This window comes from Rattus rattus, chromosome 2, assembly GCF_011064425.1.
Source record: "Rattus rattus isolate New Zealand chromosome 2, Rrattus_CSIRO_v1, whole genome shotgun sequence".
Classification (NCBI taxonomy): Eukaryota; Metazoa; Chordata; class Mammalia; order Rodentia; family Muridae; genus Rattus; species Rattus rattus.
In genome coordinates this window covers 106,541,049-106,613,137 of record NC_046155.1, presented here as the reverse complement: position 1 = coordinate 106,613,137, position 72,089 = coordinate 106,541,049, and the positions used below count along the sequence as shown (strand labels likewise).

At 37.7% G+C, this 72,089-nt stretch overlaps 4 protein-coding genes and 1 pseudogene across 4 annotated transcripts; 2 read left to right on the top strand and 3 right to left on the bottom strand.

The window, feature by feature from the left end:
- The window catches only part of LOC116893200, a 77,599-nt pseudogene extending 56,155 nt beyond the window's left edge, over positions 1-21,444 (bottom strand).
- On the top strand, positions 7,127-8,071 carry LOC116894218 (olfactory receptor 502-like). The gene has a single exon (XM_032895930.1). It carries the CDS (start codon positions 7,127-7,129, stop codon positions 8,069-8,071), a length of 945 nt encoding a protein of 314 aa, XP_032751821.1.
- Positions 21,445-33,259: 11,815 nt separating the features above from the next.
- Positions 33,260-34,204, bottom strand: LOC116894215 (olfactory receptor 510). Its single transcript, XM_032895928.1, has one exon. The coding sequence runs from the start codon at positions 34,202-34,204 to the stop codon at positions 33,260-33,262; it is 945 nt and encodes a 314-aa protein (XP_032751819.1).
- A 14,949-nt stretch (positions 34,205-49,153) lies between these two features.
- LOC116894214 (olfactory receptor 10K1-like) lies at positions 49,154-50,119 on the top strand. The gene has a single exon (XM_032895927.1). It carries the CDS (start codon positions 49,154-49,156, stop codon positions 50,117-50,119), a length of 966 nt encoding a protein of 321 aa, XP_032751818.1.
- A 13,090-nt stretch (positions 50,120-63,209) lies between these two features.
- LOC116894213 (olfactory receptor 508-like) lies at positions 63,210-64,143 on the bottom strand. The gene is given in 2 exon segments (XM_032895926.1): positions 63,210-63,768; positions 63,770-64,143. Coding segments are annotated over 2 exon segments (927 nt in total). The 5' UTR covers positions 64,138-64,143.
- Positions 64,144-72,089: the final 7,946 nt, after the last annotated feature.

Genomic DNA, 72,089 nt, shown 5'->3' with positions numbered 1-72,089 from the left:
TAAGGAAAGGTAGGCATAAAGCTCCCAACACGAGTTAACTAATATGAAGAAGTATAAGGAAAAGTCAATGTCACTATACCTGATAATCTTTTTTGATCCCAGAAAGATCTTATGCGCGCGCGCGCACACCCACCCCCCTCCCCACACTCACTCTTAAAGAAATAGGGCCAGACAGACTAGAGATGTATGACAAGGGGATATAAAGTAGAATTAAGAGGAAATTGAGTTTATTTAAGCAATGGCTAGGTGTTTAAGGACACATTGTACTCTTGCAGAGGATCTGACTGGGTTCAGCTCTTAGAACCTCCTTGTGGCTTACTACCATCTGTAATTCCAAGTCTAGGGATTTAGCCCACTCTTCTACCTTCTAATGGGACTTGGCATACATATGGTACACATCCTTCAAGACAAAGCACTCATACACATAACAGTAAAGAGAAATAAATCTTTTTAGAAGATTTCTTGAGAATATTGTAGAGAGCTGGTCTATTTAAGGAATTTCTCTCCTGTACCTGGTCTTGAATTGGATAATGTCTGTTCCCATGACAGTCATAGAATTAATAACCAAACATTAGTTTTTCCTCTGATTTCATTTCTATAGACTTTTCTGATCAAACTTAGCAATGGTTTTACCACAAACCATTCATATTATTCTGGGTACCATGAGAATAATTGTCCAGCTAAGCCTGCCTGGCCATTGTCTAGCTACTCTTTTTTCTTCCATTTTTATTAAATTGCATATTTCTTGTTTACATTTCAAATGCTATTCCCTTTCCCAGTTTCCTGTCCATCAGCCCAGGCTTTCCACAGAGTGAGGATCTGAAACTAGTTAACCAATTCTGTTCCTTTCAAATAATTTTGAACTAATCAATATACATCCTAAGATTCATGAATGTCACACTTAGCTTCTTGAGGCAGAATTGTTGATACTGAATTTCACAGATAACTCTATAAAGTTGATCCATCCCATTTGCTTTAATAGTTGAAAACTCCACATTAGGACCACTAATTACAACACTTGAACAAAGAACATACATAGACAAATATGATGAGGTTGATTGCAAGAATTTGAGTTATGGTGGGAGAAAAGAAACAGTATCAATATGATAGATCCTCAGGAGCTATTGCTATTTGTGCCTTTGAGCCTTTGAGATAGAAGTCGATGTGTTTTGTACATAAAGGGCATATGGAACCATGTGCTACCCACAGATGTCAGGAGAACTGGTTCTGAGGGCATGAGAGTAGGAAAGCACTTGGAAGAGTGGACCCAGCCCCTAGCCTTGCCAACAGTGTAGCTGGACCTGATGGTGGAGGTTATGGGTGAGTCAGTCCTGGGAACGTGTAAGTAGAAGAGCTGAACTATCCACTCAAAGAGCATAGCACTTGTATAGTAGGCTTTGCACTTCTACTAAGAAGCAAAGTGGAGCTGGCCCTGGAGGCATGGGTGCTGGAGAGCCAATGCTGAGGCCATGAGATCAGGAGGGCTGACCTTGCCAGCTACAGATGGTGGCATTGGTAGCTGATCCAGATGAGGACTGAAGAACTCAGCTCAGTTAACATCCAGTATTTTGAGTTTGCTCACCCCAAAATCTATATCATCTGTGAATAGTTGGAACATAAGAAAGTACCAAGCCTGCTAATTCAAAGCTGCAGAATCTCCATGACACAGGGCAGCAACATGATAAATAAGAGGAGGCCCAGTGAGGATCCAGTATTGATGGTACCACAGAAACCAAAGATCTTGAACCTGACTAATAACTCATGGCAATGAACATTTGCAAGTTAAGATGTGAGGACAAAGCAGTATATGGTGACATATACTGTGACATTATAACTTCAAAAATTACATGTTTTCCATGTTCTCTACATCTCCCTCTCCCTCTCCCTCCCTTTCCCTCTCCCTCCTCCCCCTTCTCTCTCATGTGTGTGTGTGTGTGTGTGTGTGTGTGTGTGTGTGTCTGTGTGTGTGTGTGTGTGTGTGCTTGTGTGTATCCTTTTAATATGGGGGGAAGTTGAAAAGATAAAGTGTGGATATGAGGGTATGAGATGATTAGCAGAAGAAATCATAGAAAATATTGACACAACAGTCCAAGAAAATGCAAAAACGTCCAGGAAATTCAGGACACAATAAAGAGACCAAAGCTGAGAATAATAGATATAGAAGAAAGGGAAGATTCCCAATCCAAAGGGCCAGCAAACATCTTCAACAAAATTATAGAAGAAAACAACACAATTCAAAATAGTCAGAAATAATAGGAAATAAAGGTAGCAGTATCAGGAACTGAAGATATGAGAGAGGTACAGAGGATCAAGAAATAAAACAAAAATATGTAGCAGGGGGATGAGGAACTGGTGACAGCCACTGGTGTTTCCCAGACACCAGGAAAACATAAGGCTCCTCTGTCCCAATAGGGATGACTTTAGCTGAAATGCACAGAGAAGGGGAAGATAGAACCTGTTGAGACCACCTCCAGTAGATAGGCAGGCCCCTGGTTGAGGGATGGGGTCACCCACCCATCTCAAAATTTTTAACCCAGTAAAGCTCCTGTCCAAATGAAGATCCAGGACAAAGAAATGGAACAGAGACTGAAGGAAGGGCTAACCAGGGATTGCTCCACTTGGGGCTATATCATGTCTACAGACACCAAACCGAACACTGTTGCTGTGGTCAAGTGGAGCTTGCTGACAGGAACCTAGTATGGTGGTTCCTGAGGAGGTCTGGCCAACAACTGACCAATGCAGGTGTGGATGCTTGGAGCCAACCCTCAGATTGAGCTTAGGGAACTTGGTGGGAGACTGGCAGAAGGACTGGAGGAGTGAAGATGGATTACAACCCATTGGAAGAACAACATAACCTGGCCTGACTACCTAGTTTTCCCAGAGTCTAGACCAGCAAGCGAGGAGTTTGCCTGGAGGGATCCATGGCTCCAGATACATCTGTAACAGAGGATGGCCTTGCCTGACAGCAACAGGAGGGGGGGTGCTCTTGGTCCCTTGAAGGCTTGATGCCCCAGGGTAGGAGGATGCTGGAATGGTGGGGAGGAAAAGTGTGGGTGGGTGGGGAGCACTCTTATATTGGTGGGCAGATGAGGAATAGGGGGTTGATGGAGCAGTACAGAGATGCCCACCACCAATTTTCATTCTCTCCTCCAGCCATCTCTGTCCCAGCTTCTCCAAAACCTGATCTCCACCTATATTTCTCTTGTGATCTTTTCTACCATCCAGGTGCCTCCCTCAATCAAAACCCAAGTCTACTTTATTCCCCTTTGGAGCCAGATTCATATGTGACCCCCAAAATTCTATCAGAGAGTTCCTACTACTGAAAAACACTTTCAACAAAGTATCTGGATATAAAAATAACTTTAAAAATCTCAAAAGAGAGTTGCCCTCCTCTGATCAAAGAATAAAGTGGCTGAGAAAGAATCTGGGGAAAATGTTAGTTATTATATAACAGTAAAAGCATAACAAGGGAAGCCTGCACAAACACACACACACACACACACACACACACACACACACACACAGTGACACCAAAAACATAAAAACATCCCCAGGAATTAACAATCACAGATCAATAATATCTCTCAACATCAATAGACTCAGTACACCAAAATAAAAGATACAGGCTAACAGAATGGATGCAAAACCAGGATCTATAATTCTGCTGCATACAAGAATCACACTACAGTAATAAAGACAGACATTACCTCAGAGGAAAGGGTTGTTTCCAAACAAACAGAACCAAGAAACAAGCTAGAGTACCCATTCTTATATCAAGCAAAATAGGCTTTCAACCAAAATTAATCAAAAGAGATGGGGAAGGACATTTCATAGAGAGAGAGAGAGAGAGAGAGAGAGAGAGAGAGAGAGAGATAATTTATCAAGGTAACTTCTCAATTTTGAGCATCTATGTCCCAAACACAAGGGCACCAACATTTCTAAAAGAAACATTGCTAAAGCTTAAATCATACATTGAACCCCACACATTAATACTGGCAGCTTTCAACACACACTCCCAGGAATAAACAGGTCATCCAGACAAAAAATAGAAGTAATAAATGTAACTGATATTATAGATCAAGTGAACCTAATTAACATGCACAGAACATTCCTCTGAAACACAAAAGAATATAATTTTTTACTGTATAACAGAACCTTCTACAAAACTAAGTATATACTGTGTCACAAAGCAAGATTCAGCAGATACAAGAAATTTAAAAAATTTGACTTGTACCTTTTCAGACAATCATGGAGTTAAGCTGGACTTCAACAACAACAGAAGCAATAGAAAGCATACATGCTCATGGAAACTGAACAGCTCCCTAGTGAATGGTCTTTGTGTCTGGAAATAAATAAAGAAATTAAACACTATCTAGAATTAAATCACAAAGAAGCCATGATATACCCAAAATAATGGAGACAGTGAAAGCAGAGCTAAGAGGAAAGCTCATAGCTCTATGTGTAGACATAAAGAAATTACAGAGTTCTTATACTAGCAATTTAAAGGTACATCTGATATCTCTACTTAATAAAAAAAGCAAACACTACCAAGAGTACTAGAGGACAAAAAGTAATCAAAATCTGAGCTGAAATCAGTTTATTAAATACAAAGAAAACAATACAAAGAATAAAAAACAAAAAATAACAAAACAACAACAACAACAACAAAAAACCAAGAAAGCACCAGTTCTTTGACAAAGTAAACGAGAAAGACAAACTGACAAACTAACTATAAAACAGAGAGATAGGATCCACATAAACAAAATCAGAATTGAAAAGGGAAACACAAAAAGAGACAGTGATTCAAAGAATCATTAGTCCTTCCTTAAAAAGCCAGTAATCTAGAAATTTGGAAAGTCTATGTGAAATGGATACTTTTCTAGACTGATATCACTTACCAAATTTAAATCAACAACAAGCAAGTACATGATCTAAACAGTCTTAACTTCTAAGGAAATAGAAGCAGTCACTAAAATCTCCCAACCAAAATAGGTCTAGGGCCAAATGGTTTTAGGGCAGAAATCTTCCACACTTTCAACAAAGAGCTAATACTAATACTCTTAAAAACTCTTCCAAAAAAACCTGAAATAGAACACTGTAAGCCTTATTCTATGAGGTTACAGTTACCCTAATACTTAAACAACAGTAAGAGTCAACAGAAAAAAATTCAGTCTAATTTCTCATATAAACTTCGATGAAAAATACTTATTAAATACTCTGAAACAAAATCCAAGAACACATGAAAACATCATCCATCAGGCTTAAAGAGGTTTCATCTCAGGGATGCAGGAGTGATTCAGTACACAGAAATTTGTCAATACAATACACTATATGAATAAACTGAAAGAAAAAAATCACAGGCTCATCTCATTAGATATTGAAAAACCCTTTTACTAAACCAAGATCCCCTTCATATCAAAGTCTTAAAGAGATCAGGAATAAAATGTGCATAACATAATAAATGCAGTATAATAGCATGCCAACATCAAATTAACTTGAGAGAAACTTAAAGTAATTCCACTATAATCAGGACAAAACAAAGCTCTTCACTCCCTACCTCTTCAATATAGCTTAAAGTTCTAGCTAGAGAAGAAAGGAAACTAAAGGAGATCAAGGGGATACAAATCAAAAAGGAAGAAGTCAAAGTACTGCTCTTCACAAAATTCATGATAGTATACATAAGTAACCTATAAATTCTATCAGAGAACTCTTACAGCTGCTAAACCTCTTCAACAAAATGGCTGAGTGAAAAAAACTTACAAATTTAGTAGCCCTCTTTTATATAAACAATAAACAGGCTGAGAAAGAAATTAGGGAAAAAGCATCCTTTTGCTCATTTATACAATAGTATACTACTCAACTACTAAAAACAAGGACATCATGAATTTTTCCAGCAAATGCTTGGAAGTAGAAACTATCACCCCAAGTGATGTAGTCCCAATCAAGAAAGATTCGTGGCATGTATTCAGCTATAAGTGCATAGTAGCCATAATGTATAGCATAACCACACTACAAAACTCAGAACCAAAGAAGTCAACAAGGCCAGCCTAAGGGAAATTGCTTGAATATCACCTGACATAATTTTAATCATAGTTTTTGAATAATTATCATTGAAGCATGTTCATTCATGCATAAGAGGAAAGTACCACTAGATAAATTCCTTGAAGAGTATTTGTATTTGTGTGAAATGAACTGGGAGTGAGATAATGATCTCCAGTGACTTGAATTCACACTGGAATCCAGCATCTCTGCAGGGACTTATACTCAATGATGAACAATGACAGCAAGAGAAAGCCGTGCAGCTACAAAAGCAAAATAACTTTGACCTTATTACTTTGCAATGGATTCTAGTTGGAAGAGGTAAGTTTTGATTTTTTTGTCGGTAAATCTGGCTTTTAATTTGACTTTTATCTTAGAGAATAATTTATTCTTTGAAAATTTATCCAAACTCAAAAGTTTTAGTGGATACACACATCTGGTGGAATAGTCCATCATCTGGACCAAAAACACCTAGCTGAATCAGCTTCTATTTCTTTATCCAGTTAATCTCCATTGTTATACATTTCTTATTTATCTAGCCACTGATGAATCTAGAACTCAGCATGATCAATAACACTACAGGAACTTGCTACTCAGGAGAATGAAGTCACTATTTTTAAAATGCTTTGATGGAGTACTTTGTGAAGGTTCTAGTATAACTGGCAGCAGATATTTTAGACAATCAGAAGGTATAATGTTGAAAATCTTGAAGTAAGAGTTCCTGTGATCCTGAGCTGGATGAACATAGGGAAACTTAATATTTTATGTTGAGTATTTTCCCCCTTTGTATTGTGTAGAAAGCAATGTGATTTCATTACATCACACTCCACTTAGAAAACACAGATTCCTTTCTAGTTTTCCAAGTTTTAGTAAGACTACTTATCTTGAAGTAGCTTTGTTTCACTAAAAGATGATATAAATTTTGTATGATAGGAACTCATGTCTATTTTCCACATAGCTTCTTTACACCCCAAACTTGCATGTGCTCTCAACTTCACTGTAACTTTTTGTAGAGGTAATATAGTCATGAACCCCTTCCTGTCATGTCTCCATCACAGCATTGATCAGATAGCAGCTATACTGTCCAATGGCTTTCCTGGACAATGGAAACCACACTGCAGTGACAGAGTTTATTTTATTAGGATTAACAGATGACCCAGTCCTTAGAGTCATCCTCTTCACCATCATCCTGTGCATCTACCTGGTGACCTTGTCTGGAAATCTCAGCACCATCATGCTCATCAGAGTCTCTTCTCAGCTCCATCACCCCATGTACTTTTTTCTCAGCCATTTGGCTTCTGCAGATATAGGCTACTCATCTTCTGTCACACCCAATATGCTTGTTAACTTTTTTGTGGAGAAAAATACCATTACATACCTAGGATGTGGCATCCAGCTTGGCTCAGGTGCTTTCTTTGGAACAGTTGAGTGCTTTGTTCTAGCTGCCATGGCTTATGATCGCTTTGTAGCAATCTGTAGCCCACTGCTTTATCCAACCAAAATGTCAACACAAGTCTGTGTACAGTTGCTTGTAGTAGCATACATAAGTGGTTTTCTTAATGCCTCCTCTTTCACCCTTTCATTCTTTTCTTTCTTCTTCTGTGGACCAAATAGAATCAATCACTTTTTCTGTGATTTTACTCCTTTAGTTGAACTCTCTTGTTCTGATGACAGTGTCTCCATTATTCTTGCCACTATTTCTGTTGGCACTGTCATTCTATTCACAGTGATTGTTATTGTTGTCTCCTATATCTACATCCTCATCACCATCCTGAAGATGCACTCCACTGAAGGCCGCCAAAAGGCCTTCTCTACCTGTACCTCCCACCTCACTGCAGTCACTCTGTTCTATGGAACTGTCACATTCATCTATGTGATGCCCAAATCTAACTACTCCACAGACCAGAACAAAGTGGTGTCTGTGTTCTACATGGTGGTGATCCCCATGTTGAACCCTCTTATTTACAGCCTGAGAAGTAATGAGATTAAGGGTGCCCTGAAGAAACAAATTGGAAGGAAAATATTTTCTTAGAGATATCTGTTATATTGTTGGACTTGTTATAGCAATAATATGAATATAGTAATAAAATTTGAGTTTCTGTGATTGAAAATTCTATTGATATATTATTAGCAAATGTGGAAATTTGTAATAAATATCAGATTTCAATATTCAGACTACAGAAGAAATGTCATTTATTACTTTTAATAGAATAAAATAATTTTTAAGTAACAAAATAAGGTAATTCATATGAAATATAATATGCTGAAAATATTTTGACATTTTTCATTTTTTTCAAATATTTTATAGTCAACTTTGTTACAAATTGCATCTTAACTGTCCTCAAAGTCTTACATGTTTTTTTAGGCTCTGTTGTCTAGTGCTGTTGAGAAAGGCTAGAATCACAACGCTTGATTCTAGTGGGCAATCTTCAGTTTACCAGATGAATGCCATAAAGGATATATTGGGACTCACGATATTATTCCTCTTTATTGACCATAATGTGACATTTCCCCACCATGTGTTCTTTTGATGATATACAACTGCAGGTGCACATCAATGGAGTCAATTCATAAGAGACAGAGACTTCATAAACAGACTTCATAACCATTTTGTTCAGTGCCAGTTCCCTTCCAAACCTTCTCACTCCCTGGCACTTCAAGTCTCTCAAAGGTTAGGTGTGTCTTCTTTTCCTGAGACCAGAGCCAGCAGTCCTCTGCTATATATGTGTTGGGGTCCTCATCTCAGGTTCATATATGTTGCCTGGTTGGTGTCACAGTGTCTGAGAGACCTCAAGGGTCCAGATTAGTTGAAACTGCTGGTCTTCCTATTAAGTCAGATTCTTGAGCTTGCCAGGATCAAGGGAAATAAACTAATAAAAACAACAGAAATGGTATTTAAAGAGATGTATATAATTTTAACAGTGAGTCCATGAAGAGGAAATTTTTAGAAAGACTTCATGGTCAAGCCACTTATCCTCGTGTGCACAAATGAGCATACCTGGCTATATCACCTTTGAAATCTGACTGCCTTTAGGAGATATGAAATCAACTTTCACATGTTGGTGGTGTTCATATTTACTCCTCTTCACCTTCTACTTTAATTTTCCAGGAACAAATTCCACCTTTTTGCTGATAGAACCAAAGCATTGATGTTTTTCCTCATTCACCTGCATTTCCATATATTCTAGAGTCTGTCAATGATTCTCACATTTCAAATGATAGTTTAGTACAGTGGAAGTGGTTACAAATAAAAACTAGCAACAGTGGAATTTAGAATCACTCATATAGGTTCTTGATAATAATTGTTGCGGGGAGGGTGGTAATGGGGGGTGTTTGGGGAGGGAAACACCCACATAGAAGGGGAGGAGGAGGGGTTAGGGGGATGTTGGCCTGGAAACTGGGAAAGGGAATAACATTTGAAATGTAAATAAGAAATACCCAATTTAATAAAGATGGAGAAAAAAAGTAAAAGTTATGTGATATAGACTATCAGAATAGGTTGAGTATCATTGATAAAACAAAAATCAACAAAAACCAACATCATGTGTGTTAGGTTGATGTTCACAGGGAAAGGGTTTACAGTATACTTCTCACTGAGAACTTAGTACCTGAGAAAGGATTGTGGGATGTGAGAATATTCATGTAAAATAAAATAGTACCTATATGAGATAGTTGTGTGGATGTAATATTGCTTTCATGTACATTGAAGCTTCTGTTGAAATTATTAAAGAGCTTTAATTAGCCCTATGGTACACCCAACTGAAACAAATGATAAAACGCTAAGTATATCTTCAACATTACATTATTGCTTACAAAATAAGCATTCTGTAAACATCCCCAGAAAGTGACAACTCAGGGAAGTAGATTTAAATTTTAATTTATTATATTTTTTGTCAGTGAGATGAGTTAGCAGGGTAAAGTTCTTACCACAAAACACTCATGACTTCAGTTCTTTTCCTGGAATTGGCATAAAAGTAGGAGAGGGGAAATCCTCTGCCTTTACACATAACCCAACAGAAATAAACACACTTTTCTTTCCAGTGACCGAATTTGAGAATTCAGAAAAAATGCTATAAAATTGAATTACATTTAAGATGAGATGAAGAATTAGAGGGGCAAGAATCATAAATTCAGACATATACTTGGGGGGGGATCTTATCAAAAGAAATCACACATATTAGCAAATATAGAGAAACTACAGGAAGGCAACCATTACACAGATTGCTGCTACTGTGGGAAAAAGAATCTTAGTTCTTGAACTTGGCTCTAATACAGTCAAGATCAAGTGCTACCTCAGAACTAATTGAGTAAATGAATAAACAAGTTTCAATTAATCCTGTCAAACACAGAGAAAAATATTGACCCACTAAATGGAAACCAGGGATACTAAACAGAGAATCAATGGCAGTGTGCAAGAAAAACAAATCCGCTAGAATTTAAGATATGAAAGTTAATCAACATACATAACATTCACTGAAAAGGTAAGGAACAGGTGAAATGTACACAGTAACATAAATGTTAGATTAAATCACAGAGAGCTTCATAATTTAAAAGTTTAAAATGCCAGCATTTATAGCACTTTTCTGTATTTCTAGTGGCTGTGAGACAGAGGAACAGCCTGGCTAAGATCCCATGACTCTCTGGAAGAAGGATGAGATAAAATTGTGTCTAATATTTTTTTGTGGTCCCTACCATGGCTTTTTAATTTTAAGAATCACTACACTCAAAAAATTGGACAGCATACACTAGTGATAGGGCAGAAGAGTTTTGAAATTTGTTTATTTCATCAGTGGCCAGCTGCTTACATGTAGGGGCAGAAAATATAGAATGGCTTCATGAAATTAAGATTAGAAGGAGTCAGACGAGGTTTTCAAACTGAAGAGCAATGAATATTTCTACCATCCTCCCCACAAAAATGGAAGCCAAAATCTCTTTGTGGTATGAATTGTGAGATATCAATTCTTTTTTTTTCTTTCTTTTTTCTGGAGCTGGGGACCGAACCCAGGGCCTTGCGCTTGCTAGGCAAGCACTCTACCACTGAGCTAAATCCCGAGATATCAATTCTTACTTGAGGATCAGCAATGTGGTTTTTTTATTCACAGGCTTTTTCTTTCACAGTTTTCTATATATAATATTTTTTATTTTTTATTGGATATTTTCTTTATTTGCATTTTATATATAAGTATTTTATATCCTTTAAATTGGCTTTACTCTCATACCTCCACATGTTCCTCAAGGTTCTTAATGAAGAGTCTTAACATTACTAACTACAAAAATTTTATAAAAATGAAAAAATATTAAAAGAAAATAGCTAAAGTTGTATATTTTATCTCAGTATCCATTGACATGAAACATAAAATGAACCAAGAACTAACATTCACCTGAGACAATTTTCTTATTATACACTTCTAATAATTATCAAATAAAAATGAGACAATTCACAAATCAAAATAAAAGAGTTCAGATTAACTCCTTGACATTTGTTTTCATGTGTAATAAGTGCCTTTTTCACCTGAGATAATGCTCTCAAGGAATTTGATTCATATGTGAATCCTGAGACAACTCAGAGACTTATTCTCATTGGTAGAAGAATGATTGTGGGAGATAGTAAGAACATTATAAATTCAGGTTATAATTATTGTGACTTTCTTACTTTAAAATGAATCTTTATTTCAAAAGGTCCTGGCTTTCTTCTACCATTGAAGAATACTTTGCTCTTTGAAAATGTATACACACACACACACACACACACACACACACACACACACACATGTATGTATGTTGTAGTTGGGAAAGAAGACGGGTATATTCAAGAAAATATACCTGAATCAACTTAAAATTTAAGTCAAATTCTTGTGAATAGTTATATATAGAATTTAATTCTCAAATAATTCTTATTTATCCAAGCAGTTAGAAGAGGAATGACCTACATGATCTCTAATGACATAAAAGCTTAGCACTCAAGAAAATAAAATGCTGATAAATTCACTAGTCTTGACATAATGTAGTAATATCATGAAAATGTCTCTTGAAAATAGAAGCTTTTTTACTGACCAAATGCCCTAGCATCTCAGGCTCTTGACACCATGAACAAACTCAAGCTTTTAGGGCTGAAAATCTGAAGACATGTGAATCAGCCTAGAAACATACATAGATGCCAACACTAAAATAACTCTCTAGGTCCTAGTTGTTACAAATTTATAAAGCTACGTAAAACTTTTTATTAAAGAAGCAAAGAGAAAGCTATATACAGATAAACTTTTTTAACTTTTAGAAAATTTTATTTTGACTTACAGTTCCAAACGGATAAGAATCTATGATAGCAGATTGGAGTCACAACAGCTGCAACTGAAAGCTGAGTTTTACATTTAACACCGAAATCATTCAATTTCATACCCATTCCAATAAAACCACACATTCTAAGCCTCCCAAACAGTGCTACCAATTAGAGACCAAGCATTCAAATTTCCAAGAGTATGCAGGATATCTTATCCAAACCACCACAGCTTCCTTCACCAGACATCAAAATTGTCAGTAAATTGTCTTGATGTTCAAATTCAGAACAGGGTTTTAAACAAAACATAATTTCTCCTCCAACAATAAAAATAATAGAAAACAAAAATCACTGTTCCTTAATATCTCTTAATATCAATGGGGTCAATTCCCCAATAAACAGGCATAGACTAACAGACTGGATACATAAAGAGGTCTCAGCATTTTGATGCATACAGGAAACACACCTTAGTAACAAAGACAGACACAGTCTCAGAGTAAAAGACTGGAAAACAATTTCCTAAGAAAATGGTCCCAAGTAACAAGCTGGAATAGCCATTCTAATACCGAATAAAATCAACTTTCAACCAAAAGATATCAAATAAGATAAGTAAAAACACTTCATATTCATCAGAGAAAAAATCCACCAAGATAAACTGTCAATCCTGAATATCTATGTTCCAAATGCAAGGGCACCTACATTCATAAAAGAAACCTTATTAAACCTCAAAACAAATATTGCACCTCAAACAATAGTAGTAGGAGATTTCAACACTCTACTCTCATCAATAGACAGATCATGAAAACAGAAACTAAACAGAGACATTAAGAATTTTTGACAGATATTTATAGAACATTTCATCTTAAAACAAAAGAATATATCTTCTTCTCAGCACCTCATGGTACCTTCTCTAAAACTGACCATATAATTGTTCACAAAACAGGCCTCAACAGATACAAGTCTGGGTAGTGGCTTAGTGGCTTAGTCCCTGGAAGCTCTGTTTGGTTGGCATTGTTGTTCATATGGGGTCTTGAGCCACTTCAAGCTCTTCCAGTCCTTTCTCTGATTCCTTCAACAGGGGTTCCATTCTCAGTTCAATGGTTTGCTGCTGGCATTCACATATGTATTTGCTGTATTCTGGTTATGTCTCTCAGGAGAGATCTACATCCAGTTCCTGTCAGCTTGCACTTCTTTGCTTCATCCATCTTATCTAGTTTGGTGACGGATATATATGGGTAACATGTGGGGCAGGCTCTGAATGGGTGTTCTTTCTGCCTCTGTTCTAAACTTTGCCTCCTTATTGCCTCCCAAGTGTATTCTTGTTCCCCTTTTAAAGAAGGAGTGAACCTTCACATTTTGATCATCCGTCTTTGGTATCATGTGTTCTGTGCATCTAGGGCAATTCAAGCATTTGGGCTAATAGCCACTTATCAATGAGTGTATACCATGTGTGTTTTTCTGTGATTGGGTTACCTCACTCAGGATGATATTTTTCAGTTCCAACCATTTGCCTATGAATTTCATAAAGGCATTGTTTTTGATAGCTGAGTAATATTCCATTGTGTAGATGTACCACATTTTCTGTATCCATTCTTCTGTTGAAGGGCATCTGGGTTCTTTCCAGCTTCTGGCTATTATAAATAAGGCTGCTATGAATATAGTGGAGCATGTGTTTTTGTTATATGTTGGGGCAACATTTGGGTATATGCCCAAGAGAGGTATAGCTGGGTCCTCAGGTAGCTCAATGTTCAATTTTCTGAGGAACCTCCAGACTGATTTACAGAATGGTTGTACCAGTCTGCAATCCAACCAACAATGGAGGAGTGTTCCTCTTTCTCCTCATCCTTGCCAGCATTTGCTGTCACCTGAGTTTTTGATATTAGCCATTCTCACTGGTGTGAGGTGAAATCTCAGGGTTGTTTTTATTTGCATTTCCCTTATGACAAAAGATATTGAACATTTCTTTAGGTGTTCCTCAGCCATTGTGAATTCCTCAGCTGTGAATTCTTTGTTTAGCTCTGAACCCCATTTTTAATAGGATTATTCATCTCCCTGCAGTCTAACTTCTTAAGTTCTTTGTATATTTTGGATATAAGCCAGCTATCAGTTGTAGGATTGGTAAAGACCTTTTTCCAATCTGTTGGTTGTCATTTTGTCATAACAGTGTCCTTTGCCTTACACAAGCTTTGCAGTTTTATGAGATCCCATTTGTCGATTCTTGATCTTAGAGCATAAGCCATTGGTGTTTTGTTCAAGAAATTTTCTCCAGTGCCCATGTGTTCGAGATGCTTCCCCAATTATTCTTCTATTAGTTTGAGTGTATCTGGTTTGAGGTGGAGGTCCTTGATTCACTTGAACTTAAGCCTTGTACAGGGTGATAAGCATGGATCGATCTGCCTTCTTCTACATGTTGACCTCCAGTTGAATCAGCACCATTTGCTGAAAATGCTATCTTTTTTCCATTGGATGGATTTGCCTCCTTTGTCAAAAATCAAGTGACCATAGGTGTGTGGGTTCATTTCTGGGTCTTCAGTTCTGTTCCACTGGTCTATCTGTCTGTCTCTGTACCAATACCATGCAGTTTTTGTCACTATTGCTCTGTAATACTGCTTGAGTTCAGAGATAGTAATTCCCCTGGAAGTCCTTTTATAGTTGAGGATAGTTTTAGTTATCCTGGGTGTTTTTTATTCCATATGAATTTGGAAATGGTTCTTTCTAACTCTTTGAAGAATTGGATTGGAATTTTGATGGGGATTGTATTGAATCTATATATTGTTTTTGTTAAAATGCCCATTTTTCCTATATTAATCCTGCCAATCCATGAGCCTGGGAGATCTTTCCATCTTCTGAGATCTTCAATTTCTTTCTTCAGAGGCTTGAAGTTTTATCATACAGATCTTTCACTTGCTTGGTTAAAGTCACACTGAGGTAATTTATATTATTTGGAAGTATTATGAAGGGTGTCTTTTCACTAATTTCTTTCTGGGATTGTTTCTTGTTTGTGTAGAGGAAGGCTACTGATATAAGTAGGGAGAGAGTGGACAGCCTTGTCTAGTCCCTGATTTTAGTGGGATTGCTTCAAGTTTCTCTCCATTTAGTTTAACGTTAGCTACTCGTTTGCTGTATATGGCTTTTACAATGTTTTGGTATGGGCCTTGAAATCCTATTCTTTCCAGGACATTTATCATGAAGTGATGTTGAATTTTGTACAATGCTTTCTCAGCATCTAATGAAATGATCATGTGGTTTTGTTCTTTCAGTTTGTTTATACAATGGATCACGTTGATGGTTTTCCATATATTAAACCATCCCTGCATGCCTGGGATGAACCCTACTTGATCATGGTGGATAATTGTTTTGATGTGCTCTTGGATTCAGTTTGCCAGAATTTTATTGAGTATTTTTGCATCGATATTCATAAGGGAAATTGGTCTGAAGTTCTCTTTCTTTGTTGGGTCTTTGTGTGGTTTAGGTATAAGAGTAATTGTGGCTTCATAGAGGGAATTCAGTAGCGCCCCATCTGTTTCAATTTTGTGGAATAGTTTTGATGTTATTGGTATGAGGTCTTCTATGAAGTTTTGTTAGAATTCTTCACTGGACCCATCTGGACCTGGGTTCTTATTGGTTGAGAGACCTTTAATGACTGCTTCTATTTCTTCAGGAGTTATGGGTTTGTTTAAATGGTTTATCTCTTCCTGATTTAACTTCCAAACCTGGTATCTGTCTAGAAAATTGTCCATTTCCTGCAGATTTTCAAAAGTTTTGTCGAATATAGGCTTTTGTAGTAGGATATGATGGTTTTTTGAATTTCCTCTGATATGTCTCCCTTTTCATTTGTGATTTTGTTGATTTGGACACACTCTATATGTCCTCATGTTAGTCTGGCTAAGGGTTTATCTATCTTGTTGATTTTCTCAAAGAACCAACTTTTGGTTCTGTTGATTCTTTGTTTGGTCCTTTTTGTTTCTACTTCGTTGATTCCAGCTCTGAGTTTGATTATTTCCTGCCTTCTACTCCTCCTGTGTATATTTGCTTCTTTTTGTTCTAGAGCTTTTTGGTGTGCTGCCAAGCTGCTGATACATGCTCTCCTGTTTCTTTCTGCAGGCATTCAGAGATATGAGTTTTCCTCTTAGCACAGCTTTCATTGTGTCCCATAAGTTTGGGTATGTTGTATCTTCATTTTCATTAAATTCTAAGAAGTCTTTAATTTCTTTCTTTATTTCTTCCTTGACCAGGTTATCATTGAGTAGAGCATTGTTCAACTTCCATGTATATGTGAGTGTTCCTCCCTTATTGTTGTTGAAGACCAGCTTTAGCCTGTGGTGGTCTGAGAGAACGCATGGGATTATTTCTATCTTTCTCTATCTATTGAGGCCTGTTTTATGACCATTCATATGGTCAATTTTGGAGAAAGTACCATGAAGTGGTAAGAAGAAGGTATATCCTTTAGTTTTAGGATAGAATGTTCTATAAATATCTGTTATGTCCATTTGGTTCATGACTCCTCTTAGTCTGTCTATGTCTGTGTTTAATTTCTATTTCCATGATCTGTCCATTGATGAGAGTAGGGTGTTAAAATCTCCTACTAGTATTGTGTGAGGTGCAATGTGTGCTTTGAGCTTTAATAAGGTTTCTTTTATGTACGTAGGTGCCCTTGTATTTGGAGCATAGTTATTTAGGGTTGAGAGTTCATCTTGGTGGATTTTTCCTTTGATGAATATGACGTGTCCTTCCTTAACTTTTTTGATGACTTTTAGTTGAAAATCTATTTTATTCGATATTAGAATGTCTCCTCCAACTTGCTTCTTCAGAGCATTTGCTTGGAAATTTGTTTTCCAGCCTTTCACTCTGAGGTAGTGTCTGTCTTTGTCTCTGAGGTGTGTTTCCTGTAGGCAGCAGAATGCAGGGTCCTCATTGCGTATCCAGTTTGTTAATCTATGTCTTTTTATTGGGGAGTTGAGTCCATTGATGTTGAGAGATATTAAGGAATAGTGATTCTTGCTTCCTGTTATATTCATATTTGGATGTGAGGTTATGTTGGGCTTTACCATTTATTATCCTTTGAAGGGCTCGATTTGTAGAAAGATATTGTGTAAATTTTGTTTTATCATGGAATATCTTGGTTTCTCCATCTATGTCAGTTGAGAGTTTTCCTGGCTACAGTAACCTGGGCTGGCATTTGTGTTCTCTTAGGGTCTGTATGACATCTGTCCAGGATCTTCTAGCTTTCACAGTCTCTGGTGAGAAGTCTGGTGTGATTCTGATAGGTCTGCCTTTATATGTTACTTGATCTTTTTCCCTTACTGCTTTTAATATTCTTTCTTTGTTTTGTGTACTTGGTATTTTGACTATTATATGTCGCGAGGAGTTTCTTTTCTGGTCCAATCTATTTGGAGTTCTGTAGGCTTCTTTTATGTTCATGGGCCTCTTTTTCATTAGGTTAAGGAAGTTTTCTTCTATGATTTTGTTGAAGATATTTACTGGCCCTTTGATGTGGGAGTCTTCACTCTCTTCTATAACTATTACCCTTAGGTTTGACCTTCTCATCGAATCCTGGATTTCCTGTATGTTTTGGACCAGTAGTTTTTTCCGTTTTACATTATCTTTGACAGTTGTGTCAATGATTTCCATGGAATCTTCTGCTCCTGAGATTCTCTCTTCTATCTCTTGTATTCTGTTGGTGATGCTTGTATCTATGGCTCCTTGTCTCTTCTTTTGGTTTTCTATATCCAGGGTTGTCTCCCTTTGTGCTTTCTTTATTGCTTCTATTTCCATTTTTAATTCCTTCACCTGTTTGGTTGTGTTTTCCTGGAATTCTTTCAGGGATCTTTGTGATTCCTCTCTATAGGCTTCTACTTGTTTATTTATGTTTTCCTGCGTTTCTCTAAGGTAGTTCTTTATGTCTTTCTTGAAGTCCTCCATCATCATGGTCAAATGTGATTTTAAATGTAGATCTTGCTTTTCAGGTGTGTTTGGTTATTCAGTGTTTGCTTTGGTGGGAGAATTGGGCTCCGATGGTGACATGTAGTCTTGGTTTCTTTTGCTTGGGTTCCTGTGCTTGCCTCTCGCCATCAGATTGTCTCTGGTGTTACCTTGTTCTGCTATTTCTGACAGTGGCTAGTCCATCCTATAGGCCTGTGTGTCAGCAGTGCTGTAGACCTGTTTTCCTGTTTACCATCAGCCAGTTGTTGGAACAGAGTGTTCTGCTTTTGGGCGTGTATTCTTTCCTGTCTACTGGTCTTCAGATATTCCTGTGGGCCTGTGTCCTGAGTCCACCAGGCAGGCAGCTTGGAGCAGAAAAGTTGGTCTTACCCTTGGTTCCGCAGCTGAAGTGGCTCCTGGTGTGTTGCTTTTGAGCTCTCTGTGAGGGTGGCAACCAGGAGGGCCTGCACTGCCTTTTCCCGAGGTCCCTGTCCACCAGGGTCCCAGATGGCTTTTGGTGTTTTCCTTGGAGTCAGAAATGTGGGCAGAGTGTAGTCTCTTCTGGCTTCCCAGGTGTGTCTGCCCCTCTGAAGGTTTAGCTCTTTTTCCCACAGGATTTCGGTGTAGGTTGCTTTTGATCGTGTCTCTTCAGATCAAGGTCATGTCTGGACCACAGGGGACCTGCTGCTTGAGTGCCCCTATCTTCCAGTTCCCAGAGGCCCTATACAGTTTCTTCTTGGGCCAGGGATGTGGGAAGGGGTGGGCAGTATTTGTGGTCTCTCCCGCTCTGCAGTCTCAGTAGTGCCCACCTGTCAGGGTGGTGAGTTCTCTCACAGGGCTATGTTTTTGAAAGTCATAGTTCAATCCCATTGATCTAATAGTATATCTTTTTTCAAGTAGACAGAACACCATGTAGGTGGATAAATAATCTAATATTTTACTTTAAAAATTTCTTGCTTTATCAATGGTGACAACATGTTTTTAATAATGATAGAAACATCTAAATATTACTGAATAATTATATTGCACGGCTATACAACCTTAGCTTTGTAGGCACAATATAGAAAAAGAAACATATACTGATTTGGAAATATATTTGTTATATATTATACAAGGTTTTAGAGAATCATAGTTGTAATAACTGTACTCTGTAGTGAATATGCACGAATATGAGGAAAGTTAAATAAATGATCCTGACCACCTAACAACTTTTTACAACCTAGGCATGTATGCCTTCATGGGTCACTTTCTACATTAACAAGATATGTTTCACTGTTAAAAATGTAAATCTAGGGATCTAGACAGGAAATACATGCTTTGCTGTTTTTATTATTACTCATAAGAAAAGAGAAATTAAAACATTTTTCTGAACCTCACTCATTCCATACCATATAAACATGAAAACACATATAATGAAAGTTCCTGCACTTTCAATTGTCAGGGTGTTGGATAAAACTTCCCATAATCTTAAAAGAGATAACACATCACTGAGACATATTGATTCATTAGCTAAAACAGTTTAAAAATGAATTAAGATGGATTACAAGCACCCTCTATTAGACATCTAGGGCGAGGCTTGCTGGGAACGATGTTTAGGTTATTAAAAACTTATGGAGTCACAACATACTAATTTCTGAAGATTTTCTTGTTCAAACTACTCAGTTAGTCCTATGTTCTTTCCCATTTATATCCAATCATTTAAATTTTAGGGTTATCTTCTCCTTGCCACATTTTACCACAAATATCTTTTTTTTCTATTACATAATCACTTTATCATATCAACCCATTGTTCTCCTGTAGTTTCCAGTTTCTTCTGAGGTTTTTTTCTAATGTAATCCAAAGTTACAAACATTCTCTTCTGTTTTGTCTTAATTATTTGTGACCTTTTTATGGCATAGTCTGGGAGAAACTTTCACAATTTCTTCAACTGAAGTGTCAAATACAATAACCTCCCAATAAAGGGAAATTATGGAAATATAAATCATACTGTATATAGTTTACACCTTCCCACAATACCCAATCACATTTATATAACCAGGGAAAAGGAGAATGAGATGTAAATGTGAAATAATTTAAATATCTGAAAAATGTGCAGTGAAAATGAGACATGAGCATTTTAAATATGACCTTCTGCCTTGGGGAAACACCAGCAAAGCTGAAATTTCATTACTTCTCTCTCAAATATTAGCAGACAATATATTTATTTCAGCACATGAAAATGGAAATTGCAAGTCGAGGTTTATCTGTGCATCCTCTCCTCTAACAAATTAACACATTATATTCTAAAATAGATGTATATATTTCATAAGTTTCTAAATTATAATTTTGAATAACATCCTGAAATTGTTAATGTAAGAAAAATGTGGCTGTGCATTAGAAACAGAATGTACAGGAAAAGAAATGTAAAATTCTCATTGTGCATAATGTCATTGAGTCACTATGTTCTCAGTCTTGATTTCAGCTGCAGAAGTCAAAGACTGCAACAAATTTAAAATTATGACATACAGATTATTTGAACAAAGTCTGTGTATCTTTATAACACATGTAACTAAAAGTCAGGACAGATACACTGGTATCTGATGTGCAGATGTGGGTATCATTGCTGATGCAAGAAACAATGCAGATCAACAAAAGACTACTTTACTGTACTCATTGTGAGATACATCAAAAGCAATATTTCTTATTATTTTTCCCAGGGACATCACATGGCACCCTAGGTTGGAAATGTTGTAATAAGGGAATCTCCCTAAGAGCAAAGTGAATATTGTGTGTTATTGAGTAAGCTTCTATATGGAAATTGTGACTCAAAAACAATATATAACAAGCTACCCAATAAAAACTCCAGGATCGGGAAAATCACTAGTAGTCAAAATAAAATGAATTCTGCTTATGCTCTAGATGAGGAAAGCAGGGAGGCATATAGTATCATGGGCTATCCCTCAACATCCATAGAATGATTTATCTCTTAAGATAAACTAAAATATGGAAATGAAATATGCACTTACTGCTTGTCTAGATACCCACTGAAATGATCATTTTTCACATAAACACACTTTGTATAAATGGAAAAGATACAATTAGTGTCTTTATCTGCTAGATCATTTTTTAATGACTTTTATTCTTTAAAAGCATCTGGGATCACTCAGATGAAAAGGAAAGGAGAGCATCAGAACCAAGAAGACAAAGATCAAAGAGAACATCTTTGTCATGCCATCAAGATAGATGCCTGAGAAAAATACAGCGTAAAGTGTGAGGCGGGAATATGAACACATCTAGGTAGCACTTTTTATTACTGTAGGGATTAATAGAGAATACGTGTACTTCTTTCAGCACTTTTCAGATCCTTGTTTGCCTCTGGAGTATTCTTAAGTATCCTGTGGCCTGGAGATCTGCATCTGAGTTCCTATGTCTTGGTGACAAATAGGGAAATTATTTTCTTCAAGATTATTTTTTCATGTCCATTATGATTACTGCAATGTCAGTAACCATGATGGACTCAGATGTGAATTCTCAAGGGCAAATTTTCTAATAAGTCTAGTTCATCAAACCAGTTTTCTGATATCCATTAGAAATAGTTGCCTGGGAATATGTCAACCATACCAAATAAGTATTACAAAGCATTATTTTAATGACACTAAATAAGGAAAGGAATGACTTTTTAGACAGATACCAGGTACCAAAGTTAAATCAGGAGCAGATAAACTATATAAGCAGCCCCATAACACCTAAGGAAATAGAAGTAACCACTAAAAGTCTCCCAACAAAAAAGGCCCAGGGCCAGATGGTTTTAATGTGAAATTCTATCACACATTCAAAGAAGACCTAATACCACAACTTCTCAAACTATTAGACAAAATAAAAACAAGGAATACTACTTATGTAATGCTTTGAAGTAACAGTTATGATGATACCTAAGCCATACAAAGACTCAACAAAGAAAAGAAACTTCAGGAAATTTTCACTTATGAATATCAATGAAAAATTACTCAATAAAATCATCACAAATTGAACGTGCACCTGGAGCAGTTCTGGAGCTCAGGCTCTGCATCCACTCTGACAACTCCTAGAGGAAACTCCACTTCTAGGTGTTCTAACATGTCCAAGATGACAGTTGAGGCCACAGTGTCTGCCCTACCACCAGGAGTAACTAGGAACACAGGTAAAGAATTAGAAGTCCTTTAAGAGGAAACAAATAAATCTCTGAAAGAAATACAGAAAGATCCAGTCAAACAGATAAAGGAAATGAACAAAACTGTCTTGAATCTAAAACATGGAAACAGAAACATTAAAGAAAACACAAAGGGAGACAACTCTGTAGATAGAAAACCTAGGAAAGAAATCAGGATTCACAAATGCAAGCATCACCAACAGAACAAGAGTTAGAAGACAGAATGTCAGGCATAGAAGATACCATAGAAAATATTGACACAACAGTCAAAGAAAATATGAGAAGCAAAAAGCTCCTAATTCAAAGTATTCAAGAAATCCACAGCACACTGAAAAGACCAAACCTATGAATAATAGGTATAGAAGAGGTGAAGATTCCTATCTCAAAGGGCCAGCTAATATCTTCAACAAAATTATAGAAGAAACATTCCCTAACCTAAAGACATGTCCATAAACATACAACAAGCCTACAGGACTCCAAATAGATTGGACCAGAAAAGAAATTCCTCCCATCACATAAGCGTCAAAATGACAAATACACAAAACAAGGAAAGAATATTATAAGGAGTAAGCAAAAAAGATCAAGTAATATATGAAGGCAGGACTATCAGAATTACACCAGAGACCATGAAAGCCAGAAGATCTTGGGCAGATGGCATCCAGACTCTAAGAGAACAAAAAATGCCAGCCAAGACTATTATATCCAGCAAAAGTCTCAATTACCATAGAGGGAAAAACCAAGATATTTTATGACAAAACCAAGTTTAAATAATATCTTTCCACCAATCCCGTCTTACAGAGGATAATAGAAGAAAGGTTCTAACACAAGGAGGGAAACTACACCCAAGAAAATGCAAGAAACTAATCTTCTCCCAACAAAGCCTAAAAAAGAAAAGCACACAATCATAATTCTAGCTCTAACAACAAAATAACAGGAATCAACATTCTTTGGTATCTAATATCACTCAACATCAATGGACTCAATCCCCCAATAAAAAGACATAGAATAGCAGACTGAAGATGAAAATAGGACCCAGCATTTTGCTGCATACAGGAAACACATTTCAGTGACAAAGAGAGTCGTAACCTCAAAGTAAAATGTTGGAAAAATATTTTCAGGTAAATGGTCCCAAGAAACAATCTGGAGTAGCAATTCTAGTATCCAATAAAATAGAGTTTTGACCAAAAGTTATCAAAAAAGACAGGGAAGGATACTACATAGTCATCAAAGGAAAAATCCACTAAGGTAAACTCTCAATTGTGTACATTTATACCCCAAATGTAAGGGCACCCACATATGTAAAAGAAACATTACTGAAGCTCAAAACATACACTGAACCTCACACAATGATAGTAGGAGACTGTAACACCACATTCTTACCAATGGACTGATCATGGAAACAGAAACTAAACAGGGACACAGTGAAATTAACAAAAGCTGTGAACCAAATAAACTTAACAAATACCTACAAATTTATTTCATCCTAAAACAAAAGAATATGCCTTTTTTGTAGCATCTCAGGGCTCCTTCTCCAATATTGACCATATAAATGGACACAAAACAAGCCTCAACAGATATAACATGATTGAAATAATCCTATGCATTCTATCAGATCACCACGGTATAAGGCTGGTCTTCAACAACAACAAAAACAATAGGAAACCCACCTATACATGGAAGCTGAGCAACTATCTACTCAGTGATAACTTGGTCAGGGATGAAGTAAAGAATGAAATTAAAGACATTTTAGAATTTAATGGAAATGAAGGTACAACATACCCAAACTTATGAAACACAATGAAAGCAGTGCTAAGAGGAAAACTCATAACTCCGAGTGCTTCCTTAAAGAAATTGGGGGGAGTATAGTGTAGCAGCTTAACAGCAGGACATCTGAAAGCTCTAGAACAAAAAGAATAAAATATACCTAAGAGGAGTAGAAGGCAGGAAATATTCAAACTCAGGGATAAAATGAACCAAGCAGAAACAAAGAGAACTATACAAGACCATGAGCTGGTTCTTTGAGAAAATCAACAAGATAATAAACCCTTAGGCAGACAAACCAGAGGGCACAGAGAGTTTATGCAAATTAACAAAATCAGAAATGAAAAGGGAGAATTAAGAACAGAAACTGAGGAAATTAAAAAAAATCCTACTACAAAAATTCTAGTACAGATTCTACTACAAAAATCTAGACTCAATAAAACTGGAAAATTTGGATCAGATAATCCATTTAAACAGTAGCATAACCGCTAAAGAAATAGAAGCAGTCATTAAAAGTCTCCCAACCAAAAAATTCCCAGGACCAGATAGTTTTAGTGCAGAATTCTATCAGACTTCAAAGAAGACCTAATACCAATACTTTGCATAGTATTTCATAAAATAGGAACAGAAGGAACACTACCTAATACATTTTATGAACCCGCAGTTATGCTAATACCTAACAAAGATCCAAGAAAGGAGAACTTCAGACCAATTTTCCTCATGAATATTGATGCAAAAAATACTCAATATAATTCTTGCAAACTGAATCGAAGAACACATCAGAATAACCATTCAACATGATCTAGTAGGCTTCATCCCAGGGATGCAGGGATGTTTCAATATATGGAAATCCATCAATGTATTCCAGTATATAAAACTCAAAGGACAAAAACCACATTATCATCTCATTAGATGCTGAAAAAGCATTTGAAAAATGGTCCTGTGAAGGCTCATTTCTCCAATGTAGGGTAATGTCAGGGCATTGAGGCTGGAGTGGGTGGGTGGGAATGGAAGCATACTCATAGGACCATAGAAAAGTTGAGGGAGGTGCAAGAGAGGGGAGAAAGGGGATAATATTTGAAATGTAAATACATAAAATATCCAAAGAAAATAAAATTAAAGAAAAAAGACAAAATGGGGTAGAAGGTAAACAGAGAATTCTCAACTGAGGACTTTCAAGTGGCTGAGAAGCACTTAAAGAAATGCTCAATATCCTTAGTCATTAGGAAAATGCAAATCAAAACAATCTTGAGATTCCACCTCACACTAGTCAGAAATGCTAAGATCAAAAACTCAGGTGATAGCAGATGCTGGCAAGGATGTGGAGAAAGAGAAACACTCCTTCATTGTTGGTAGAATTGTAAGCTTGTAAAACCACTCTGGAAATCAGTCTGGAGGTTCCTCAGAAAACTGGAGATAGTACTACCTGACGACCCAGCTATTCCACTCCTGGGCATATACCCAAAAGATGCTCCAACATATAACAAGAACACATGCTCCACTATGTTCATAGCAGCCTTATTTATAATAGTCAGAATATGGAAACAACACAGATGCCCATCAACAAGGAATGGATACAGAAAATGTAGTACATATACACAATGGAGTACTACTTAGCTATCAAAAACAATGACATCATGAATTTCATAGGCAAATGGATGGAACTAGAAATTATCATACTGAGTGAGGTAACTCAATCACAAAAAAACCACATGTGGTATCCACTCACTGATAAGTGGATTTTAGCCTAAAAGCTAAAAATACCTAAGATACAATCCACATATCATATGAAGCTCAAGAAGAAGGAAGACCAAAATATGGATGCCTCAGTCTTTCTTAGAAGGGGAAATAAATTACTCACACAAGGTAGAGGGTGGGAGGGACTTAGGAGGAAGAGAAGAGGGGGAGGGGAAAAAGGGGATTACTACCATGTATGGGAGGAGATGGAGATGATATAGAGAGGGGCAGGACTTTGAACAGAGGTTTGTAGTAATGGGTGATAGGGAACTGGGGGTAGCCACCAGCAAGTCCTAGATGCCAGGAAAGCAAGAGATTCTCAGTTCCAACACAGAGGAATTTAGTCAAAGTATCGAACAAGGGAGATTGACCCTGTAGAGACCATATCCAGTAAATACACATGACCCCCAGTTGAGGGATGGGGCCACTAACCCACCTCAAAAATATTAATCCAGAATTGCTCCTGTCAAAAGGAAATGCAGGGACAAAGAATAGAGCAGAACCTAAAGGAAAGGCCATCCAGAGACTGCCCCATCTAGGGATCTATTCAATCTGCCGACACCAAACCCAGACACTATTGCTGATGCCAAGAAGTGCTTACTGACAGGAGCCTGGTATAACTGTCCCCTGAGAGGCTCTGCCAGAGCTGGACCAATACAGATATGGATGTACACAATCAAACATTGGACAGTTTGTGGAGACCCCATTGAGGAAGTTAGGGCAATGACTGTAGGAGCTGAAGGGGTTTGCAACCTCATAGGAAGAACAACAATATCAACCAACCAGATCCCCCAAAACCACCAACGAAAGAGTACACAGGAGATACTCATGGCTCCAGCTGGATATGTATCAGAGGATTACCTTATCTGTCATCACTGGGAGAGGATAGCTCCTTGGTCCTATGGAGGCTTGATGACTCAGAATAGTGAAACACTATGTAACCGAGACATTAGTGGGTGGGTGGGTGGGGGAGCAACCTCATAGAGGCAGGGAAAGAGAGGATGGTGTAGGGGACTTTTGGAGGGGATACTAGGAAGGGAGATAACATTTGAAATGTAAATAAATGAAATAACCAATAAAAAAGAAGACATTATACAATCTGCAGTGAAATGCCATTCTGAGTGAGGTAACCCAGACATAGAAAGACATGCAAGGTATGTACTCACTTATAAGTGGACATTAGCTGTAATATGTAAGACAACTATGCTACAATTCACAGACCCAAAGAAGGTTTTCAACAAGAAGGTTCCTAAGAAGGATGCCTGAATCTCCCTCAGAAGGGAAAATAAATTAGACCTTGAAGGTGGAAGGAGGGAGGGGATCAGGTTTGGGAATCAGATGTGGGGAGGAGGTTGGAGAGGGACCAAAGAGTCATCCAAAACTGAGTGGGGGATATCAATTGAATTACCAGAAGACTTGGGACAGCAGAGGCTCCTGGGAGTCTACAGGGTTGACTCTAGATGACACTCCTACCAGATAGGGATATGGAGACAGAAATGGCCATGGCCCCCTCCTGTAACTAGACCTGAACACCAGTGAACAGAGGACACCATCCCACTGAGAAAAATTTCAGCCCCAAATTTGTCCTGTCATAATATGTGCAGGGACAGAGATGGAGCACAGATTGAGGGAATGACCAACAAATGACTGGCCCCATATGAGACATAACCCTTGGGAGGAAGCCTAATTGTGACACTATTAAAGATACTCTGCTAACTTGCAGACAGGAGTCTATCATAACTGTCTTTTGAGAAGCTTCTTCCAGTAGCTGATTGAAACAGATGCAGAGACACCCCTCCCCACTCCCGGATGAACATTAGGCAGATCTCCAGCAGTCTTGTAGAAGAATAGAGAAAGAGATTCAGGAGCCAGAGGGAGTGGTAAAGGACACCACAAGAAGACTCACACAGCCTGTAACCTGGTTTAATAAAAGGTCACAGAGGCTCACATCTGTGTGTAACAGATATGTAGTTTGGAATTCATATCTTAATAATTGCAGCAGGAGCTGTCTCTACTCTTGTCTGCCTTGAGATTCCTTCCCCTCCTTGGGCTTCTTTGCCTGGTCTCAGTGGATTAGGATGCTCTAAGTCATGTGGGGATTTGATGTGCCAGGGCACGTTGGTACATATGGGAGAATTCTCTTTTTCAGAGGAGAATGGGATGGGGAAATTGGGGGGAATGGTTTGTGAGGGTGGAACATGGAGGAAAAGAAGGGGGTCTGTAAAACGAAATAGATGTAAATGAATAAGTAAATAAATTAATGAAAATCACAGGACAGGGAAAATGAACAGCATGTGTTGATTCATGTTATTTGCTATTATTGCTGCTGCTGCTGTTATGATTGATGTGTGTAAGGTAGCATTGTGTGTGTGTGTGTGTGTGTGTGTGTGTGTTTGTTTCCCAGTTTTGGATTTGCTTTTAGAATGGAATGTTTTATTTTCCTACATCAACTGTTATTGAAAGTTTCATGAGTAAATAGTAGTCTAGGCATGGAACTGTGCTTTTATAGACTCTGCAGATCATCTGTCCAGGCCTTGCTGGCTTTTAGAATCTCCACTTGGAAATGGGGTGTCATTCGAATAGGTCTACCTTTATGTGTTACTTTGCCTTTTTACCTTTGTTCTGTATGTTCAGTGTTTTGATTATTATGTGCTTAGGGGCTTTTCTTTTCTTGTCCAATTATTTAGTGTTCTACATTTGGGGAATTTTCTTCTATTATTTTGTTGACAATATTCACTGGGTTTTTTCTCCTTCCACTATGCCTCTAATTCTTAGGTTTGGTTTTTGCCTAGTGTTCCATATTTCCTCAATGTTTTTATGCTGGGTGATTTATAGATTTAATATTTAGTTTGATAGAGGAATCCATTTCTTCTATTGGATCTTCAATGTCTGACATTCTCTCTTCAATCTCTGTGCTTTGTTGGTGAGGATTGCTTCTGAGGTTCCTCTTCAAGTTCCTAAAGTTTATTTCCTGATTCCCCTCAGTTTTAGTTTTCTTTATTGATTCTATTTCTAGTTTTGTATCTTGGATTATTTTATTCAATTCCTTCCATTGTTTTTCATATATTTCTTTAAGGGACATATTTATTTCTTTTTTAAAGGAACTCTCATATACATAAAAATATATTAAGCTTATTTTCATGTGCTTTAGCTATGTTGCAATTCTCAGGAGCTGCTGTGGTAGGGTTGCTGGGCTCTAACTGAGACATATTATTCTGGCTGTTATTATTTGGCCATACCAAGCTGAACACCCCAGATCACTCTAGCATATTATTTTTCATTTTTGGTGATTATGTACATTTCAAGTGTCTCTGAACATTTTAATAAAAATAATCTATTATGGTCTGTGCAGATTCACCCCAATATCATCCTAATGTTGCTGGTTTCATTTCTCTTGTACGTCGCTTTCGCTGATTTTCATATTTAATTTTCTGGGTACCTTTTGGCGTGTCAATATCTTTTTCTGTCCTAAATTGAAAATTTTGAGCCTTGAGTTGTTCATTTGTCAATTTACCCTGATATCATGGGGTTTTGAACCATATTGAACACAAATTCATGGCTACAGTTCTGTAGTTTCTAACTGTGCATGGCTTAATAAATAACATTTCCTCTTCTTCTGAGAATTTGTACGATATCTACCAATAACATATCTCCCCCAAAAAACAATTCTTGTTTTTGACTTTTATCCCACCCATTCCCAAAGAACATTAATCCTACAGTCCATGTAGGTAGCATTTTCTTTCTGATTATCAAATCCTTCATGCTGAGAGAGAATATTGTCATGTTAGTTCCTGCTCTTGCTGCCCCCACTCCCTGATGGCTCTTATACATTGTATGGAAATTCACAGAACTGTTATTCTGCAAGCCCAATTTTGATATCAAATCTAACATTTATTAGTTGTTCTAGTTGTGGTGCCTATGGGATTGATTAAAAGGAAAAATGCTGCCATTGTTACAACTGAAAACTCAAAAGTAAATCTCGTGTACATAAGTGAGTATTGAATTTACACAACTAGCTGTACAGAGATAGAATCCCCTATTAGAAGAATTCGATGACATTTTGAAGTCCTTGCTAGGGTTTTGAGCTCTCGGTGATGACTAAATTGAACACCATCTGCCTTAGCACATCAATCCCTATGTTCACTTGGCTTTCTTTTCCTTTTTGTTTTTGTTTTGTTTTGTTTTCTTTTTATTTACCTCATACTAACAACAAAACTTATAGTATGCATCTTTTACTTTTAATGTTGTGTCTTATAATCCTGTTGTACAATATAAGTTCTATTTTGATTGTTTCTCATTCACAATCCCAGTGGCATACAATAGTGCTTTATATATCAGAATTGTAAACTGTTATGCCAAATTATGTTCAAAGATGGTATTTTCTTTGGAAGCACTAAAGCAGAGACAGAAAAAGGTAGTGAGTGTGATAACCATTATCATCTGGAGATTGCCTCACTGAAGGTAATCATGATTTCAAGAGAATGACAGCCAGTGCATCTCCAGCATGTGAAGCCTGGTGTAGCTCTAACCATGAAGTCTTTGGAACACTTTCCTCTTCACAATATTATGGTAGAAGTTATAAGCTTGACTCTTCTGGCAAAGTATTTTAGTTTATCTTGGTTCTTGGAAACTCATAGACCTACTCATTCCAGCACAAGATCTTACACTTTGTATATGGTATAGAATGTCAGAGATATCCCGTGCTGAAAGCTAAAGTTGGTAGGAGCAAGTAGACCAGGAGTTTAAGGAGGCAGAAATCATAAACACAGGGAAGAAGTTTGTATTGTTCTCAACCTTGCTTAGACAGTTTCTTTTTGCAGAGGGTAGTAGTCAATTCAGAGGCCTTTAAATGATCAAAGAATTCTGTGTGCTCACCTGGACATGGGTTATCAATGCCAATCTCCACCTTACAATACACAGAAACAACATTAATACAAATTCCCCTTCACCAAAGGGGAATTTGAATGAAAGTAAGAGCTGGGAGGTGGAGAGAAGCATTATGTAATGCTGAATTCTAAATATAACACAGTGGTTGCACAATTAAAATGATTACCTGCACAAGCTCAGGCTAATCCACATTTCAGCAGGAATGGAAGAAAAAAATAACTCCTTTTTGCTACTGACAGGTGATGGTTCTTGAGAAAAGAGTCACTCTCGTTTAGGAACAAGCATGCTGGTATGTTACCCAGTGGATGTCCACATACCCATCTGCATATGTAAAACACCAATTGTATGCAGAAGTTATTAATAAAAATGGAAAAAACTGATATGAAATTGAAAGAGCAAGGAGGGGTATATATGAACATTTAATGGGAAGAAAGAGGATAAAATTATGTTATAATCTCCCAAATAAAAGAGATGATTTGATATGTTTAAAAGAGATATTAAGTTGAGCAGGGTTAGATGAAGTGGGGGCACTGTATGAAGTTTGAGGGAGATATGCTAAGTGGATATAATCAATATAAACATTATAAAGTATGAAGCTTTCAAAATATAAGAGAAATTTGTAGCTAAATCAAGGTTGGATTCTTCTCCTCAGACTCCACAATTAGTCCATGACAAGGGTAAAAGACCACAGATCAGAAGTTTTATGAGTATATAAGTTCTATCCTTATAGATTAACCTTTCTCCACTATTTTTAGAAATTTTATTCTGTTTTTGTTTCTTTTTTAAATTAATCATTCCATTTGCTTACATCTCAAATGATATCCAGTTTCCTGGTTACCTGCTCCAAACCCCCTATCCCACATCTGCCTTCCTCTCTTTGCCTCTGTGAAGTTGCTCCCCACCCACCCACCCTCTCCTGCCCCACCACTCCAGCATCACCCTGCGCTGGGACATCAAACTTCCCCGTACCAAGGGCTTCCTCTCCTATTGCTGTCAGGCAAGACTATCCTCTGTTACATATGTATCTGGATCCCTCCAGGTACATTCCTTGGTTGCTGGTCTAGACTCTGGGAGAAATGGATGGTCAGGCTAGCTTATGTTGTTCTTCCAATGGGGTTGCAGTCCCCCTGTGCTCCTCCAATCCTTTTGCCAGCTCCTCCACCAAGTTCCCTTAGCCCAGTATGATGGTTAGCTCCAAGCATCCACACCTGCATTGGTCAGTTGCTGGCTGGACCTCCCGTGGAACCACCACACTAGGTTTCTGTCAGCAAGAGCCTCTTGACCACCGCAACAGTGTTGGGTTTGGTGTCTGCAGAGACAGTGGATCCCCAGGTGGGGCAGTACCAGGTTGGCCCTTCCTCCAGTCTCTGTTCCAGCTTTTATCCCTGTTCTTCCTTTGGACAGGAACATTTCTGGGTTAAAAACTTTGAGGTGGGTTGGAGGCCCCATCCCTTGTCGAGGGACTGTGTCTATCTACTGGAGGTGGTCTCAACAGGTTTTATCTCCCCATTTTCTACCCATTTTGGCTAAAGGCATCCCATTAGATCCTGGAGCCTTTCACTTCCCTGGCATCTTAGACCCTCCAGTGGTGACCCTCAGTTCCTCATTCCCCACTACTACATATTTTTATTTGATTCCTTGATCCTCTGTATCTCTCTCCTGCCCCTCTGGTACCTGATACTGCTCCCCTTATTTCTTCTCCCTCCTCTCTCCCTCCCAGGTCTCCTTCTTCCTCGACCTCCCATGATTGTTTTGATGCCCCCTCTTAGGATAGATATATTTATCAGATTTATCAAAAGATAACTAAGTGTTAACTCAAACACAACCTGAATGATTGAAATCTATATTAGCCAGGTTTCTGTTGTTATAACAAATAGTTAAGATAATTAACTTTTAAAAAGAAACATGTCACTCATGACAGACAGTTTTACAGGTCTCAGTCCCTGGTGAGTGGAGTGTTTCGATGCTTTCTGTTTCTGTACCTCATGGTAGGGATATGGTTGGACAAAGCCACTCAGCTCCTGGCCAATAAAGAAGACAGAAAAGTTCTTATCTCTTATCTCTTTTATGACATGGCTCAAGTAAAGGACTGCAATTAGTTTCAATGTTTAAATGTCTTCATCATTCCAAAGAAAACGTGAAAGCTATCAGGTTTTTGCCAATTATATGAGATTTTGTGAACCATTAATATCAAATCTGTAACATGCCTAAATATGAACAATTTTGAAAAGTGCTAACGTAACTTAAAAGTATGTTTAGCAATTTATATTTATATTATTAGATTTATGCCCTGAATTTAAAATTTAACTTGATTTTATTAAAAAGCTAGTGTTCTATATTACATGAAACTTGAACCCCCATATTTATTGAAAAGCTAATAATATATTAACACTTTTCAACAAGAAAACTCCATATAATATTATATCAAAGAGGCATTATTCTATGACATCTTTCAAAATAACTAATGTCTCTTAGAAAACATTTTTTTCATCAAGCTGTCTCTTCAGAGCACCCTTAATCTCATTATTCCTGAGGCTGTATATAAGGGGGTTCAACATGGGGATTACCACCATGTAAAACACAGACACCACTTTGTTTTGGTCCGTGGAATAGCTGGACTTGGGCATCACATAAATGAATGTGACTGTCCCATATAACAAACTGACTGCAGTTAGGTGGGAAGTGCATGTAGAGAAAGCCTTGTGTCGACCTTCGGTAGAGTGCATCTTCAAGACGGTGATGAGGATGTAGGTGTAGGAAATGGCTATGATCAACACTGTGATCACAATGATAGAGCCAGCAGAAAATGAATCAAGAATTAGGAGGAAACTGTTATCAGAACAGGTGAGTTCAACTAAAGGAGTAAAATCACAGAAAAAGTGATTGACACTATTTGGACCACAGAAAAGAAAAGAAACAAAAGAAAATGTAAAGCAGGAAGCATGAAGAAACCCACCAATGTAAGACCCTACAAGCAACTGCATACAGACTTGTGTGGACATTTTGGTTAAATAAAGCAGTGGGTTGCAGATTGCCACAAAGCGATCGTAAGCCATGGCAGCCAGAAGGAAACATTCAATAGCACCAAAGAAAACAGCTGAACCAAGCTGGATGCCACATCCAGTATAGGAGATACTGCTCCTCTCCAGCAGGAAGTTGACAAGCATATTTGGTGTGACAGAAGAAGAGATGGCTATGTCAACAGAAGCCAAGTGACTGAGAAAGAAGTACATGGGGTGATGGAGCTGAGGAGACACTCTGATGAGAAGGATGGTACTGAGGTTCCCAGACACAGTCACCAGGTAGATGCACAGGATGATGGTGAAGAGTATGACTCTAAGGACTGGGTCATTTGTTAATCCCAATAAAATGAACTCTGTCACTGCAGTATGGTTCCCATTCTCCAGGAAAGCCATGGGACAGTGTAGTGCTGCCAGATCAAGGCTGTGATGGAGAAATTGCAAGAAGGGATTTATCAATGGCTAGTTTCATTTTCATTAATATACAAATAATGCAATTATATTTGAAAATGTAAAAGCAACTGTATTTACTTGCCTGCAAGGTTGAGACTACAACTTTAGTGTGGTTAGCACAAGACCCCTAAAAACTTCCCTCTCATAAAAGCCTGTTTGTTCACATGTTATGCTCTTCTACCATTTCCTTCAAGCAAAAATAAACATATAAATTGATTAGAATAACAAAATTAATCATTAGTGTGTTGTAAAAGATGAATGCATAAAGTTTTATAAGAAATAATTAAGTAGCAGCTAATCTATTTACATACCTCTTTAAAATAAGCATGAATCTAAGGATTACACATAGATGCAAATCAGTAACTTATAAAATTGCCATATTTTCATATATATAATATATTGATTTTAAATCTGATACTATATTTGCCTAAAATATTATCTTCATCACTATTTTAATAACTTTGAAAGACATTATTTCACTTGATGTCATTTATAACCTTTAAAAATCAGAATCAGAACCTTAATAATTGGAACCCAACTACTTAACAGATATACTATACTGAAGTTAAATAATCTTAGACTCCTTTATACTAGAAATGATTGAAATTTTTTGTAAAGTTTTTTAACAGGTATTGTGTAAGATTTTCCTATATAAATAAAGTTATTTTTCATATACCAACTATAAAGGAATTTTAAATTATCAAAAAATATCTATTGAAAATGGTTAGATATTTTTAATATATTTGAAACAGAAAATGTTGTTTTACCATATGTGAAATATCTATCCAATCAGTGTGAAAACAACATAATAGATACTCAACCCATAGCTAAGACAATTTTATTTTGAGTACATAAATATTTTTTTCAGTTTATACATTAAAACCATTCAGCCAGATTCATTACAAAAAGCCAAAGTCTTACCTTGAAATGAGAAAGATTGCATGGTTATATAGTCATCTTTCAGCGTTTGTCTCCTTCGGGGATAAATTCCAAAGATGCTAAAGATTCATATGTGAATTCTGAAGTATACTGGAACATTACTATTTCCTGTGGTAGCTACTGAGTGATTCAATTCACTGGGTAGAAGAAGTAAGCTCCCAAGATCCTATCAATTCTCAAGAGATCAATTTATTATTTTCTTCTCTCTTGGGTGTTCATGCACAGTCATTTGGATTTGTTTACTATTTAGTACATCATACTATGAAAATTTTGCTAAGAACAATTATTTATAAGTTTACTTTGATAATTGTACTAAATAATGTACTTAAAGTATAAAAGCTAAACCTAGTTTCATTCATTCTCTATATATTAATCAATAAGTATTTCAATTACCACGTTTAGTGTATTCCATCAAGTAGCCCAAAGGAGCATGAAGTGAAACTTTATGTTAAGTTAAAATTTAAATAACAGAAATATACATTTTAATCATTGCATAAGAAGGCAGTACATGAATGTTTTAAAATTACACAGTGAAGTAGAATTTAAAAATGGCATGGATGTCTCCAAGAATGGAAATACAGAACAAGTGTCACACTTGACTAGTGCCCTTGATGTAGGTAGTCATGGGATTACACTGACTCTTCAGCCCAATGACTTGTGGTACACTAGTTCTCTTGCTACCCCTAATTTCAGAACACTTGTGGTCCTTTATTGGAGGGTTGGTTTGACAATCACTGCAATAATTACAACCAATATTTCTATTAATGTTCTTTAGTACAAATAATTATGCTAAGCATTTTATATGTAGAGGATCTTCACAGTAAGACAGGATAGAGATTTTTTTCTTATTCTCAATATTCATTTGATAGAGCAGAGACTGAAGCACTCAAATAATTTGTATGCTAAAATTTTGACCACTAAATATCTAATGGTAGATTGGTACCTATAGTCAATAAAAAATACTTAGAGCAAACTAAAACAAACTCAAATATAAAGCAGATAACCTGCATAATAATGAATCAAGCATTTCTTAAAATAATAAGAAAAAAACTGCAAATAAGTATGTGAAAAAAATGTGTTGATTCTTTTTGGCCATTGAAACAATATTGAGTTCATTATGAAAAAATAAATGCCTCTAAAAACAAAAATAACAAGAAACAAAAATCACTTTTCCTTAATATCTCGTAATACCAATGAACTGAATTCCGCAATAAAAAGACGATATAGACTAACATACTAGATACATAAAGAGGACCCAGCATTTTGCTGGATACAAAAATACACCTCAGTGACAAAGACAGACACTATCTCATAGTAAAAGGCTGGAAAACAATTTTCCAAGCAAATAGTCCCCCCAAAAAAAGCTATTCTAATAGCAAATAAAATCAGCTTTCAACCAAAAGTTATCAAAGAAGATAAGGAAGGACACTTCATATTCATCAAAGGAAAAATCTGCCAAGATGAATTCTCAATCCTAAATATCTATGTTCCAAATGCAAGGGCACCTACATTCATAAAAGAAACCTTACTAAAGCTCAAAGCACACATTTTACCTCACAAAATAATAGCAGGAGATTTCAACACTCCACTCTCATCAATGGACAGATCATGAAACAGAAATTAGAGACATAGAGAAACTAACAGAAGTTATGAACCAAATGGATTTAACAAATATTTATAGAATATTTCATCCTAAAACAAAAGAATATACCTTGTTCTCAGCATCTCATGGTACGTTCTCAAAAATTGACCATATAATCCATCACAAAACAGTTCTCAACAGATACAAGAAGAACAGATCACCACAGACTAAGCCTGGTCTTCAATTACAACAAAAATAATAGAAAGCACAGATATTCATGGAAGTTGAACAACTTTCTCTTTATTGCTAACTTGGTAAGGAAGAAATAAGGAAAGAAATTAAAGACTTTTTAGAATTTAAAGAAAATGAAGGCACAATTTACCAAAACTTATGGGACACAATGAAAGCAGTGCTAAGAGGAAAAATTGTAGCTCCGAGTGCCTCCAAAAAGAAACAGGAGAGAGCATAAATTAGCAGCTTGACAGAACATCCAATAGCTCTAGAACAAAAAGAAGCAAATACACCCAAGGGGAGTAGATGGCTTGAAATAATCAAACTGGGAGCTGAAATCAACCAAGTAGAAACAAAAAGAACTATAGAAAGAATCAACAAATTGGGAGCTGGTTCTTTGAGAAAATCAACAAGATAGATAAACCCTTAGCCAGACTAACCAGAGGACACACAGAGAGTATCCAAATTAACAACATCAGAAATGAAAAGGGAAATATAACAACAGAATCTGAGGAAATTCAAAAAATCATCAGATCCTAATACAAAAGCCTATATTCAATAAAAATGGAAAATCTGAATGAAATGGAATATTTTCTAGACAGATATCAGATACCCAAGTTAAATCAGGATCAGATAAATCATCTAAAGGTTCCCATAACTCCTAAAGAAATAGAAGCAGTTATTAAAAGCCTCCCAACCAAAAAAAAGTCCCAGACCAGATATGTTTAGTGTAGAATTCTGTTAAACCTTCAAAGAAGACCTAATACCAATGCTGTCCAAAGTATTCCACAAACCAGAAACAGAAAGAACACTACCCTATTAATTCTATGACGCCACAATTATGCTTATACCTAGACCACAGAAAGACCCAACAAAGAAAGAGAACTTCAAGGCAATTTCCCTTACGAATATCAGCGCAAAAATATTCAGTGAAATTCTCACAAACCAAGTCCAAGAACACATCAAAGTGATCATCCATCATGATCAAGCAGGCTTCATCCTAGGGATGCAGGAATGGTTCAATATAAGGGAATCCATCAATGTAATCCACTATGTAAACAAATTCAAAGAAAAAAAAAACATGTTAACATCTCATTAGATGCCAAGAAAGCATTTAACAAAATGAAATACCCCTTCATGCTAATTCTTGGAAAGATCAGGAATTCAAAGCCCATACCTAAACATAGTAAAAGCAAAATACATTGCGGTGAGTAGCCTTGTTTGAACACCAGTGGAAGGGGAAGTCCTTGGTCCTGCCAAGGTTGGACACACAGTGTAGGGGATTGTTGTGGGTGGTGGTAATGGGGGGTGGATGGGAAAGGGAACACCCATATAGAAGGGGAGGGGGAGGGGTTAGGGGGCTGATAGACAGGAAACCAGGAAAGGGAATAACATTTGAAATGTAAATAAGAAATACCCAATTTAATAAGAAAAAAAGCAAAATACAGCAAACCAATAGCCAACAACAAAATAAATGGAGAGAAATTTGAAACAATCCTTACTTATTCAATATGGTACTCAAAATCTTAGCCATCGGACAACAAAAGGAGGTCAGAGGGATACAAATTGGAAAGAAAGAAGTCAAAATATTACTATTCGCAGAGGATATGATAGTATACTTAACTGACCCCAAAAGTTCCACCTGATAAACAACTTCAGCAAAGTGACCTGTTATAAAATGAAATCAAACAAATCAGTAGCCTTTCTCTATTGAAAGGATAAACAGTCTGTGAAAGAAATTAGGGAAATGATGCTTTTCTCAATAGTCAGAAAAAACATAAAATACCTGAGTGTGACTAACTGAGCAAGTGAAAGATCTTTGTGACAGGGACTTCAAGTCTCTGAAGAATGAAATTGAAGAAAATCTCAGAAGATGGAAGGATTTCCCATGCTCATGGATTGGCAGGATTAATGTAGTAAAAATGGCAATTTTGCCAAAAGCAATCTACAGATTCAATGCAATCCCCATCAGTATTCCAACTCAATCCCTCATAGAGTTAGAAAGAACAATTTGTAAATTCACTTGAAAAAACAACAACAACAACAAAAAAAAAACAGAATAGCAAAACTATCCTCAACAATAAAAGAACTTTTGGGGAATCACAATCCCTGACCTCAAGCTGTATTACAGAGCAGTAGTGACAAAAACTGTATGGTATTTGTACAAAGACAGGCAGGTGGATCAATGGAATAAAGTTGAAGACCCAGAAATGAACCCACGGTCCTATGGCCTCTTGATCTTTGACAAAGGAGCTAAAATCATCCAATGGAAAAAAGAAAGCATTTTCAACAAATGGTGCTGGTTCACTGGAGGTCAGCATGTAGAAGAATGCAAATTAATCCAGTCTTATCACCCTGTACAAAGTTTAAGTCCAAGTGGATCAAGAAGTTCCACATAAAACTAGATATGCTCAAACTCATAGAAGAAAATGTGTGGAAAAGCCTCGAACACATGGACATTGGGGAAAACTTCCTGAACAGAACACCAAAAGCTTATGCTCTAAGATCAAGAATCTACAAATGGGATCTCATAAAATTGCAAAGCTTCTGCAAGGCAAAGAACACTGTCTTTAGGACAAACTGGCAGTCAACAGATTGGGAAAAGATCTTTACCAATCCTTTATCCAATATAGGGCTAATATCCAATATATACAGAGAACTCTAGAAGTTATACTACAGAGAGTCAAATAACCCTATTAAAAACGGGGTACAGAGCTAAACAAAGAATTCTCAGCTGAGGAACATCAAATGTCTTAGAAGTACCTAAAGAAATGTTCAAGATCTTTAGTCATCAGGGAAATGCAAATCAAAACAACCTTGAGATTGCATCTTATAGCAGTCAGAATGGCTAAGATCAAAAACTCAGGTGATAACAGATGCTGGCAAGGATGAAGAACACTGGATGAGGATGCTGGAAAGAAGAAGACTCCTCCATTGCTGGTGGGATTGCAAGCTCGTATAGTAACTCTGGAAATCAGTCTGGAGGTTCCTCAGAAAATTGGACATAGTACTACCTTTAGACCCATCTATACCACTCCTGGGCATATACACAAAAAATGCTCCAACATATAACAAGGACACATGCTCCACTATGTTCATAGCAGCCTTATTTATAATAGCCAGAAGCTGGAAAGAACCCAGATGCCTGTCAACAGAGGAATGAATACAGAAAATGTGGTACATCTACACAATGGAGTACAACTCAGCTATCAAAAACAATGACTTCATGAAATTCTTAGGCAAATGGCTAGAACTGGAAAATATCATCCTGAGTGAGATAACCCAATTAGAAATAAACACACATTTTGATCATCCGTCTTGAGTTTCATTTGTTCTAGGCATCTAGGGTAATTCAAGCATTTGGGCTAATAGCCACTTATCAATGAGTGCATACCGTCTGTGTTTTTCTGTGATTGGGTTACCTCACTCAGGATGATAATTTCACAGAGGCGTATGCCAGCAGCAAACCACTGATTTGAGAATAGGACCCCCGTTGAAGGAATCAGAGAAAGAACTGGAAGAGCTTGAAGGGGCTCGAGACCCCATATGTACAACAATGCCAAGCAACCAGTGCTTCCAGGGACTAAGCCACTACCTAAAGACTATACATGGATTGACCCTGGACTCTGAACTCATAGGTAGCAATGAATATCCTAGTAAGAGCACCAGTGGAAGGGGAAGCCCTTGGTCCTGCTAAGACTAAATCCCCAGTGAACTAGATTGTTGCGGGGAGGGTGGCAATGGGGGGAGGATGGGGAGGGGAACACCCATAAAGAAGGGGAGGGGGAGGGATTAGGGGGATGTTTGCCTGGAAACCGGGAAAGGGAATAACACTCGAAATGTAAATAAGAAATACTCAAGTTCATAAAAAAAAAAAAAGAAAAAAGAAAAGAAAAGAAAAAAAAAGAAATAAACACACATGGTATGCACTCACTAATAAGTGGCTATTAGTCCAAAAGCTTGGATTAATCAATGATATAATCCACAGACCACATGAAGCTCAAGAAGAAGGATGATCATAGTACTGAAGCTTTAATCGTTTTTTAAAAAAGGTGAATAAAATATTAATAGGAGGAAATACAGAGAAAAAATTGGGAACAGAGACTGAAGGAAAGGCCATCCAGAGCCTGCCCCAGGGATCCATCCCATACTCAGATACCAAACTCAAACAGTAAGACAGATTCCATGAAATGCCTGCTGAGAGGAGCCTGGTATATCTGTCTCCTAAGAGGCTCTGCCAGAGCATGACAAACACTGAGAGGAATGCTAGCAGCCAAGCATTGAACTGAGAATAGGGTCCCTATTGGAGGAGTTAGAGAAAGGATTAAAGAGCTGAAAGGGCTTGCAACTCCTTAAGAGCAATACCAACCAGAGCTCCCAGGGGCTAAACCACCGCCCAAAGAGTACACATGGACAGACCCATGGCTCCAGCTGTACATGTAGCAGAGGATGGCCTTGTTTGGCACCAATGGGAGGAGACCAACACTGGATTCCCCATTGTACAGGAATGTCAATGCAGGGAGGCAGGACGGAGTTGGTGTTTTGGGACAGGGAACACCCTCATAGAAGAAGTGTGAAGGGAGATGGGATAGGGGGGTTAGGGACGAGAAACAGGGAAAACGGATAACATTTGAAACATAAATAAAAAAAAGAGAAATGAAATAAATGACCACAAATGCTGGAGAGTATTTTGTAAAATGAATTATTGCATTTCTCTCTCTCTCTCTCTCTCTCTCTCTCTCTCTCCCTCTCTCTTTCTCTCTCTCTCTCTCTCTCTCTCTCACACACAGACACACATATACACTTAATAAATAGAATTACCATATGTTCTATCCATACCACTCTAGTATTTTTTCAAGGGATTCTAATTCAGAAGACCACAGAGATTCTTGGAAACATGTTTATTTTTGAACTGTGCATAGTAGTCTAGACATGAAGCAGTATGGAGGATTATCAGAACATCGGTGAATTAAGAAAGCATAACACAGGTCTACAGAGATGGCTCAGTGGTTAAGAGCACTGACTGTTCTTCCAGAGGTTCTCAGTTCAATTCTCAGCAGCCACCTGATTGCTCACAACCATCTGTAATGTAATCCGATGCCCTCTTCTGGTGCATCTGAACAGAGTAAAAGTTTATTCACATACAGTAAGTCTTAAAAGCAAAAATAATGAAAGCATGACACTTATGCACAGTAGAATCTTATTCATTGGTAAAGAAATTATCTAATTTGTAGAAAAATTGATGGAATTTAAGACATACTGTTCATGTATATTAGCACAACCACCACATAAAATAATATGGAATTCTATATATGTCTGAGTCATCTGGACATACCATTTCAGTACAAAGATCTAAAGGTAGTGAAGTTATCACACAAGACCCATTTGTATAACTACCTTTATGGTACCAATATTTATCCTAGAAGCTTATCTACAGAAGAATGGATAAAGAAAAAGTTTCTGTATATGCACCACAGGGTATTATTCAATCTCTACAAACCCTGTGGTGTGCAGGAAAAAATACATGCAATGAGAAGGATTGTAATGAGCCTAATACATTATTGAAAATATCCCATGGTCTCTCTCATATGCAGAAACTATTTTTAAAAGTGGTCTGAAAATAAAGAGGGATTATTAGTGACTGGGAAGAGTACTGAGGTAAGGCAGAGGAAATGAGTACCTGAAAGAGAAAATAGGGTGGATATCACCAAAGCATGACATATGTGTATGTGGAAATTCTACAATGAAGGCCTTTAATTTTTTAGTTGGTAATTATGTAATTTAAAGATGTGATGGATGTTTGAGTTATCAATGTTTAAATTAATATATAATGTACACATTATGTATTTTCACCAAATCACATAAAAATCCATAGTCATGAAACTATTTAGCTTTTCTGTATTAGTTAAAATAAATTAAAATTTTATTTTAAAAATAAGTATTTTAACCATTTATATGTTGTGTTTTAGTTTAAAAATAAAACTCATTTAGTAGTGTGAGTGTGTTTGTATATGTGTGTTCGTGTGTTCATCGTGTGTGTGTGTGTGTGTGTGTGTGTGTGTGTGTGTGCATGTATACATGTGTGTGTGTAGCCCAGAGGTCACCTTGGGCATTATTGATAAGAAACAAGCTACTTTCATAAGAGCTCATTAGTATTTCTCATTGACTTAGAACTCTACAAGTAGATTTGTGTATCTGGCCAATGAATTCCAGGGAGATTGTATAGTGCTAGTACTATGAGCAGGGGCACGCAGCTCTTCTCATGGATGCAGGGGATCAAACTCAGGTCTTCAGTGTTGTTTATCAAGCACTTTGAAGACTGAGCCATTCACTCAGCCATTAATTTCGTTTATGAAAGAAATAATGCATTGACTGTTTTGCTGTACATTCTGAAGTTATAAGAATTAATAGTGAAGATAAGATGTGATTGATAATACCATAAGTGGTAAAGAATTTGATGTTGATATGGAAATTTAGAAGCCATTTACAGGTAAAAAAAAGTACACTAAGCAAGGAATAGTATGAAAGTTTATATACTCTACAAATAATGTATTCTGAAACACAGTTGCCTTATGAGAAATGTATGGCAAGGATTATATCTCTTGTTCTATCTCTTCCTGACTGGCTTGTTTTCGCCAGAAATAATTTCATGATAATCATTCCTTTGACATGAAAATACACTAGCAGAAAGTTGAAGGACTTGGTGAAGTTCCCAAGTCAAAAAATAAATATGCCCCACAGAACCTATTGTACCCAAAGATTTTTTAAATAGTTTATCTTCAGCTATTTCCAGAAATTCATAAAAACAGCAATATACCAGAGAAGTCCATATCAAAATCTCAGAAATTAGAAAGCACTTGCTGGACAGGGCATTCTATGAGAGACCTATAAATCCACATTTTCTATTATCTAAAGCAGTCTCAAGATAATCATCTCCAGTGGCCCCAGGACTCTCATTAAATCTTTCAGTGTTCCAAGCTCCACCTGTAAGCAATGCTGAAGAGAGTGCCTGAAATTATAAGGAACTATATTAAAGAGACATTTCACAGACATTTGAGTGGGAAAATATCTTCACTGCTTATATCAGTATTATGTGATGTACAAAATCCCAGGAAGAATTTGCAGAAATCCCCTTTCTTATTCTCATAGAGATGAAGTGGAGAAAAGTGTACATGGAAGTGATGAACTGAAAGCAGACAGAAGAGGATGGGGAAAGCCAGCTGTAGCCCTGGTAAGGACAAGAGGGGAAAATATCAGTTATTACAGTACAGTAAGTATCTGCCTTGTTCTCTGATGGTAGCCAAGGATAAAGATGGGTTGTAATGGCATCACACTGACATTGTTCCATTTTACTACAATTTATTAAGGAATCTACAATCACATATATGAAAAGTATCATAATGATTATGAGACCATCAACCAGCATTGAATTCTGTATAAACTTTACTTATCTTGGTACTCGGATATCACACTCTGGAAAACACCAAGAACTTATCCTGAGTATAAGGGAAAATGTGGGTGTGTGTTTTATTTTTTTAACACAGATTCAAACAATACTGAGATGTTTCTCAAAGAAGACCACTGTGTGCATTTGGTGTGATTTCATACTGAATGAAATAAGGGATAATGTCGAGACATGCAGAGATAATTTTCTCCTGGGCTCTGAGAAAAAAAAAACTCCTGCAGTTGAGACTTTTATTACCTTGTTGGTTTGTCCACCATTCATAAATGCAGGTAAGCAGGTAGGAGCAAAGTGCCTGCACATCATTCACAGTGCTGAGAGCACAGAGTCCTGAGATCATTTGGAGAACTGCCAACTGCCAAAATGCAGCGAATTCAAGTCAATTAAAAACTGTGCTAGAAGGAATTAGTACACATTCATAATCATTATTTGTAGAAAAGTTTCTGGAGAGCTTAAGATTCCATATAGCCACTGAGCTAGCTGTCATAAAAATAACTTATATTCACAAGATTTATATTCTAGGATGGGAATACAACATTTTAAATGGGTCACTTTCTTAAAATGATAAAATGAAGCTTGTTTTTACACTCACACACACACACACACACACACCTTTTTACACACACATACACACATACCACACACCTTTAAATATCATCAAAATAAAATAGTTTAGAAACCAAAAAGAGATGATTAAGAGAAGCAGAGAGGTTTAGGGAGCTTTCCTGGGGCAAGTAACATTTTGGGCAAGTAACATTTGATCCCTCTGATCAGAAAGGACGCTGCAGGTGAAAGCAGCAACACAGGCAAGCAGAAGTTCAAGAATAAATTGCTAAACTGGGAAATTGAGAAATGTTTCATACATAAGGGATCTTGGCAGCAGGAAATGAGGATGGTTTGTAAAGACCTTGAACCCATGGTTCAACCCTTGCATTTTGTAAATGTTATAGTCTAAATAGACAGAGTTCTCCAGACTCTTGTTGCCTTGCCATAAATGAGTGCACCCGGGTGCACTAATGACCTGCAAACTAAGTACCTCTCTGGCCCATAGTTTCCATGTCAAAAGGAAGACAGTGCAGTAGTGCTTACCCCTTAGGGTAGCTGTGCTGACACAGTGGGCTGTACAACAGAAATGTTAAAAAGAAAAAGTTAGAAGAAACTAAATTAATGGTAAAGCACACCACTGTGTCTGTGGGGACTTTTCAGAAGGATTGACTAAGGTGGAGAGAAATGACCTAAATGTACATTGGGTCATCACACAGTCTGAAACAATGGATGAATAGAAGCTGATAGACACAAGCATTCTCTCTCTGTTTCTCTGAGGAGAGCAATCTCCTTTTGCATAATATCCTGTGTCACCATCACCCCAGGCCCTAAGCAATGGAGTCCGACTCTCAAGAATGAAACTATGAGCCAAATAAACAGGTCTTCCCTTTGAATTTTTCTTCAGGCATTAAGGTCCCAGCTATGGTAAGATAACTAACACAGAAAGTATGCAGACAACTATTTTTACAAAGAAGAGACATAGTACGGTGGTAGATTTGACACGGAAGATTTTATAAACAGGAAGGCCTATACTAGAGACTATTGCAAAAATCATGAGTGATCACAGTAAAATGGAGGAGGCATTCTTAGCTAGGATTCCAGAGCCGAAAAAATGTAAATGCATAGAAGCAAATGAATTGAAAAAATGTGTAAAACTCCAGTGGAAAAGGGAAGAGTTGAACAAAAACAATACAATATGCAAAGTAACAGAGGAAATAGGTTTCAATCGGAAGGCAGGGTGCAACATCTGGCTTGAGTGTATGATAGGTATGAATAGAGCAGAGACTGAACAAATAAACTTTTCTATTTTTTCAAAGAACATTGAAATTCAGGCTGGGGTATTTGAGTTTCCCTCTATGAACAGTGGGTTTCTATATATTATTTTTAAAATTATGAATGGTTTGATTAATATTACCTGTGCTTAGAAAACTATCATTAGGTCACAGTGTGAAGAATGAAGTGTGTGTGTGTGTGTGTGTGTGTGTGTTTTATTAAGCTTAGGAGATGCAATTTCACTCTATGGAAAATAACCAATCTCTATCAATAACCCTGTATTTAAAAAAAGAATACAGAATTTGGAATGCAGGAAGTGACGTGTTGAGTATAAAAAGGATAAACAAGCTGAAAGTGATCTCATTAATCTCAATAGATACTATTAACAACTGAAAGATCACAAAGATGTGATGTTGCACATCTGCATTCAATACTTAGAAGAGACTGAAGCATTTTCCAAAGGAAACTAATCACAAAAGGTAAACTAAAGCTGAAGGAATTATAATGGACAAGATTTTGTTTAGAGATAGCTAGATTGAGACACCTTCAAAGTAAAAAAACAATCTGATCTTATCTGGCATCAGTGGGAGGAGAGGTCCTTGGTCCTGTGAAGGCTCAATGCCCCAGTGTAGGGGGATGGCAGGGCAGTGAGGTAGGAGTGGGTGAGTAGGTGGGGAAGTACCCTCATAGAAGCAGGGAGATGGGGATGGGATAGGGGTTTGCAGAGGGGAAACCAGGAAAGGGCATAACATTTGTGCGAATAAATAAAATATCCAATAAAAAAAGTTGGAAAAAAAGATAAACCACAAGAGGATCAGGGAAGATTGCTGGGTAACTTTTGTTGCTCACAGAAAGCCCTTTGTATTAGACATACCTCTAATTGTCTCTCTGTTGATGTTGTTCATAGATGCCATTATACAGTCCACTTAGGCCCATAATTTCCTCACACAGGCCTCTGCTGACGAATGGACAACATCTCGGCACTATCACATCATAGACATCTGAAGAGCTGTTTCTACACTCCATTTCTCAGGCAAAGAGATGCCCATGATAGGCATTTTGTCAATATAAGATAGAAAAAGTCATGACTGCTAATAGCCACTCAACCACCCTTGTTAAATTTCCATACTTTGTAAATCTAAATGATAAACCCTACCACATATACTTATGAGGGTTACATGAGCACTGTGCAACTTCACTTTTTTTTGCAGTGCATTGAATTAAATAGATGCTGGTTACCTGGCCAGACATTTATTACTACAAATAACATGTAAACTAGATAATAGCAACTCTCATCTTAGTTTTTCATTAATCTCTGTGAATTCTCTAGAATAATTTCCAGCCAGCATCTCTTTCTCTGTCTCTCTCCACCATTTTTCCGTCTTCAACTTATTATGATTTAACAGTGAGTGAAGTTAAAATCAAAATAATATTTATAATCCTGTCATTCTCCCCATCAATTTCTGCTTACAGTGAAAAAATAAAGTATAAATGAGTTTGAAATATGATGTGAAAACTGATCTCAGGAATTTAAAGCATTCCCTTCAGGACTCTGCTGCAAAACCCCTAAAGTATATTAGGTAGAAAAAAATGTTGATCAAACCATTATGACCAGTGTTGGGAGTCTGAAATGAAACAATGTTTTCAAATTACTTCAACTCCAGGTAAGTCCAATGTGATGTTCTAAAAATGTTCAAAGTGATTGATTTGTTCTAAGAAATATCTCAGTATAAACTATTAATGTAGTAGCATTATTGTCTATTTAAAACAGACTGATATTACCCCATGTTTGTTTAATCTCATTTGGTTATTTTCAAAACGGTCACTGTGATGGGTAATCTTGGTTGTCAATTTGACTTCATCTGGAATCTACTAACACCCAAGCAGCTAGGCACATTTATGATTGGCTTTTATTGATTGGATCATTTGATGTGGGAATATCTATCCCAAGTCTTGGCTATATTCTCTGGCAGGAAGCTATGTGAAACAACATGGAAGAAGGAAGCTTTGCTTCCTTGCCCACATTCTCACTGACAAGTTCATCTATCCTGCTGCTGAGGCATTGCTTCACTATGTCAGAACCTATTTCTCTGTGACCCAAAAAGTCGAGTGCTAACCAGCTGAGATATCCAGTCTCATAGAATGAACAACTATCAGGATCTTGGACTTTCCAACTTGAGACCACCAATGTTGGGCCAGTCACAAGCCACTCTAATAAAACTCATTTTAATATATATGGCTTAATTTTATCAGTTCTGTTCCTCCAGAGAACCCTGACTAATACAGTCACTGTTTGGAGTCAGAGAATGATGAGGAACTTAGGTGCAAATAGAACAACCCTGAGGACAATATTAAAATTTGTTAGAAAATTTTATTAATCTCCCCTACACATTTGACAAGTGCAATGTACACTTTAAATGACTTAAGCAAATGGATTATTTTATTCTTTCATCCAATTCAGAATACCATCATATAAAATAATGGACTGAAAAAATATGGAGTTACAGAGTTGAGTGGGTAAGAGGGAAGCAATTTTGTACATATTTTTCCACTTCTGCAGATCCTGATTCAGGAACACAAATAGCAAGACACGTTTTGTGACTAGAAACCAAGGAGACACTTAAGCCTACTCATTGGGGTTTCAACAGATGTACATACTAGAAATATTTGCATCCTTTTGATTCCTAACTTTGCCCTTAGTCACATGCATACATGTGTCTTTAAGGCTATTGAATATATTAACTCAGGTGCCCTGTTTAAAATCTTGTTGATATCATTGTGCAAGTTCTTCATAGTCATCTCTGAGTCTTTACCTTAAATATATATCCTGCTCTAGTGCAAAATCACTGCCACTAGGAGGATGGGCAACCACACCACAGTGACTACGTTCCTTCTGTGGGGATTTTCCAGTTTTCCAGAACTGCAGAATCTACTCTTTGTTGTGATTCTCCTCTCTCACATGAGCATTCTCTTAGCAAATGCATCCATCATGGTGGCCATCAAACTCAATCACAACCTTCATACCCCCATGTACTTTTTCCTCTTTGCCCTGTCCTTGTCAGAAACATGCACCACTATGGTGATCTTGCCCCGCATGTTAGTGGACTTGATATCAAAGAGCAAGGCCATCTCTCTTCCTGAGTGTGCCACTCAGATGTTTTTCTTCTTTGGCTTGGGAGGCAATAACTGTTTCATCTTGTCTGCCATGTCCTATGACCGTTATACCGCCATCAACAACCCTCTGCATTATCCAATCCTGATGACTCAGAAGATCTGCCTTCAGCTCATCATAGCCTCTGGTGTGCTTGGCTTCTCAGTCTCTCTGTGTATTGTCGTCACAATATTCAACTTAACTTTTTGCAACTCCAACATCATTCAGCACTTTTTTTGTGATATTGATCCAGTGGTCTCCCTTGCCTGTAATTTAACCTTTTATCATAAAGTGATTCTTTTTGCATTTACTGCCTTTGTGTTGGTAGGCAGCTTTATTTTTATAATGGTTTCTTATGTCTTCATTGTGACAGTAGTTATGAAGATGCCCTCTGCCAAAGGAAGGTATAAGACCTTTTCAACTTGCTCCTCCCATTTCACAGTGGTGTTCATACATTATGGATTTGCTTGCTTTGTCTATCTGAGACCTAAAAACAGTTACTCTTTTAAGGATGACACACTGCTGGCGATGACATACACCATTCTGACACCTCTGCTTAACCCCATCATTTACAGTCTAAGGAACAAAAGCATGCAGACAGCCTTGAGGAAAGACATAGGCAATGTAATCAGGTTTTTCCCCAAAATGGTAAATAAAAGAGCCCAGAAGATTTGAAAAGTATGTGTGGTGTTAGTAGAAAATACAATACTTAAGGATTAAGATCAGTTTTTAGTGAAATGAACACTTATTTTCACTTTTCTTAGTTTTGTTATGTGTTTAGGACATGGATGATCTCATTTAGTAGCTCCAGATTGCCTAGAACTCACTATGTAGACAGATTGTCCTTGAACTCACAGAAATCTGCCAACCTTTGTTAGAAATTAATGCATGAGTCCCCACATCCAGATTTTAGCTATTATTTTCTAGTTATAAGATCTAGTATAATTCTAGTCTTCTTGCTACAAAACTCAATGCAATATTAAAACAAAATATATGTGTGTATATATTGTATATGAGGAGAAATACACTCAAACATGTCTTTAAACTGTTATGGGGTCCCACTAAGCTGCACAGTCTTAACATATATGAGGAAGACTTAGCTTGGACCCATATAGGGTCTGTGTTTGTTGCTTTAAGCCTTGATCAACCCTGCTTAGTTGATTCTATGGGTTATGTTCATGTCGTGTCCTCAAGCCCTCGGGCTCCAAGAATTTTTCCTCCCATACTTCTAGTTCCCATGATTTTGCCTAGTATTTGACTGTGGATTTCATTAAATATATTTTTATTTCTTTGTTTGTTTTGCCAATCATATATGGTTCTAGCCTGGATCTCTGGGGTGATCACCCTCTGGTTTCTGGATGTCCATGCCGTGGTAAATATGGGATACCTATTCTGGTATGGGCCTCAATTTGGACCAGTTATTGGTTCACCACTCTTACAAGTTCCAAGACAATGTTACTCCAGTACTTCTTAACAGCAGGGCATACTGTATCTCAAAAAGTGATCAGATGTAGCAATGCCATATTTTGATGTGATTTACTTTGTTTATAAAACAGAACAAAGAAAACAAAAATATGTTTAATTAAAAGTGAATGAGGATGAAGAAAAGATGAAGGAGTAGTGAAAAGGAGAGGAAATGAGAAAGAAGAAAAGAGAAATGAAGACAGAAGAGAAGAGGGGAAATAGAGACATTACTGTTAAAAATACAAATTTATAATTCAAGAGAGAAAATAACCTCAACACAGAAGAATTTCAAAGAAATTCTTTTAGTTGATTCTGTGGGTTGGGTTCAGGTAGTATTCTCAAGCCCCCTGGCTATTAGAATTGTTCCTCTTACTCTTCTGGTTCTAATGGTTTTGCCTACTCGAAGTATAAGAAACTTTTTGGTTTAACTCATTTTGAGTAAGTAATGAAAATAAGACATGAATGAATAAAAGAACATATTACTTAGTAGTGTTTATATAAGCAAAGTCTTGACATGATGGTGCACTTTGGTAATCCCAGGACTCAGGAGGTTGAGGCAGGAATGGCATAAGTTTGAAGAATTTGCTAGTTCTTTTTGGAGCCAGAGCAAAGTTATTTGCTTAGGTCTATGAGATACAGCTGTCCTTGTAAAAGTAGAGACACTCCCAAGGCTTTCAGAACATGTAAAGCTATGAGCTCAGGTGTTCCAGAGGAACACAGGGTTTGTAGATGGAAGATGCAAAGTTTTCAAGGTGCCAGGATAGAAGACAAGAGAATATCAGCATAAGAGAAAGAGAGAGACCAGATTTTATGAAATGTGTACAAAACTCTCTCAGAAATACATTTTTTCCATTTCTCCACAACATACTGGATTAGATAGTTCAAAATTGATATATTTCAGTCTTCAAATAAGTATTTTGTGCTGTGGGTAGAGGTTGATGTTAGAGTTCTTACCTTCCATAGAAGAGGGTCCAAGGTTCAGTCTCTAGTACCCAAAATGATAATCTTATTTTTAAAATTGATAAAGATTACAAAGAAAGAGCATCTCATTTATAAAATTCAGAGAGTTCAGATATGTCATATGTAGCCAAAATCTTAATGAAAATATTGTAGAAAGCTTTTGAAGTAAATTATGGGGAGAAATGAGGAGGTCTAAAAATATAATCATTTTCACACCACATTAATGGCTCCCCATGTGATGAGTATCAGTACTGATTCTGCATCAGGACAAAGAGTTTGAGTTAGAGAAACAATTGAGACCTGGCAAAATTGTTAATAAGTGAGGAATGAAAAATGGTTGTCAGTATGACTCTCAGGAAGTGATATTTCTGGTACCAACTACTACTGATATCAGTGTTTAATCATGAAGATGGCCAATGCATGATTTAGAAATGGAATGAGAAGCTAGGAAGTTGTCAACAGTGTGTAATAGTGTTAGTAGAGTAGGAAAAAAAGTGGCGTCTTCTCAACAGAGTTTGAAAACAGTGTATTTCCTGAGATAGCCAGATTTAATTAAGATTGGGAGGCAGGAAAATAGTGGATCTGATAGAGAAATGATTCCAAAATAATTAAATTAAAGAATTTTTGGAAAAGTCAAGAACAGAAAAGAGAAGTGACTTTGGACAGAAGGCTGGTGAGGGAATTTGTAGGGACCAGAGTTTGGGACCTAAGCATAAAAGGTGCCAGAACCTTTGGGGACTCCACATCTTGTTCTTTGCTCAACTGTGGATCACAATCTACTGAAGGCTTCCTATCCAAACATTTCACATAATATTTTCTCAAACACCCCCTCTTAATAGCAAAGTATGTGTTTCCCCATGTAATAACATTTTACGCTTCTTATTTAGTTAATTATTAAGGCTCAGTTTGAAAACTAATACACTTTTTTATTTAAAATAGATTCTTCTCTCATACTGACCATAGTTTTTCCTCCCTTCTAACTTTCTCTCCCCACAGATCTACCCCTCCCTTTTCCCTTCAGAAAGGAATAGTCCTCCAAGAGACAGCATCCAAAACATGACATTTCATAAGGCAAGGCTAAAACCCTTAGATTGAGGCTGAACAAGGCAACCCAATAAGAGGAAAAGAGTCCCAAGTGAAAGCAAAATTGTCAGAGATTTACTTGCTCCCACTGTTAGAAGACCCACAAAAAATCCCTAATATGCTATAGCATATAAGCAGAGGACCTGGTGCAGACACATACAGGTCCTGTGCTTGCTGTTTCAGTCTCTGCGACACCACGTGAGTCCTTCTTAGTTGATTTGATGTACCCATGTCCTCCTGGTGTCCTCCATCACCACTGACTCAGAAAACCTTCCCTTCCCTTCTTCCCCTGAGGTGCCCTGATCTCTCATGGAGGGGACCTGATGGATATCTCCATTTCAGACTCTGCATAATGTTTGGGTTGTTGCCATCATCATATTGTTTTACTTTTAGTTTTTTTTTTTTTTTTTGCCAAGTTGAGACAAGATAGTATCATCTGAGTTGGGGAAATCTCAATTGAGAAATTGCTATCATATAATCATTCTGTAGGAATTATAAAGGGGTATTTTCTTGACTGGTGATAGGTGTGGGGAAATTCAGCTAACTGTGCACAGTGTCATTCTTGGGCAGGTAATCCTGGATAATAAAAATGAGTCTAGGGAGCAGGCCAGTAAACAGTGTACTTCCACAGCTTCTCCTTCATTTCATGCCTCCAGCTTCCTTCCTTTTCTGACCTCCTCCTTTGATAATGGAGTGTGTCCTGAGCATTGTAAGTTGAAATAAACCTTTTCCTTCCCAACCTACTTTTGCTCGTGATGTTTTATCAAAGCAGTAGAAACCCTTAGTGCTATAACCCGTCACTGAAGATCCTAAATAAGCTGAGCTGTGAAGAAAACAAGGCCTTGGTGCACTCTGACTTTTCATTTCTTTAAAGAGATTCTTCCTAATATGGAAACATTTTCAGAGTTTTGCAATTAAGAATATATATTGCACCGAAACAGAATTATTTCCCATTTTAAATGACACTTTATTAATATTTGAGAATTTTTCCCTTTTATGAGATAGTATTTTAGTCATAGAATATATCTTGATTTTATTTTTTTCCTCTTTCTACTCCAGTTCCTTCCTACCTTCCCCTTCCAGATCCACCCTCATTCTTTCTTTTATCAGAAAACAAAAGGCTTATAAGAGATATTAGTAAAATACGATATATTAAGGGAAAACAAAACTAACCCATCAGAGTAAGATAAAACAAGGACACAGAAGGGCAAGGGATCAAGAGAAGGCACAAGAAAGTGATATAGGCACAGTGATCCCATAGTTATCCCACTCAAAAATACCGTAAAAACACTAAACTGGAAGTCATCATCACATGCAAAGGACCTATAGTTTAAAAAGGGAGAAAAATACAATTAAAATTAAGATAAAAATTTAAAAATATAAAAAAATCCCTGAGTAAACATGAGACAAAGAAGTATGTCTTTGAATTCATTTTCTGTTGGCGATCACTGCTGGGCATGCAGCCTACCCTTAACAGTAGTTGTCATTTTTTGAATTTTATTCCTAGCCATTTAAAGAGAAACAATGACTTTTGTTGTTTGAAAGATTCAGTGGAGGTAGACCTAAAAAGCAGCTGGCTGTGGACATAGAAAGGTTCCACAAAAATGTGCACACATAGCAACTCAAACTGGAGAATATTCATTGATAGGCTTTGTGAATAATAATAAAGTGTTTGTTGTGCAGTAGTCATTTTTATGTGTTTTCATCACTAAAGCAATGCTGTATATTTTCATGAATGACACAGAAGCCACCATTCAGACATTTACTGACACTGATGGTATTATTCGCTTGTTTCCTAAATCTGTTTGTCTACTGTATCACAGACTTCTCAACATGTTTATATCCTCAGAATAGTGAAGTAGTATCAGACCAGTGACTTCTACCTTCAATGTACCTAACCTCCATGTTTAGGCCAGTCATATGTTCTGTGTACCAGCCCAATTGGTGAATTGCCTAAACCCTAGTCCACCTGTACACCCACCCCCCCCACACACACATTTCCCATAGTTGAATATCCTTGGCACAATGCACTAATGTTCACTACCTGATCTGCTATATCTCTAAATGTGAGTCTGACATGTGTGGGCTAGGATCTTAGGCATTCCATAAGCTAGGCCAGCATACAGGTTTTCTATCCTAGGCTAGTCCTGAGGGTTGGAGATAGCAGTCAAGGTACCCAGAACTCGTAAGGTAGAGTCAGCTATGTCTGAAAACTGAAAAGGATACAAGCAGGCTAGGGTCCCAAGAACTTACGAGACTGGAGTAGAGCATAGAGTCCAGTCCTAGAGTTAGGTAGGCTCACTAGACTGAGATGGTGAACATAATACACAGCTGAGATTGGGTGTCCCTCTTAGAGTTATTGTTGTAATGAAACACCATTACCAACGCAACTCGAGGAAGAAAGAATTTGTTCAGCTCATGCTTCACATCATATTTCATTACAAAAGAAGTCAGAATAGGAACTCAAGCAGGGCAGAAATTTGGAGGCAGGAGCTGATGCAGGGCCCATGGAGGAATGCAGTTTACTGGTTTGCTCCTTCCTGGCTTTTTCAGTCTGCTTTCTTATAGAATCCAGGACCATTCAGCCCAGGGGCAGCATCACCCCTTCAATATTGTTTAAGAAAATTCCTGACAGCTGGATCTCATAGAGGAATTTTCTCAATTGAAATACTATCCTTTCGGAAAACTCTACTCTATGACAAGTTCACATAAAACTCTCTAGGATATTGGGAATGCAGCAGGCTTAAGCAGACTCATTGGAAGAAATCTGAGCACAAGATATGTGAAATAGGCTAGGTCTGGGAATTCAGGAGAGGGGTCAGTTCAGGTGACCTATGGTTTAGAGAACTTATCAGACTGGATTAGAATACAGGATGTATAATTAAGATTAGGCCAGGGAATTGAATACTTCTAAAGTTGCACAATAATTGTTGAGAGTTGATCTCAAAAATGGACATGTATAAATTCATAAAGCTCAGGATACTATAACAGATCACTGATTCATGTCAAGAAGTTGGTCCCCCCCCCAAATAATAGAAAATTATAAATGATCAATATAACTGAAGGTTGACATATTTGGAAAGAAATAAAATCAACATATCATTCTAGGTTTATCATGCACATTCTATAAACATACACAAACATGCATTCTGAAGAGAGTTCAGGAGCATCTCATCTATTTCATGATATATTATTTATAGATGAATTGTTAAAGGAACATAAATATTTTGAGAAGCACCGAAATAGCTATAATATATACCTAGGGAAGCTATAGGATGAAGAATGTGAATACTAAATCTAAACCTGGTTTTCATTTCTCATTTTAATGATAATAAAACCCTAAAGTGAGACATCTGTATGCTTATATATACCATATTAATACTGGCATATCTGCCATAGCATGGAATATGTTGATTGCTTTTATCATTTCTGTGACTAAATCAACAAAATTTATGTAAGGAGGGAAGGATTTATTTTTTATCCTGATTTAAGAAGGAACAAATCTCATCATTTTGGCCGGAGATGAGGTATCTTCAGTCAGTAATCAGAGGGAGATGAACACTGGTACTCAATTACTTGTTATTTCTCACTTTATTTAATAAGGCAAGGACCTCATTCCATTAGGATTGTTCCACTCACACTCATGGTATGTCTTTCTTCCCTATATAACTTCTCTGGAAAAGTCTTCACAGGCATGTCCAGAGGTATTCTCCTATGAAGTTCTAATCCAACCAGGTTGACAATGGTTAATTATCACAGTATTTAAGAATATGTGATCCAGAGGAATCTCTAGTGGTTTCTTAGTAAAACAGATGGCTGTTCTCGATGTCTCTGTAAGACACCCTGAGATCAGGGGTCATAGACCTTATCTGAAACACCAAACAATGCGCTGAAAACTCCTCACCCCATTTCCATACCTGAGTCAATCTTAGATACATAAAATTCTTTAGATCAAGGCAAGAGTATAAAGTTAAGGAATTTTCAAACTTGACTTTTCTGGGAAACTGTTTTAGTCTGTGTCTATTTTATTTTGGAAACTCAGGAACTTGCTCATTCCAATAAAAGAACTCATACTTTGCATCTGGTAATCCATATGACAGAGAAATCAGTTTTACTGAAACCTGCAACTCAATGTGAGGTCTGAGAGGGCCATGGGATTGTTTTGATGTTGGGTGGATGGGCTGTCTGACTTATCTTTTAAAATGAAGAGTCTGCTTTCCCTCCTCCCGCTGGTTAGCTAGCCACTGGAGCTGTGTCCAGATTAGTTCAATTTTCTGAGGTGTATAACGTTGGATTTTAAATTATTTTTTAAATCATAATATAATTGCATAATTTCACCTTCCCCTTTCTCTTTTAATATTCTCCCTCCTAACTTTCCTTGCTCTCTTTCACTGTCATGGCTTCATTTTTTAATTGTTTCTTAAAGTGTGTGTGTGTATGTGTGTGTGTGTGTGTGTGTGTGTGTGTTTCTATGTATATATGTATTCACTCAAAATTTGTAAACACAGTCTGCAGAGTCTGTATATTGTTACCTTTGTGTATATTTTTGTGTCAATGATTTCTATGGAATCTTCTGCTCCTGAAATTCTCTCTTCTATCTCTTGTATTCTGTTGGTGATGCTTGTATCTACAGCTCCTTGTCTCTTCCTTTGGTTTTCTATATCCAGGGTTTTTTCCCTTTGTGCTTTTTTTATTGCTTCTATTTCCATTTTTAATTCCTTCACCTGTTTGATTGTGTTTTCCTGGAATTCTTTCAGGGATTTTTGTGATTCCTCTCTATAGGCTTCTACTTGTTTATTTATGTTTTCCTGCGTTTCTCTAAGGGAGTTCTTTATGTCTCAAGTTTCTCAGGGGGAGCTGCTTTTGAGCTCTCTGTGAGGGCGGCAACCAGGAGGGCCTGCACTGCCTTTTCCAGGAGCCCCCATGCACCAGGGTACCAGATGGTGTTAGGTGTTTTCTTCTGGAGTCAGAAATGTGGGCAGAGTGTAGTCTCTTCTGGCTTCCCAGGCGTGTCTGCCCCTCTGAAGGTTTAGCTCTCCCTCTCAAGGGATTTGGGTGCAGAGAAATGTTGATCGGTCACTTCAGGTCTGGGCGGTGTCTGGAGCATGGGGGACCTGCAGCTCCAGTGCCCCTATCTTTAGGTTCCCAGAGGCCCTATATAGTTTCTTCTTGGGCCAGGGATGTGGGCAGGGGTGGGCAGTATTGGTGGTCTCTCCCGCTCTGCAGTCTCAGGAGTGCCCACCTGTCTGGGCGGTGAGCTCTCTCTCCCAAGGGGTTTGGGAGCAGTGAGCTGAGGGCTGGGATCAGCGAGGTTGGGGCTCGAGCTAGAAACCAGAAGTGTCCGGTCCCAGAGGAATTTTGCCTCTGTGTGTCCTTAGACCACCAGGCAGGTCGCTTGGAGCAGAAAAGTTGATCTTACCTGTGGTCCCAGGGCTCAAGTTTGCTCATGAGTGGTTGCTTTTGAGCTCTCCGTGAGGGTGGCAACCAGAAGGACCTGCACTGCCTTTCTGGGAGCCCCTGTGTGCCGGGGGGGTCCCAGATGGCATTAGGTGTTTTCCTCTGGAATCAGAAATGTGGGCAGAGTGTAGTCTCTTCTGGCTTCCCAGGCGTGTCTGCCCCTCTGAAGGTTTAGCTCTCCCTCCCACGGGATTTGGGTGCAGAGAACTGTTGATTGGTCCCTTCAGGTCTGGGCAATGTCTCAGGAAATATTTTCAACTATGTCTTTGGAAAAATGCATCAATTGCACCAGTAGCTTCCTCCTTTTGAGAATATAAAGCCAGAAACACTGAAGTTGCTGAGTTGTGCTGCTTGCAGGAGCTGGAATATGGCCCCCTTGTTCTATTGCATTATTACTAGCTTCCTCTTTTCTAACTTCTTTACTGTCTAGAGTTGGCTGTCCTGGACCTTGCTCTGTAGATTGACCTTGAATTTAGAGATCTGTATGAGTGTGTCCTGAGATTAAAGGTTTGCACTTAGTTGCCTAGAGCTAACTTAACAGGGTGGGATCTTGCTCCATTTTAATATCCTTGAACACAGGATTCAGCTCCATTTCACTTCTGCATGTCTCTTTACCACTCAAGCCATATATTTTGTGTTTTTCCTTTCTCAACTTCCCTTCTTTCATTAAAATGCTCTTCATGAGACTTACCCAGAGAACAAAATCTATGACGGGCATTTCTGAGACTTCCTTTGCCAATTTAATTAATCTGAGCCTTTTCACTTTAGCCTCAGGGAGACTCTTCAGACAAGGGCAAAAAGCAGCCACATTCTGCACCAAAATATCACAAAAGCAGTCTTTACAATACAAACCAAAATTCTTCTCCTCTGAAATCTCTTGGGCCCCACCAGCATGATTCAAATCACTCTCAGTAGCAAAGACTTTCTCGTTCCTACTAAGTTAGTCCATTAAGCCCCATTTAAAGCATTCCACTGCTTTCCAAATCCAAAGTCCGAAAATCCACATTCTTCCAACAAAACCATGGTCAGGCTTATCACAGCAATACCCCAGTCCCTGGTACCAACTTCTATCATAGTTAGGGTCTTATTGCTGTGAATAGGCACTATGACCAATGTAAGTTTTATAAAGGACCACATTTGTTTGGGGCTGGCATATTGGTTCAGAGATTCAGTCCATTATCATCAAGGCAGGAGCATGGCAGCATAGCAGCATGCAGGCAGGCATGGTGCAGGAGGAGCTGAGTTCTACATCTTTACAGGAAGGAAGCCAGGAACAATCTCATATTGTCAGGTAGCTAAGAGGAGGGTCTCTAAGCCCAACTGCACAGTGACACACTTCCTCCAACAAGGCTACACCTTGTAGCCACTCTCTTGGCTAAGCTTATGCAAACCATCTCAGTGGTTCAGACTCTGAGAGTCCCAATAGACCTTAGTTGAAACTCTGGCTGAACTTTCTGGAAAGTTACTATCCCCTTAGAAGTCCTATAATTCTTCCTTGCATAAGAGCCCCCAAGCTCTATCCAGTTTTTGGCTGAGGATGTTAGTGATTGGCACTTGCCCATGGGATAGGTCTCAAGTTGGGTTCATCATCAGTTTGCCTTTCACTTGGTCTCTGCTCTCTTCCTCAGGTCTGGTGCTACTTGTAGATAGGGTAAATTTGGATTTGAAATTTAGTGAGTCTGTTAATGTCACTATCACTCCTCTGAGTTTCAGGCCTCCCACCTCTTAACCCCCTGAAATTGCAGATTTCCATTCATTTTCATGGTCATCTAGCCATCTCTCTTGTCTTTCCTCAAACCTTATCCTGAATCCCCCATTCACCTTCCCATCCTCCTGCCTCCCTGTTCTCTCCCTCCATCTGCTTCTTATGCCTATCCCCCCCTTATATGTAAAATGAAATCTTCCTTGCTTTGACCTTCCTTCTTGTTTAGCTTCTTTGGGTCTGTGGAGTGTAACATAGTACTTGTATTTTATGGCTAATATCCACTTATAAGTAAGTTCACATCATTCATATCATTTTGGAAATGGGTTACCTCACTTATGATTTTAATTTTTTTAGTTCTACCCATTTGCCTGCAAAATTCATGATATACTGGTTTTATTAGCTGAATACCATTCCATTATGTAGATGTAATGCATTTTCTTTATTGATTCTTCAGTTGAAGGACATCCAGGTTGTTCATAGTTTCTGGATATTAGAAATAAAAGTGGTATGAACATAGTTGAACAAGTGTCATTGTGATATGCAGATCATCTTTTAGGTATATTCCCAGGAGTGGTATAACTGGGTCTTGAGGGAGAACTATTCCAAGTTTTCTGAGCAAACATCAAATTCATTTCCAAAGAGGTTATACAAGTTTACACTTCTATCAGTAATGGAAGAGTGTCAGCATGTATTATCACTCGAGTTTTTGTTTTTAACCACTCTAATGGGTATGAGATAAAACCTCATAGTTATTTGATTGTCATTTCTATTAAGACTAAGGACTTTGAACATTTACTTTGTTGAGAATTCTCTGTTTAGTTCTGTACCCCATTTTTAATTAGGTTATTTGCATTGTTTGTGTCTAATTTGAGTTCTATGTAAATGCTGTAAATTAGCCCTCTGTCAGACATAGGGATGTTGAAGATCTTTTCCCAATCTTTGCCCATTTGTCTTATTGACAATGCCTTACAAAGGATTTGCAGTTTCATGAGGTCCCATTTGTTAATTTTTGATTTAGCACCTGGACATTAAGCCAAAGTTCAACTCTGGAAATAACATATATGTCATGTATCCACTTCTGAACATATTTATGACAGATCCTTCCCTAAACTAAACATGTAAATTGTTTTCCTTTCTTTTCTTAGTGAATGCAGTATTACTAGTCTAGATGTGGCACCACCCGCAATGGGCTGGAACCCGCCTCATCAATCACTAATTAGGAAAATGCTCTATGGAATGGCCCACAGCCTGATCTTATAGAGACATTATCAAGGTGTCATCTCGGTGAGCTTTGAGTTTAAAAAGGGGCACTGCCTCAAAAGACAAAAGGGAGAGCACCTAAAGAAAACACAATTGTCAACCTCATGCATGTGAACATACATGTGTTCATGTATATCACACACACACACCCATGTATAAAAATAATAATTGTGCAAATGTGCTGAAATTTGGAAGGGTTGTATTCTTACAGGATTACTGTGTGTGTGTGTGTGTGTGTGTGTGTGTGTGTGTGTGTTATTGTGTTTTGAGTGGAGAATAAGAGTTTTAATGTTGCGTATGGAATGTATCTTCTTTTAAAAACATTTAAAACCCCCAAGAAAACCATCTTCATTGTTATCCTTTCTTACTTATTATTGTTAAACTCTGGTGAAAATGTGCCTTCATAAAAGTAAATCAGCTAATTTCTGATCACTAAAGAACATCTAAGCTACAGAATAGCATCTTTTCTTCTCTTGATCTGGCAAGGTGTTTCTTTGGCTGTGTAATGATATTTGTGCAGCATTTATATATGTAGTTAGTGTTTAGTCCTTAATATGCACCTCTCATACTTCATGAAGAGGGCAATTTCAACAAAGACGAACTTTCAGTTAAAGCTCCTAGTCACTCTGTGAAAAATTTAATCATATAATTCACAGTTGAAGCATTATTAGCAAATTCTAGAGAAATAGAATTTAAGAAACTTCAACCAATCTCTCAATTAACTTGACTGATACAGAGGGGCAAAGATTTGGGTGCTGCTTAATCTAGTGATTAAGGAATTCAAAGTAGGACTTGAAGATTGAAGAAACACTGCTGGAAATATAATAGAAAGCATGATCTTGGTTTAGACTTTTGGCCCAAGCCAAGTATAGTATGTGTTTCTATTAGTTAAATTTTTTAAAAATCTTATAATATAACACATATGAATATTAATCTTGTTAACTAACATTTTAATGACAAAGATAATCATTAAAATGTTATGCTTTTTAATGAAAAGTTATTCATACAGAAGACAGGAAACAGCAAATGTGTAAATTAAAGCATAAAAAATTTTAAATCATTAAACGGAAAATTAGTCTGATTCAGGATAACAATTTTTAGTATTATGACACTATTAGAATTAGGTGTAAAACACTAAGAATTTCCAGTTTCAGAGACATCAAAGAAATATATTATTCAAAAGATATGACAAAAATTCACAGTGTATCCCAGGACTATAACAAGAACACTGAATTAATACATCTTCATCTCCAAAGGCATGAGAGAACCTAAATTATCTCCAATAGGATGTCTTTAAGGACCTGCTTTATGTATGGAGTTTAACAGGTTTCTAAGTAGGAAGAACTAATAGGTGAGGGAGAATATGAGTGAGGTCTGGAGTTGGCTGGATGAGGAATCAAATGAAGAATCCTGCTGATATCACAAGTTTTCTACTACCTATACCTCTGTTTTCAACCCTAGATTTCTATAATGCAGAAGATAATTTCTTTCAGGTTAAGATCTTATATAGCAATTCCATTCTTATTCAAAGCATTCCAAATCGTTCTCCAGTTTGAAATATAAAGGCTTCATTCAAAAGAAATAGAACTTATATGAGAGACTTGTATGTATAGACTCAGAAAATGGTGACTGATGAAAGGATAAAGCAATGAGAAATTTGCTAAATATTGCCATATTAGAGTGAATCCACTATTTTTATGATGAAGATCTTGATAGTAAAGTGATAAAATTTATGTCTAAAAGATCATAAATACAGTTTTAAATTTCCATAGTACATCATCCATTCATTTGGAAGTTCAGAGCTTATTACACTGTTTAAAATTGCAGGTATGATGTCTACCAGTGTGTGTCAGCCATCAGTTTTTTCATAGCCTCTTTAACATCCTTGTTTCTGAGACTATAGATGATGGGGTTCAACATTGGGATTACCACTGTGTAGAATACAGACACCACCTTGTTTTGGTCTGTGGAGTAACTGGATTTGGGCATCACATAAATGAATGTGATGGTTCCATAGAACAGAGTGACAGCAGTGAGGTGGGAGGTGCAGGTCGAGAAGGCCTTCTGGCGGCCCTCAGGGGAGCGCATCTTCAGGATTGATACAAGGATGTAAACATAAGACAGTGCGATGATAAACACAGTGACCACAATGATAGAGCCTGAAGAGATTGCTGGAATGACTTCAGAAGAAAATCCATGAGAACATGAAATCTTCAACAGTGGTGAATAGTCACAAAAAAAGTGATTAACTTTATTTGGTCTACAAAAAGACAGATTTAATAAACATCCAGTAAATGTCCAAGCATTCACACATCCACCTAGGTAGGAAGCTCCCACTAGGAGAATACAAACTGTGGAGGACATCTGTGTGGCATAGAGCAGAGGTGAGCAGATCATAGCGGTCATAGGCCATGGCAGCCAGCAGGAAGCACTCAACTGATCCAAATGTCACTGCAAAACAAAGTTGAGCCACACAGCCAGTCACAAGGATAGTTATTTCTTTCCTGAGAAAGCCCTTCAGCATTATGGGTGTGACTGATGAGGAGTACCCAATGTCTACAAATGCCAAATGGCTGAGGAAAAGGTACATGGGCATGTGAAGCTGAGGACTTCTTCTGATTAGCATGATTATGCTCATATTGCCCATTAAGGTGACAGAGTAGATTATTAGAAACACAACAAATAAAATGGCACGGACTGTAGCATCCTCTGTAAACCCCAAAAGAATCAACTCTGTTACCACTGTGTAGTTTCCAGATTCCATCTATGATAGGAATACTGCCATTGAAAGGAAAACAGTCAACTATTAGAAGAGAATTCAGTATTGCCACTTACTGTTTTTTGCAGAAGCTATATAATGTAAATGACAGAAATATAGATATTATGTATAAATTTCAGAAAAATGTTTCATGTACCATCTTAGATAAATACTAAAATAGTAAACATTAATTAATCTATGGGAATTAAAAATTAGTATTTTCTCTTTTTTAGCACATCATTCACGCCTCATGTTGTTAGTTTACATTCCAATGAAGAATAAAAACAACTGAAACTGAACAACTAATTTTTTTCAAGAATTCAGTGAAGAAAACTGCATTTACATTTACACACACACACACACACACACACACACACACACACACTGGCCCTGAATAGTGTATACTATGATAATTAAACCATTACATTTTCAATCTGTTTACAATGATCAGTTTATTTTCACTGCAACACACCATAGGTTTTGTGGCAGTTTTATCCAAATATTTCATTTACTTTGACCACATTCACCTCTATTCACTTCTCCTATTTATTCACTCTACTTCACATTCATCCCCTCTCACTTCCTAAGTATTCTATCATCTATATTCATGTCATGTATGTGTGTGTGTGTGTGTGTGTGTGTGTGTGTGTACTTCTTAATAACAATATCTGTGAATTGACTGACGAATAGCAAACTACCATACAAACACCGTATATTCCTGTGTCTAAACTCCAGTATATTACTATTCTTATACAGGGTAGACATGTGAACTTTATAGGTAAAATTTAACTGTTTAAAGAAAACATGTACATAACAGTATCAAGGTTGAAATAAACATTGTATGGCATGGATGCAAGATGTTATACAGAAATGTCATGACTGGTTTAACAACACAGACCAAAGATAAAGATCTGACTTTGTGACTGAAAATTTGTGGTACCCTAGAAAAGTTACATACACTATACAATACTTATCATTGCTTTATTTTTAAACATGCCATGTTGTGATGTTTTAATTTGAATACAATAGTATATATTATGCTATGTGTTGATTATAGAAACAATCAAATGTGCAGCTACTTATTATCTTTTTAAATTTCAATTAATAAAAAGACAAATAAAAATTCCTGTATCAATAGAAAAGGAAAATTATTACCTGTGTGTAGCTCAGCCTCAGAGTCAAACAATGAAGTATTGCTAATGTAAACCAAGACTAGGTTTTATGAGAAACAGTGTCTTATGGGAAAGAATCCCTTGAGTATCTACCTTGCTTGTTAAAATTCCACTGAAAACCCATCAGAACTGAAAATTGGAGATACTCATATTCATACAAATTCCTGTTATTTACTAGCATCTATCAACTAAGGTTTTTGTGGATCAGCTTCATGAAAACGTCAGTGATTGATAAACATCCTTCTAGCAGTATTGAATATGCCATGAATGCACAAGAACACAGTACAGTGGAAGTGCTTTTAGCTAAAAGTTGAAAGATTAATGGAAAAAGGTACATTTTATGGGTCCCTAAGTGGTATTATCCATATTTTTAAATTGATTGTGTGGGAAAAATCACACAGCATAGTAGCAGATAATACCATAGAGATTCTATGTGTATTCCACCCCTTAGTACAAAATCACTAGTGTAGTGACACAGAATAAGAGTAGAGTCAAATCACAGACTATCATGAGATGCTTATGCTGTAAATTAAAACCATTGGAATCAATTTCTATTCTTAATTATCTCATTTTTCTCTCACAACATACGTCTTCTGCATCTTATAGTTTTGTCTCTTTAAATGTTTATCATTATATAAGACTTTCTATAAATATACCTAGTCATCTTTGTTCTGAGCTCTGTGCTGTCAAATATTCATGTGACAATTTCTATTTTTCTTTAATTGATGTTTACAGTGACACTGGTTCTTTTTAATTTTTTTGTATATATACATATTGTTGCATATGTGCAATTTTTATTGGATATTTTTATTTACATTTCAAATGTTATTTCCTTTCCCAGTTTCCCTCCATAATTCCCTATACCATACTCTTCCCCCTTTTCTATACGGATGTTCCCCCTCTCCAACCACATTCCCTTCCTACCTCCCTATCTGACATTCTCCTATACTGGGGTTCCAGTCTTGGTAGGACCAAATACTTCTCCTCCTACTGGTGTCCAAAAAAGCCATCATCTGCTACATATGTATCTGTAGCCATAGGTCTGGCCATGAGTAGTTTTTGGGTATCGATTTAGTCCCTGGGAGCTCAGGCTGATTGGGATTGTTATGGATTTTCAAGGTCCTTCAGTTCCTTCAATCCTTTCTCTAACTCCTGTAATGGGGTTCCTGTTCTCATTTCAATGGTTACCTGCTAGCGTTGGCCTATGATTTTCTCATGCTCTGGCAGAGCCTCTCAGGAGATAGATATATCAGGCTCCTGTCAGCATGCACTTCCTGACAACAGCAATATTGTCTGGGTTTGGTGACTGTATGTATATGGGCTGCATCCCCAGGTGGGGCAGAATCAGAATGTCCATTACTTTAGTCTCTGCTCCAAACTTTATCTCCATATCTCCTATGAATATTTTTGTTCCCCCTTTTAAGAAGGACTGAAGCATCTGCACTTTGGTCGTCCTTCTTCTTGAGCTTCATGTGGTCTGTGGATTGTATCTTAGCTAATTCGTGCTTTTGGGCTAATAGCCTCTTATCAGTGAATTAATACCATCTGTGGTTTTCTTTGGGGGGTGGATTGGGTTACCTCACTCAAGATATTTTCTCGTCCCATCCTTTTGCATATGAATTTCATGATGTTATTGTTTTTGATTACTGAGTAGTACTCCATTATGTAGATAGACCTCATTTTCTGTATCCATTCGTCCGCTGAAGGGCATCTGGGTTCTTTCCAGCTTCTGGCTATTATAAATAAGGCTGCTATGAACATAATGGAGCATGTGCTTTTGTTTTATGTTGGAGCATTTTTGGGTATATACCCAGGAGAAATATAGCTGGGTCCTCATGTAGTGTAATGTCCAATTTTCTGGGAAACCTTCAGACTGATTTCCAGAGTGGTTGTATCAGTTTGCAATACCACCAACAATGGAGGAATGTTCCTCTTTCTCCACATCCTTTCCAGCATGTGTTGTCACCAGTTTTTGATCTTCGCCATTCTGACTGGTGTGAGGTGGAACCTCAAGGTTGTTTTGATTTGCAATTACCTGGTGACTAAGGATATTTAAAATTTCTTTAGGTTCTTTTCAGCCATTTGATATTCCTCAGCTTCAGAATTGTTTGTTTAGCTCTGTACCCAATTTTGTAATAGGGTTAAATGGCTCTCTGGATTCTAACTTCTTGAGTTCTTTGTATATTTTGGATATTAGCATTCATTACTTTGACTGCTGCAATAGCACCTGGATGTCATTGTTCTCTCTTTTAGTAGCAACATTTGTTGTAGTAAATCTCTGATGAAAACCCTACAGAAGCCATAGTCCACCATTGAGGTAGAAACTCAAAGATGGAAACCTGAAGGCAGGAAATGAAGCTGAGGCTGTGGATGAAGAGTGCTTACTGGCTTGGCTTTCATGGTATGCTCAGCCTGTTTTCTTATAATGGACTGAACTACCTGCTCATTGATGGCACCACCCACAACCGATCATTGAAAAATACTTTGCAGAAATATTCTCAGGTCAGTCTTTTCTCAACTGCTCTCATGTCTTCCTAGAAAACTCTTGCTTGTACTAAACTGACAAAAATATTCTAATCTTCACATCATCTCAGTAGGCTGCAGGATGATAGAGGGCTCATTTCCCCAGTATAATTGTTGATCTAGGCAGACAGTAGAAACTAGGATAGGGTAAGTCAGTTCCCTATCTATTAATGCCCTGAAGGTGAGTGAGTACAAGGTTGTTTACTTCTTCGTTTGTGTTTGTGTGAATTATGGTAAGTGTTATCCAAGGAGCTTCTGCTCTCTATGATCACTACTCTCTAAGGTCACAGTTTCACCAATTTTTAGGATCCTCAGGCATACAGCTTTGTTGGCTGGGTCTGATGGGGGGTCTGATTAGGAAGCTCCACACTTTATTTAATGAATGAAAACATGAAACTGTACTATTCCTTCAGTCCGAATTAACTGAGGAGTTCATCTCCTTTTAAAAATAATGAACATAGGGGAGGGAGAGCTAAACCTTCAGAGAGGCAGACATGCCTGGGAAACCAGAAGAGACTGCACTCTGCACACACATCTTGGACACCAGAGGAAAACACCAAATGCCATCTGGAACCCTGGTGCACTGAAGCTCCCGGAAATGGCGGCACAGATCTTCCTGGATGCTGCTGCCGCAGAGAGCTCATGGGCAGCACCCCTCAAGCAAACTTGAGCCTCGGGACCACAGGTAAGACCAACTTTTCTGCTGCAAGAGTCCTGCCTGGTGAACTTGGGACACACAGAGGCAGAATTCCTCTAGGACAGGGCACGTCCTGTGTTTACCGGGAGTCCCACACCCGCGGATCCCAGCCCGCAGCAGCTCTCTGCTCCCAGACCCCGTGGGAGAGAGACCTCACCGCCTGGTCAGGTGGGCACTCCTGAGGCTGCAGAGCGGAAGAGACCACCAACATTGCCCACCCCTGCCCACATCCCTGGCCCAAGAGGAAACTGTATAAGGCCTCTGGGTTCCCGTGGGGGAGGGCCCAGGAGCCGCAGGACCCCTGCGCCTGAGACACCACCGGAACCTGAAGGAAACAGACTGGATAAACAGTTCTCTGCACCCAAATCCCGTGGGAGGGAGAGCTAAACCTTCAGAGAGGCAGACACGCCTGGGAAACCAGAAGAGACTGCACTCTGCACACACATCTCAGACCCCAGAGGAAAACACCAAATGCCATCTGGAACCCTGGTGCACTGAAGCTCCGGAAACGGTGGCGCAGATCTTCCTGGTTGCTGCTGCCACAGAGAGCTCGTGGGCAGCACCCTGCTAGCGAACTTGAGCCTCGGGACCACAGGTAAGACCAACTTGTCTGCTGCAAGTGACCTGCCTGGTGAACTCAAGACACAGGCCCACAGGAACAGCTGAAGACCTGTAGAGAGGAAAAACTACACGCCCGAAAGCAGAACACTCTGTCCCCATAACTGGCTGAAAGAAAAGAGGAAAACAGGTCTACAGCACTCCTGACACACAGGCTTATAGGACAATCTAGCCACTGTCAGAAATAGCAGAACAAAGTAACACTAGAGATAATCTGATGGCGAGAGGCAAGCGCAGGAACCCAAGCAACAGAAACCAAGACTACATGGCACCATCGGAGCCCAATTCTCCCATCAAAACGAACATGGAATATCCAAACACACCAGAAAAGCAAGATCTAGTTTCAAAATCATATTTGATCATGATGCTGGAGGACTTCAAGAAAGTGAAGAACTCCCTTAGAGAAACACAGGAAAACATTAATAAACAAGTAGAAGCCTACAGAGAGGAATCGCAAAAATGCCTGAAAGAATTCCAGGAAAACATAAATAAACAAAGAGAAGCCCATAGAGAGGAGACACAAAAATCCCTGAAAGAATTCCAGGAAAACACAATCAAACAGTTGAAGGAATTAAAAATGGAAATAGAAGCAATCAAGAAAGAACACATGGAAACAACCCTGGATATAGAAAACCAAAAGAAGAGACAAGGAGCTGTAGATACAAGCATCACCAACAGAATACAAGAGATGGAAGAGAGAATCTCAGGAGCAGAAGATTCCATAGAAATCATTGACTCAACTGTCAAAGATAATGTAAAGCAGAAAAAGCTACTGGTCCAAAACACACAGGAAATCCAGGACTCAATGAGAAGATCAAACCTAAGTATAATAGGTATAGAAGAGAGTGAAGACTCCCAGCTCAAAGGACCTGTAAATATCTTCAACAAAATCATAGAAGAAAACTTCCCTAACCTAAAAAAAGAGATACCCATAGGCATACAAGAAGCTTACAGAACTCCAAATAGATTGGACCAGAAAAGAAACACCTCCCGTCCACATAGTAGTCAAAACACCAAACGACAAAATAAAGAAAGAATATTAAAAGCAGTAAGGGAAAAAGGTCAAGTAACATATAAAGGCAGACCTATCAGAATCACACCAGACTTTTCGCCAGAAACTATGAAGGCCAGAAGATCCTGGACTGATGTCATACAGACCCTAAGAGAACACAAATGCCAGCCCAGGTTACTGTATCCTGCAAAACTCTCAATTAACATAGATGGAGAAACCAAGATATTCCATGACAAAACCAAATTTACACAATATCTTTCTACAAATCCAGCACTACAATGGATAATAAATGGTAAAGCCCAACATAAGGAGGCAAGCTATACCCTAGAAGAAGCAAGAAACTAATTGTCTTGGCAACAAAACAAAGAGAAGAAAAGCACACAAACATAACCTCACATCCAAATATGAATATAACAGGAAGCAATAATCACTATTCCTTAATATCTCTCAACATCAATGGCCTCAACTCCCAATAAAAAGACATAGATTAACAAACTGGATATGCAATGAGGACCCTGCATTCTGCTGCCTACAGGAAACACACCTCAGAGACAAAGACAGACACTACCTCAGAGTGAAAGGCTGGAAAACAACTTTCCAAGCAAATGGTCAGAAGAAGCAAGCTGGAGTAGCCATTGTAATATCAAATAAAATCAATTTTCAACTAAAATTCATCAAAAAAGATAAGGAAGGACACTTCATATTCATCAAAGGAAAAAGCCACCAAGATGAACTCTCAATCCTAAATATCTATGCCCCAAATACAAGGGCACCTACATACATAAAAGAAACCTTACTAAAGCTCAAAACACACATTGCACCTCACACAATAATAGTAGGAGATTTCAACACCCCACTCTCATCAATGGACAGATCATGGAAACAGAAATTAGACACAGACGTAGACAGACTAAGAGAAGTCATGAGCCAAATGGACTTAACGGATATTTATAGAACATTCTATCCTAAAGCAAAAGGATATACCTTCTTCTCAGCTCCTCATGGTACTTTCTCCAAAATTGACCATATAATTGGTCAAAAAATGGGCCTCAACAGATACAGAAAGATAGAAATAATCCCATGCGTGCTATCAGACCACCACGGCCTAAAACTGGTCTTCAATAACAATAAGGGAAGAATGCCCACATATACGTGGAAATTGAACAATGCTCTACTCAATGATAACCTGGTCAAGGAAGAAATAAAGAAAGAAATTGAAAACTTTTTAGAATTTAATGAAAATGAAGGTACAACATACCCAAACGTATGGGACACAATGAAAGCTGTGCTAAGAGGAAAACTCATAGGGCTGAGTGCCTGCAGAAAGAAACAGGAAAGAGCATATGTCAGCAGCTTGACAGCACACCTAAAAGCTCTAGAACAAAAAGAAGCAAATACACCCAGGAGGAGTAGAAGGCAGGAAATAATCAAACTCAGAGCTGAAATCAACCAAGTAGAAACAAAAAGGACCATAGAAAGAATCAACAGAACCAGAAGTTGGTTCTTTGAGAAAATCAACAAGATAGATAAACCCTTAGCCAGACTAATGAGAGGACACAGAGAGTGTTTCCAAATTAACAAAATCAGAAATGAAAAGGGAGACATAACTACAGATTCAGAGGGAATTCAAAAAATCATCAGATCTTACTATAAAAGCCTATATTCAACAAAACTTGAAAATCTACAGGAAATGGACAATTTCCTAGACAGATACCAGGTACCGAAGTTAAATTAGGAACAGATAAACCAGTTAAACAACCCCATAACTCCTTAGGAAATAGAAGCAGTCATTAAAGGTCTCCCAACCAAAAAGAGCCCAGGTCCAGACGGGTTTAGTGTAGAATTCTATCAAACCTTCATAGAAGACCTCATACCAATATTATCCAAACTATTCCACAAAATTGAAACAGATGGATCACTACCGAATTCCTTCTAT

What these genes read in the sequence shown, in the direction of transcription:
- LOC116894218 (XM_032895930.1), top strand. Translation starts at nt 7,127, where the DNA reads ATGGCTTTCCTGGACAATGGAAACCACACTGCAGTGACAGAGTTTATT.
- LOC116894214 (XM_032895927.1), top strand. Translation starts at nt 49,154, where the DNA reads ATGGGCAACCACACCACAGTGACTACGTTCCTTCTGTGGGGATTTTCC.
- LOC116894215 (XM_032895928.1), bottom strand. Translation starts at nt 34,204, where the DNA reads ATGGCTTTCCTGGAGAATGGGAACCATACTGCAGTGACAGAGTTCATT.